Source organism: Silene latifolia, chromosome 6 (genome assembly GCF_048544455.1).
Source record: "Silene latifolia isolate original U9 population chromosome 6, ASM4854445v1, whole genome shotgun sequence".
NCBI lineage: Eukaryota > Viridiplantae > Streptophyta > Magnoliopsida > Caryophyllales > Caryophyllaceae > Silene > Silene latifolia.
The window spans coordinates 35,927,753-35,999,841 of record NC_133531.1 but is presented as its reverse complement, the minus strand read 5'-3'; the positions used below and the strand labels follow the sequence as shown (position 1 = coordinate 35,999,841).

At 38.2% G+C, this 72,089-nt stretch overlaps 1 pseudogene; it reads right to left on the bottom strand.

Annotated features, from left to right (window-relative positions):
* Positions 1–28,273: 28,273 nt before the first annotated feature.
* On the bottom strand, positions 28,274–56,071 carry LOC141658708 (patatin-like protein 2; annotated as a pseudogene).
* Positions 56,072–72,089: the final 16,018 nt, after the last annotated feature.

The window sequence follows — 72,089 nt, the reverse complement described above, 5'->3', positions numbered from 1 at the left end:
AATTCCAACTAATTATCGAAAATGACTAAAAGTTATATAAAAATAGACTAAAGTTATACAAATATGGACTAAAGTTATACAAAAATGGACTAAAGTTATACAAAAATGGACTAAAGTTATACAAATAAAGACTAAAGTTATACAAAAATGGCCTAAAGTTATACAAAAATTGACTAAAGTTATACAAATATGGACTAAATTTATACAAATATGGACTAAATTTATACAAACAGTACTTATATAAATTCAAATTTGGACTAAAGTTATACAAAAAATTGGACTAAAGTTACATAAAATTATAGAAATTCCAACTAATTTATCAAAAATGACTAAAAGTTATACAAAAATAGACTAAAGTTATACAAATATGGACTAAAGTTATATAAATAAGGACTAAAGTTATACAAAAATGGTGTAACTTTAGTGCATAATAGTATAACTTTAGTCCTTTTCTTTATAACTTTAGTTTAAAATTGTGTAACTTTAGTGCATAATTGTATAACTTTAGTCCTTTCTGTATAACTTTAGTCCAAAATTGTATAACTTTAGTCAATAATAGTATAACTTTAGTTTTTTATGTATAACTTTAGTCTAAAATTGTGTAACTTTAGTCCATAATAGTATAACTTTAGTCCTTTTTTGTGTAACTTTAGTCCAAAATCGTGTAACTTTAGTCCAAAATTGTATAACTTTTGTCCAAATGTAAATTTAGATTTGAAACTAACACATGAGATTGAAGTTGCACAAATGCCATTAATGTCCACTGAAGTTGCACATAATGTCAGTGAAGTTGCACACAATGTCATTGAAGTTGCACATAATGTGAATTGAAGTTATACATAATGTCAGTGAAGTTATATATAATGTCAGTAAAGTTAGACATAATGTTGATTGAAGTTATACATGATATCGGTGAAATTATACAAATTGAAGTTTTAATACTAAATCCGAAAATTTTATATAACAACACGAAATTTCTGGTTTAGTAGATCTAAGATTAAAATTAACTAATTATTGTAGACACCTCGTTTCTGCACCTCCCGCAAACCACCCGGTGATGATTGGGCCGCATGTTTGGTTCGCGGAACGATTTGTGACAGTTCGTAAGATTATCGTCAAGTGATTGCTGAAATATTAATGTCAACCTCTTAGTTGTCATCTACGTCCTGATACGGTCGTTTTGGCAGTAATTAGAGTACATTCGGAGTCCGGGTCAAAAACCGTCTCCATTTTCTGATAACTGTTAAATCCCGAGTCAGAATGTTCTGGAATGTTCCGGATATTTCTATTCCATATTTTAAAAATTTTATCTTTTGGCAAATAATATCCCGTAATATTCACAAGATAATCGAATTATTTCCGTCCTACCATAACTCAAACGCGGAAATCTTTCTTCAGCAGGAGGAAACCTCCGGGAATAGACGCAGGCAGTCTTCGCGCTCTTCCAAGAGACGCAGCAGGTCTGCCGCGCCTCTTCCCAGCCCTTCTTTGCATGATTTACGTATCTTTTTTATATCTTTCCGAGATTCACTTCCAAAGAGTCTCCGAAACCCTATTCCTTCACGTGATTAGTATAAATAGGAGCTTTCGTTCCTCATATTTCTCACGCGAGTGTCCGCCCTTCTCTTCTCCCTTTGCATTCTAGACTTCGTTCTTACTAATTGGCGCCTACGTGCTTGGACTTCCGACCACGTAAGCTCGGATCTTTCCGGGTACCAGCCTCTCCGTTGCATGACCGACCAATTTGACCAACTACACTCAATCAACTTAATTTAATCAATCGTTTTCCTCTTACGAGGGCACTCTCTTTGCATTCGCGTCGAGCATCACTAATCGATATCTTAGTTCATCTCGTTCCGTCAACATGTAAGTCTGAGGGTGTATAATCCTCTTTTATTTATTGTATTTTACTTTTCGTATCATCAATTGTAAGATTTATGTCGAAAACACCGTTAAAGCCGATTTCTAAAACCCTTTGTTAAAACCTCGTTTTTGCGGATTTCCAAGAGATGACGTCGAGAAAAGACGCAAAATCGCTGCGCCTATTCAAGGAGCGCATTCTCTGCGCTATTCGTGAGGGGCCGCCGCAGCTTCCTCGCTTCTTTTCTTCTTCCTCGTCCTCTCGTAATTGTCTTTGTTTATTTGTTTTTCACTTGTTTTCTTAAATTTCTTCGTTCATCATCATTAATATTCACATGTATATTATTTATCATCATTAACATGCTTAATCCGTCTTTAAATCCGACTTAAATCCCTTATAATCCAATGTTCGCGGGTTTTCGTCATTAAATTCAATTCTGGGTTGTAGAGATTCAATTTGTTCATATTGAGTTTAAGAATTCGTCATTGATATAGTTTGCATCTGTTTATTCACATGTTCATTGTATATTCGTCATATATCGTCATATCTAACCTAGTTAATTGATTTCAATAGAGGACTCATTCATTAACATCGTTCCTTCTTGTAAATTAATTCAATAATTCCGTCTCATCCATGTTTACTGCTTTTATGACCCATTCATATGTCAAATAACCTATTAATCACTTTCATCCGAGTAAACATTATCAATCAATCATTAAATTTACCAATCGACATTAACGGTTTGCAGTTCCGGCTTCACAGCCAGAACTCACCCTTGGAATGACGCGCAGCGTCACGCGCCTCTTCCGGGGGCGCCCCCTGCTGCGCTGTTCCAGATGAGTTACGCCTCCTCGAACTCCGTTTCTGCCTTGACGTAATTAATTAGGCTACGTATTAACTAACTAATATTCGTATTATCGCTAATTCCTGTTCGTTATTTCTTTTAATTTATTCTTTTATTCCTTTTTCTCAAATCATCCGTTTTAGCGGTATTTTCGACATAAATCGCCTATTCCAATGTAATTATTGTAATTTTCATTATTGTAATTTTCGTTATTGTATTCCTTTTATCATTTGTATGTTTCTCACATGTAAATGAGCATTAAATTCCAACTTCAACCCAATTGTATGCTAATTACGTGTCAACCGACTTAGTCTAATTCTCACATGCTAGGATTAATCTATTGGATGTTGCATTGCATGCATATAGCCGACGATATATCAAGTACGAATAACTTCCCTAATCATTAGTAGAGGCCGCTATCGAGGCGGGCGGGATTAGGTGTTCGATCAAAAGAGCTTCCTAATACGTACCCTCACCCCTTACTCCAGATCTCCGTGAGCACCCGTGTTCATTGGCATCCACGAGAGTCATTCTAGACATAGAATGCTAAGGGTAACGATTGCTTAGTGTTCATGTCACTACTTTGTGTCTTGACATGACACGAGGTATTCGAACGATTCCAATTTCCCATAAAAATTGGTGGCGACTCCTTACAAAATGCAAACGCTTGTTCCCCGTTTCTCACCAAGCGCCCCCGTGGGCGGCCCGCTGTCCACAGTTGGCGACTCAGCTGGGGATAATACACTTACGTGTAGCAAGGGTGAAACTTGAACAAGGTTAGGGAATAAGTTTGTACAAGACAATTGTCGGTTTTCATAACTCGGTCTTCCTAGACCGTTTTATTCGGCCTTCCTAGGCCCAACCCAACCCATTCGACCAATCGTCCCGTCTAAACGGTCCTAATTCTTATTTGGGCCTAAGGATGGATAGCGATTGACGTCATCCATACCATGATGCTTACTCTTGTTTGTATCAAGGGCCTTCACTACTTGAGGAAATGGACTAGGAATCGGCCTTACTCTTGTTTGGCACGAGCCTCTCCACAGACTTCGGGTTTGATGGTTCGGTATGGCAACCCACCCTTTAAACCAAAACCCTTTTAAATGCACTCAGCATCCCGTTATAATGCTTGTATAAATGTGTAAACCTTACGTGATCACCACTTCTAAACAAAACCATGACGAATTTTCAAAAAATCAAAATCCTCATTTTCAAACAAGAATTTCGAAAAAGTAGGCCTTTAATTAGCGCAAAATCCGGTCAAAACTCTGTCCGTTTGTCAAGTCAAAATTCGGGCCACAAGCCCATTTCAAAACCTCACTTCGAGTCCACTCCTACAACTACACTACAGTTGACTAGGACACACATTTCCAAAGACCTTGTCTTTCTTCAAAACTCACTCAACACAAGTGGCACACACCCACTTCACGAGTCAAAACTTTTCTTCTTTTAGTAAGTGTGATAGAATGGTCGATCGTGTTTTGATTCGTCGCCGATCTCTTATCCAGTTTCCAAGATGCCTGGGTCAAGTGATGAAACAAACCTCCAGCAAATTCAAGAAAGTAATGATCGAATCCTAGCCGCGATAACCCAAATGCAAATCACTCAGGAACAAACCTATGACCGCCTTGAACTTATCGAAGGTCGTATCTTTGATGTAGAGGGAAGGTTGCCTCCCCTTAAAGGTGAAGTACTGCAATCTTCCGATGACGAGTCTAAAGATGAGAATCCTGTCCTAGGGACAACCGCAGCTGAGAAAAGACTCCAATACCTAGAGGAGCAATTGATGTACCTTAAGGGGGATGATATTTATAGGGAAAACAATCGCAAGTATGAAGCCGTCAATTCCAAATTGCCAACTAACTTTAGCATGACGGATATCCCTAAGTTTAAAGGACATGAGAACCCTTTGAACCACATCCGCGCCTTCAAGGACTACATGTCTATCAAAGGCATCAAACCCGAGATGTTCTTAAGGATCTTTCCTTCATCTCTTGACACCATTCCGAAGCAATGGTTCTACACTTTAGATCACAAAAAGGTCGCTACTTGGGAAGACGCCGCAATCGAGTTCTCGAAACAATATGCGGATAATGCCGAGATCCAAGTCAACATGCGTACTCTAGAGGTTCTTACCCAAAATGACAAAGAAGGATTCACCGACTTCCTAAGTAGGTGGAGGAAGACTAGTACTCAACTAGTTGAACGCCCGGATGAGGCTACTCTCGTGGAAAAGTTCGTGGATAATCTCAAACCCATATATGCCAGTCACTTGAGATATCAAAACATCAAGACTTTCAAGGACTTAACCGTACTAGGGACACGAATTGAAGATGACATCCGTAAAGGACTCTTGTCCAAAATGGTAGGTCGAGGATATCAAGGGTCCACAAGTCGTTCATACGGCTCTACTAGCAAGACCGACGAAGTTAACCTTCTCGAGCCATCCAAGAAAACTAGCCCACCAAGGAAGTTCACAAACCTTGGGGACACATACTCCAACGCTCTAAAAAGGCTAATGAAGCAAGGTAAACTCCAACCCATTGGACCTACTCCCGAACCCGAAAAGAAGTCCAAGTTCTGGGATGAAAACTCCTACTGTGAATACCATAGGGGCAAAGGGCACGACACAGAAAAATGCTACAAGTTGAAACACGTGCTTCAAGATATGATCGAAGATGGTCGACTTCCAATTCCACCAGGAGGTAAGCCCAACAACACTCAGAATCCTCTTGGAGTTCTAGTGATTACAAGTGACGAATCTACCTTAGATTGCTCACACCTCATTTCTCCCACCGAAAATGAAATTCATGCAATTGAGAAAGAAAGGCTCTACTCTACCATCTCCCCTACTATTTCCGACTTCATCGCATGGGCAAGGAGTGTAGATAGACAAGTGTGGGAACTAGAAAACATGGTAACGGCATTGAGCCATCCCAATGCAATGCCTAAAGAACGTGTACCATTGATCTTCTCTCAAAACGCCACTATGCAAGAAGTAGTCGCCGTGGTTGATAAACTAGTCGATCAAATCATACAACTAGAAAGTGATATCATGAGAATGAAGGAACTAGCTGCAATCAATGGGGTTTGGGCCGATGATGATGAAGACGAATACCTCATTGAAAACTCCTTAGTCAAGGAAATAGTCCAAAATGGAGAAGACCAAGATGTGGATCACCTAACTCGTTCGGGTCGCCCATATCAAAGCACTACTCAAAACGGTCCAACCAACGCGTCATCGCACCAAATGACAACGAAGATGACCCCACCGATCATTTGCTCAAGCAATTACAAAAACCAAGGCTGATCTTTCATCCGCAATTAGTGGCAAGCTCATTTCCACATCGCCAAGCTTTACTGCAAGCTTTGGCCAAATTGAATGTAGCACATAACTCCACTCCAAGATGTAGTCAACTTGGTCTTCCAAGAATCACCTAGGCTAAGTAATCCTATTACTTTCTCAGATGAAGACTTGCCACCTTTTGGCGCTAGTCACAACCTTGCTCTATACATCACCGTCATTTGTCTAAAGAAGAACGTGCCAATGACTTTGGTAGATGATGGCTCCGCGGTCAACGTCATACCCCTCAAAACGGCATACAAACTAGGCATGAAGGAGTCGGATTGGACTCCTACAAATCAAGGTGTACGTGCATATGACGGTACACGACGAAAAGTGGTTGGACTTGCTAGCCTAACCATAGCCACGGGACCAATCGAACAAAAAGTTAACTTCCAAATAGTGGACATCGAAGCTTCATTCAACATATTTCTGGGAAGGCCTTGGATTCATGCTCCCAAAGCGGTAACATCCACCCTTCATCAAAAGATCAAGATCCCACTAAATGGCAAAGTTGTGACGATCACTTCGTCACCCATCAAGGCAATAATCGAGAAGCAATCAAACAATCAAGTCCTTGCGGATCCCATATACGAACTTGGGGGCTTCCAAAGTGTGAATGTCATAGAAAGTGAGTTGGCACCCTTATACTATAATCCCTACTCCAACTTGGTGGTCAACCACATACTCAAATCCCAGGGATACTTCCCTGGAATGCCTTTGAACCCAATTCGGAAGAACACCTTCGCACCCTACAAGAAAGGCAACTCGACAAGGATACCACTTGGACTAGGATACAAACCCACAACTGAAGAAGTTCTCGAAATGCTCGCTCAAGTCCAAAATCGCAAGCACGTGGGAGTCCAAATGAGACCGTATCTCCCCACTTTAAATGGATACTTCGTTCAAGAAGGAAGTTCAGAACTCTTCCATGGATTTCCCGAACCTTGGCATTATCTTGAGAGGAAGTTGGCCGGAATCGAGATCTTTCACGATTGCTACTTCATTCCTCCCGAAACGGTTCCTACCGTCAAAGCCCGTCAAGCACCTTGCTTCGACGAACAAGCTGTTAGCCTATTGTTTGGAGAAGACCGATTCATTAGGGCCGCGCAGGATGAGATCATTACTATGATACTTCAAGACGATCGCTTCAACCCCACCGCATTGATCACGAAATCGACACAAAGCGGCAAAGGATGGAGAAAGTCAATCAAGTGGACCAACAACCAAGGAAGGCTCTTCAAGCTCACTACATCGGAGAAGGAGAGATGTTCAAAGGAGAACCAGAGACGACGAGTTCGAATCGGAGTCGGAGTCGAGTCGAGTCGAGTCTAGAGGAGTCGTTAGAGAGTCTACTCCTGTTGTCATCCCCACTCCCTTCGTTTCTCCTAGCTTAGCCTCGAGTAGTCACGGTAGTTCGGGAATGCCCCACCATCGTTCCTTTGCCGCCACGGACCATGGATCAGTTGGCTTCTTTGTTTCAACTTTACTCAAATCTTAATATGAATAAATCAGGTTCTGCTTACTCTATGTGTTCTTTCGAGTGCAATTCTGTTTATGATGATACTGAGGATGACCAAGACCGAGACTTGACCGAAATACCTCCCTACGTAGCCAAAGAAATATTACAAGAAGGGGAAGGGGGACCAGTAATAGAAGATACCGAACCCATCAACGTAGGAACCGAATTAGAACCCAAAGAACTTAGGATAGGGACTACCTTGAGCTCTACCGAAAGGGCCGATTTCATAGACCTCCTAAATGAATTCAAAGACGTTTTCGCTTGGTCCTACAAAGACATGCCAGGGATCGACAGGGATATCGCCGAACATAGGATTCCGATTAAGCCAGGTTTCAAACCTGTGAAACAGAAGCTTCGACGAATGAGAACAGAATGGGCTCTAAAGATTAAGGAAGAAGTTGATAAGCAATTCAAAGCCGGGTTCATCAAAGTTTCCGAGTACTCTGACTGGGTAGCTAACATAGTACCCGTACCCAAAAAGGATGGGAGAATCCGTGTTTGTGTTGACTTCAGGGACTTGAACAAAGCAAGTCCGAAAGATGACTTCCCTCTACCTCACATTGACATATTGGTGGACAATACGGCAGATCACGCATTACTATCCTTCATGGATGGATATGCGGGTTATAACCAAATCAAGATGGCCATGGAAGATATGCACAAGACCGCATTCGTCACCCAATGGGGAACATATTGCTATACAGTAATGCCATTCGGATTGATCAACGCCGGAGCTACATACCAACACACCGCAACTACACTCCTACATGACATGATGCACAAAGAAGTTGAGGTATATGTAGATGACATGATCGTCAAATCCAAGGAAAGAGAGGGACATATTGCAAACCTTCGCAAATTTTTCGCAAGGCTACGAAAGTACAACATGAGACTCAATCCTCAGAAATGCACATTCGGGGTAACATCCGGAAAACTCCTGGGATATGTCGTTAGCCAACGCGGTATAGAAATAGATCCCTCAAAAATCAAAGCTCTGATCGAAATGCCACAACCTCAAACAAAAAAAGAAGTCGAGGATTCCCGGAAAGGTACAATATATAAGTCGATTCATATCAAAACTTACCATGATTTGCGAGCCTATCTTCAAGAAACTCAAGAAAACAGACCACACCATGTGGGATGATGATTGTCAAAAGGCGTTTGACCTAATCAAGGAGATATTGGCTAAACCACCAGTGCGCATGCCGCCACAACAAGATCAACCTCTTGGTTTATATCTCACAGTAACTGAAACTGCCATGGGTGCTATGCTGGCTCAAATCGTAGGAAGTGAAGAAAGAGCTATTTACTATCTAAGTAAGAAATTCTTGGAATATGAGTGCAAATACTCGCAACTCGAAAAGACATGCCTCGATCTTGTGTGGGCAACGAAGAAGCTACGTCACTACATGCTTAGCTACTCCATCAAGATATATTCCAAAATGGATCCAGTCAAATACCTCTTCTAGAAACCCGTCCTCAACGGACGTCTTGCAAGGTGGACTCTGATGCTCTCAGAATTCGACCTCAAAAATGTGCCACTGAAAGTTATAAAAGGTCGCGCCGTCGCCGAATTCTTCGCAGAAAATCCTATCAACGACGCACAAACCATAGACACTTGGTCATTTCCCGACGAGGATATACTTCAAACAGACGTAGACTCTTGGGACCTATACTTTGATGGAGCATCAAATTTAAGAGGATTCGGAATAGGAGTGTTGCTCATTTCTCCTGAAGGTGAGCATACACCGATTGCTGTCAAACTGGACTTCGAGGTGACAAACAACGCTGCAGAATATGAAGCTTGTCTCATCGGACTACAAGCGCGATAAGCTTAGGCATCAAAAACCTCCGAGTACATGGAGATTCATCACCGATCATCAACCAAGTTACAGGATCCTGGAAAATCCGAAGCGAAAGCCTCGCACCCTATCAAGCTAGGATAGACCAAGTGGCTCAATTCTTTGATCACGTAACCTACTTACACCTACCTCGAGAAGAAAATCAATTTGCAGACGCTCTTGCGAAACTCGCATCTTTGATAAATATGCCAGACCACATGGTGGAAATGCCTTTGTGTATCGAACGACGGTCAGAGCCGGCTTATGTCCATCAAATCACCGATGAAGAAGAAATCGCACAGGAACCCTGGTTCCAAGCGATCCTGAATTTCAAGCTTAATGGTACCTATCCACCAGATATGGACAAGAGGGGACAACGTGCTATACGCCTATTAGCTTCCCAATACATTCTGATGCAAGGAGAATTATACAAAAGAACACCTCTTGGTGTAGTCCTACGTTGCCTTGATCATTCACAGGCACGAAAGGTGATGGAAGAAGTCCACGACGGAGAATGCGGTCCTCACATGAGTGGGCCCATGATGGCAAAGAAAATCACACGTTTAGGGTATTATTGGACCACAATGGAATCTGATTGCATCAAATACGTGAAACATTGCCACAATTGCCAAATCTTCGGGAATGTACAACATGTCCCTCCTTCGTTGCTATACACAATGACATCTCCTTAGCCATTCTCCGCATGGGGAATCGACATAATCGGGAAGATAACCCCAGCCGGAACAGGAGGTCACTGTTTCATTCTAGTGGCAATCGACTACTTCACCAAGTGGGTAGAAGCGGCTTCCTACACTGCTCTTACGGCTCAAAATGTGGCAAAATTCATACAAAACAACATCATCTGTCGATATGGTTGCCCACATGAGATCATCAGCGATAATGGGTCACACTTCAAAGCCGAAACCAAGCAATTGCTGGACAAATATAAGATTAAGCATCACCACTCTTCGCCCTATAGACCACAGACTAACGGCGCGGTAGAAGCGGCAAACAAGAACGTTGTCACAATTCTCAAGAAAATGACTGACAACTACAGAGATTGGCCAAGCAAGATACCCTTTGCTTTATGGGGATATCGTACATCAGTTAGGACGCCCACTGGGGCTACTCCTTTCTATTTGACCTATGGCATGGAAGCCGTACAACCAGTCGAGCTAGAAATACCATCCTTGCGTATTCTACTTGAAAGTCAAATCCCTGAAGCCGATTGGAAGAAGGATAGATATGAAGAACTCATCCTCCTGGATGAACGTAGGCTACGCGCCTTACATAATGTCCAAACATATCAAGCACGTATCAAACGAGCTTTCAACAAAAGAGTTAGGCCAAGAAACATCAAAGAAGGAGACTTAGTACTCAAATCGGTTAGAGCTCTTTTACCTGTCGACCCAAGGGGAAAATTCAAACCTAATTGGGCTGGACCATACCTAGTCAAATCCATACTTCCAGGGGGTGCGGTTAGAATCACAGACCTAGATGGGAATGAGTTTTCAAACCCCACAAACCTTGACCAACTGAAACGATACTATGCCTAGATTAGGACAAACACGCGCCTCGCGTAAACCCATGTGTCGCTCTTGTGGCACTAAATAAACGGCCCCTGGCCAAGCTGAAATAAGCTAAGTGTCACCCTGCTCTTGCATTTTGACAAATTTGTCATCCTCATATCATCAAATAAACTAAATTCGCACCTTGAGAACAAGCAAAAGCTCATGCTTATTTTCTATGTTCATTACAAGCTCTTGCTTCGAACAATTATTCTTTTACATTTACTCGAACTACGCGCAAGGGTTTGATTTCGCTTTTTTAAGTGAATACGTAGGCAATCCTTCACCGGATTCAACCCATTATACCTAAAATGTAAATAGGAGGACATTTGCATTGCATTTGAAATTCGACAAGAATAATAAAAGAAAATCACAGCGGTTTCATAACCATTTAATCTTTTTTATTCCATTCGCTTTCTAATAATAATAATACGATACATAATAAAAATAGAATAGGCTAGGATTCTTAAAATCCCTCCTTTTTACTACAACAATAATAATAATAATAATCAAATAATAAATAAGGACTCGGGCTATTCCTCCATCTTCCCCTTGCCCTTGTCATTCTTGTCATATTTCTTGTCACGACCTCGAGCCGGGCGCTCATGCACCACTTCAGACCTAATCACCAACGGTCTTTCTCGAGGCCTGACTCTTCCATTCTTGCCAACCACCACTTCCGCAACAGGAGTAGTCTTTGATTTCTTTGAAGGACGAATGACCTGAAATCCAGCTTCTTCTTCTCCTTCCTCGGATGCTTCTCCTTCTCTTTCTCTCCCTCGCACCTTGTAGTCGACAGTTCGCGTTTCCTCGCCTCTCTCGCTCTTCCGAAGTTGCGGCCTTTCTCCACCTCAGATAGGAATCCGACACCCACAAAGCATTGGCGGAGAAGCTCAAGAACCACATGTTCCTTTGGGCCCATTTGATAGCCCACTCTCTTCGGCTCTCGGTGGTAAGCGCTACGGAATCTGAACTGAACGGTATCAAGCCTCGGGATAGTCTGCTTCAACCCAACTTGCCTCATCAATCTTTCCGGAAAGATGCATACCATGAACTCCAACCCCGAATGCGCACGGACCTAGTGGGATCCAAAGAAGACACTCCAAAGGACTTGAGGTGCCACCACGGTACAACCTACCTAATCAACGGGCCATCATCATTCTTCACTTGTTCTTCCAATAGTCGCAGACCGAGTGAAGTCCACCATGTACAACCGCGTCCTCATCGCAATCATACGGAATGATAGGAAAGTGCATGAACCGGGGCTCGAGCAATGGAGCCGTTCCATAAGCCAAACCTACCAAAAGCAGGTATTAGACACCAAAAAAAAAAAAAAAAAAAAAAAAAAAAAAAAAAAAAAAAAAAAAAAAAAAAAAAAAAAAAAAAAAAAAAAAAAAAAAAAAAAAAAAAAAGGTGTCTTTTACCTGTAAGATAACGGGACTCCCCAAAAATGGAAGATCGCGGTTGGATTTCCTATTATCCAAACCCAAGATAATCTCCCCTAAGCATAAACAAGCTGGGCTCCTGCGCAACTCCATTTGCTCAATAAGACCCAAAAGACGGGGATCACCTCGCAAATCTTCATCAACATGTCCATGGAAGACATACACATGCAGCAAACAAAAGCCAAATGCTCTCCTCCTAGCAACATAAGAGACAAAGTGGGGTCACCACGTGATGAATCGGTCTACAAAATCCAGCATTCTCACGCCTTTCGGGGTAACTAAGCGATCCACCTCGAGTCTAGTCAATCCGAGCAGGTCTCTGAATTTGGTCTTATACCCCTGTGAAGTGGAAGGAATGGCGGGTAAATGCTCGGGGTCCCACCCACCAATAGCAGCAATTTCTTCCGGAAAAGGACAAATATCACCTCCTGGGAACGCAAAAACATGATAATTTGGGTCCCAATAGTCAAGGCAAGCATCCAAGAACGGTTTTACAACCTTAATGAGTTTCAAACTCAATAGAGACCCAAGGTTATGAGCACCCATGTCGTGCTTCTCAATATTCGAGAATTCATTAGTCCATTCCTTCAAGCGAATCTCCAAAGTATTCATGATGACAATTTTCTCTTGAAAATTTATTTTGGGAGTTTTTATGTGGATTAACGGAGAAGAGACGGAAGAATTATATGATTTAAAGCTTCGTCGACGCTTCTATTTATACTAATTGCTGTTTCCAAAAATCCGCCGAACGGACAAGCTTGGGAACAGGCAGCTCTCCCGCCGCGCTATTCAAAGGGACGCAGCTCATCATGCTCGCGCCTCTTCCCCAGGCTCACTTTCTGCGAGTTCCGCGTTGGGATCTTTCCTAATTCTATAACGAATAATTTCCTATTCCTACGGGATTTTATTTTGGTAAATACGAGCAGTTTACCATGTTTCAAGTTTTCTAAATTCGCGGGCACGCATTTCGAGGCGACGTCGACACATTCGCCATTTTCATCGCACTTAATTCTTCTTTTATTATTTTAATTCATTTATTTATTTCATTTTTTTCATTTTTAGGAAGTAAACTTCTTTTTTTAGGAAGTAATTTTCTTTTGTTTTCATTTCAACATTCTCACTTCTATACTTACAGATTTCTATTTTTTCTTTTTTTTAGGGGGTAACCCTCCCTACCGTCCGGTCACTTCCGGCAAATTTTTTGCATTTTTTTGAGTCTCATTTTTGCGCTAATTAAAGCCATATGTGTATAAAATGTATGCTTTGGCGTGATTTCTATGTGAATTTCGGCAGCATGACGGCGTAAACCGTTGTCTACCAAACCTGTTCAAGAACTAACTGCAGTACAAGCAACACAACCAAAGAAAAAGGCACTCAGGCCATCATATATACAAATGTACAGCAATCAACCGGGGCTTGCGCCCGAATCAAGTCCAAAGTCCAGTAACCGGGCTTGCGCCCAAACAAGTCCAAAAATGTTCAAAATCGATGTACAAGCCTACAAAACTACGCGGAACTCATCTGCTGGACACCCTCCAACTCAAAGAACCCTCGCCGTAAGAGCAGCAATCTCGGCGTCCCGAAACTCGAGCTCCCTCGACAAGCGAGCCGTCTCCTCCCGAGACTGGGTCAACTCTCGTTCCAGCTCACGACCAGCCTGTGGACAACAATAAATTGGCTCATGTCAATCAATTCAAACAAAAAAACCAAAAAAATCAAAAGAAATCAAATGAGGTTCATACCTGACGATCTCGACCACCGACGAGCGCCTCAATGGCGGTAGCTCGTAGCCGGTTGGCCACCCTCCATAGTGCCACGAACCGAGATGGCGCGACCTGCATTTCAAAAGAAATTCTCAGTAAAGTGAACAAATTCAAATCAAATGTGTTCTTACACGAAAGGTATATAAGCCGGAGGCTCACCCTCCGAATCGATCTTGCCGCGATCGTCTAGGCCTGCATCCGTCACAACTACGTCGAAGTCACGCAACTCGGAGATCGTCGTCCTCCCAGTCGCGTCAGTGTACTCAAGGGTCTCGGGGTACACTGGGGGCTCGATGCCCGCCGCCTCAACCTCCTGCAAAGACAAATAGCTCTCATTAATCGACGATCTTTCGTCGTAATTCCCGAAATCAAATCAAGAAAAATAAAGGATACTCACCACTACGGCGACGCCAACCTCCCGTAAAGGAACGCCGAGTAGTCCTCGCCGGCGTAAGAAGGTCGTCACCACCGGCACCGCCCAGTCCGCCTCCCTCTCGGCCTCGCAGGCTCCCCGAACATCGTCCTCGGAGGGTCAATGGGAACCGTCAACGCGCCCGAGAGCACCGACGAGCCAAGCGCTCGCCCGGATACCACACAGACCCATCGACGTCCACAACAAAGAGCCGACTCGAGCTCCTAGGTCGAAGGACCTCGGCCGACAAAAGGAGGCGCTCCAAACGTACTCCGCCCAAGGTCTGGGTACCCACTGCGACAAGATAAGGCAAAGATCATTCCTATGATCAATTAAAAGCAAAAGTACAAGAAATATAAATAAGAGTGGGATACTCACGCTGCTCAGCTGAAGGGCGTTCACATCCCGCCGGTACACATTATGAGAAGAGCGCTTGCTCTTCGTCCGGCACATCACCCAATCCCTCACCACGGGATAGGCCTTCTCCAACGGCTCTGTCCTCTTGGGCGCGAGACTCGGGAAGTAAGAGTACACCCATGCCTATAAAACAGAATGATCAATGGCGATCTTTCGTGGTTCAATAAAGAAAGGAATTTACTAAGAAAGGTTCATAGCTCCAACAGTAGTCCAGGTCCGACAGCGCCAGGAGAAGTCCCCTTCTCCATCAACTCCGGACGAACCATGGCCCTCATGAAGCGGATGAGGACCGCAAAAACCAGCGGTGACTCGGTCCCGGCGTCCTAAGGAACTCAGTCGAAAGAAAGGGAAGAAGCTTCGTCGATAGCCTCTCGCCCTTGTCTCCGAGGTAAATCGAAGACAGAACCACCAAAGCCACGACGAGGCTCTCTTCGCTCACCAGACACAAGGAGGAGGAGCCTCCCTCCCATCGATCGTCACCGACTCCGGTCTTCCCGCAAAGTAGTCTCGGACGTAGGTGCGGGTACCAAACCCGATCGCAACAGACCTTCGGCGATAAGTTCCAACCGATCAATCTCCTCGCCTCGGCCGAATCCGCCCTCATAGCAGTCTCTCGGCCACACCATCTCCTCGGTCCCACACGGCACTGTAAATCATGCCGTAATCCTCCGTAGTGACTCCCACCTCACCGAAAGGCGGTGAAACGTGGAAGTCATATCCCGAATCGATCCAAGAAAGCGTGGACCAGGCTAAGGTTAGCCCGCAACTTCCTCTTCACGATATCCCTCCAGACCAACCGAGGACCAAACGCTCCACGCTCGATCATGGCCCTCTCCTCCGCCGACAGCCGCTCGTAGTGCTCCATCGCTGTCGTGTAACCCGAGAACGACCTGATGTTTCCGGCCTCCTATTATGATTTGAAACAAAGCTATCTTTAGTTTTGAATGAAATTTGCAAGAAGTTTGGACAAAAAGAATGAAAGAGAATAGGTAATGAGTAGTGAATTCTTATTTACCAAGCTCTTCACCGTCCTGTAGGACAGGTGACCCTCTGCAGCCCACACGAGGTGCCTACTCTCCCAGGTCTCAGCCCACGCAGGAGCTCCCCTCAGCTGACGACCTCCCCGCCTGACGTTGGCCCGTCTCGGGGCCTCCTCCTCCTCCTCCTCGACGGCCTCCTCCTCGTGAGCCTCGCCTCCAGTAGCCATCGCCGCATCGGTGAAGGCCTGCTCTAAAGCCTCCTCAACCGTAACGACGTCTACCTCCATGGGAGTCCTCCCAGAAGTAGAAGCATCATCACCTGCAACATTAAAGTAAATTTAGGCCGCGTCACATGACGACAAGCCTTTGTTAAGGAGTTTTCGAGCCTCCAGAGCCCTGAAAACTACCCTTTCCAGGACATCTTTGGCCATATTCCCACCAACCCAATCACTCGTGACAAATTGGGTCAAGTCAAGTCCAAGTCAAAGCCTAGTTCCGGGTTCGAGTCGAAAATTCGGCGGCATTTCGTTATAACGGCGATTATGCCCTAGAAAGGTGCCCCGAAAAAGTTGTCACAAACTAAAATTTCGAGACGGCAGGAAGTTTACCCATCATCCAAGGATCCCAAATATCAAATTTCATCGCCAATGGGCATTCCTAAGGCTATTTTCGAAGCAATTTACGGTTCAGCTGTGAAACCGTCTCAAAATTCGCTCAAGGGCTCAAAACTCGACGAAAATTCAAAGCAAATACATGGTTATGTTCCTAACATTGCCTACTATCCATTTCTAGCATCAATTTGGCAAAGCAAATCCATTTGGGGGAAAAGCCCCAAATTTTCGATCAAAAGGGTCGAAAACCCTAATTCTCGCGGCTCAAAATTCGACAAATGCAGCTGATTAATGCAAGATTAAGACACATACCTCGATTAGTCATGTGTAAAGCAAGCTTTTGAATCAAACCTCGACGGAAATGGTGAAGATTTGAGAGAGAAATTGAAGGAATTGAGTTTCGAAGTAATGAAACATAATCCTTCTGATTTCGCGTTTTTACGCGGAAATAGCCAATTTGGGAAAAGACGCAAGAAAGGCGCCTCTTCCAAGAGACGCAGCTCTTGCTGCGCCTCTTCCTTGTGTTCCCTCCATACGAATTTTCAAAAATTCGTTATGAGTTCGTTATTTGTGGGCCCATCTTTGGTGCGCCTCTTCTTCAACGCTATTATATTCTTTTGGTCCGTTTCGACGATTTTCTTTCGTTCCGGTCCGCGTTTTATCCAGCGACAAGATTTTGCGATATTGTCCAAATTCATTTTATCCCGCGCAGCAAAGATTTTTTGCGATATTGCTCAAGATCATTACGTCCCCGGCAGCAGAGTATTTTGCGATCTTTGCTCACTCAAGATTCCTTTCACGACGATCAAGATGTTCCTAGTCGTCTCATCCCGCCAGTGTGATAGTATTTTGCAAGATCTTGCTCATTTGAGATTTCTTCCGCGACGATCTAGATGTTCCTAGTCGTCACAATATTCCCCGACAAGAGTTTGTTTGAGACCGACGCAAGCGATTCAATCTCAAGTTTCGCGAGTTCGCTTGAGACCGACGCAGCGGATTCCCCGCCAGCTTTCTACCGACGTCCCGCTTTCTTTCAATATTTCTTGTTTCCCCGCGAAGTTCGATTAAGTCTCAGGTATGATCCCTTCTTATGGCTGGCGAGCTTCCTTACGTAGTCTAATGGACTTTAAACGACCCTCCCCGATAGTCGACAGACTCTAAAATGTTCCCGACGATAGGTCCTTGGCTCAGACCCCTTGAGCCGCCTCGCGTCGCCATAGTCGTCAAGTTGTAATCTTCGATTGACTTGATGGCTATACTTTGACTTTCGCCTTGTCCAAGCCTCGGTCAAAGTGGGGCTCTGTAGACACCTCGTTTCCGCACCTCCCGCAAACCACCCGGTGATGATTGGGCCGCATGTTTGGTTCGCGGAACGATTTGTGACAATTCGTAAGATTATCGTCAAGTGATTGCTCAAATATTAATGTCAACCTCTTAGTTGTCATCTACGTCCCGATACGGTCGTTTTGGCGATAATTAGAGTACATTCGAGTCCGGGTAAAAAACCGTCTCCATTTTCTGATAACTGTTAAATCCCGAGTCAGAATGTTCTGGAATGTTCCGGATATTTCTATTCCATATTTTACAAATTTTATCTTTTGGCAAATAATATCCCGTAATATTCACAAGATAATCGAATTATTTCCGTCCTACCATAACTCAAACGCGAAATCTTTCTTCGACAGAGGAAACCTCCGGGAATAGACGCAAGAAAGTGCTTTGCGCCTCTTCCAAGAGACGCATGGGCGCTGCGCGCTCTTCCCGAGCCCTTCTTTGCATGATTTACGTATCTTTTTTATATCTTTCCGAGATTCACTTCCAAAGAGTCTCCGAAACCCTATTCCTTCACGTGATTAGTATAAATAGGAGCTTTCGTTCCTCATATTTCTCACGCGAGTGTCCGCCCTTCTCTTCTCCCTTTGCATTCTAGACTTCGTTCTTACTAATTGGCGCCTACGTGCTTGGACTTCCGACCACGTAAGCTCGGATCTTTCCAGGTACCAGCCTCTCCGTTGCATGACCGACCAATTTGATCAACTACACTCAATCAACTTAATTTAATCAATCGTTTTCCTCTTACGAGGGCACTCTCTTTGCATTCGCGTCGAGCATCACTAATCGATATCTTAGTTCATCTCGTTCCGTCAACATGTAAGTCTGAGGGTGTATAATCCTCTTTTATTTATTGTATTTTACTTTTCGTATCATCAATTGTAAGATTTATGTCGAAAACACCGTTAAAGCCGATTTCTAAAACCCTTTGTTAAAACCTGTTTTTGCGGATTTCCAGTAGACAGACGTCGAGAAAAGACGCAGCAACTGCTGCGCCTATTCGAAGGAGCGCAGTTCTGCTGCGCCTCTTCGTGAGGCCGCCATTCGCTTCTTTTCTTCTTCCTCGTCCTCTGTAATTCGTCTTTGTTTATTTGTTTTTCACTTGTTTTCTTAAATTCTTCGTTCATCATCATTAATATTCACATGTATATTATTTATCATCATTAACATGCTTAATCCGTCTTTAAATCCGACTTAAATCCCTTATAATCCAATGTTCGCGGGTTTTCGTCATTAAATTCAATTCTGGGTTGTAGAGATTCAATTTGTTCATATTGAGTTTCTGGAATTCGTCATTGATATAGTTTGCATCTGTTTATTCACATGTTCATTGTATATTCGTCATATATCGTCATATCTAACCTAGTTAATTGATTTCAATAGAGGACTCATTCATTAACATCGTTCCTTCTTGTAAATTAATTCGTTAATTCCGTCTCATCCATGTTTACTGCTTTTATGACCCATTCATATGTCAAATAACCTATTAATCACTTTCATCCGAGTAAACATTATCAATCAATCATTAAATTTACCAATCGACATTAACGGTTTTGCGATTCGGTTCAAACACGGCCCTGAACTCACCCTTGGAAACAGACGCAATGGCGTCTCTGCGCGCTCTCTTAGAGGGCGCGATCTGCTTGCGCTGTTCCAGGATGAGTTCTGCCTCTGAACTCCGTTTCTGCCTTGACGTAATTAATTAGGCTACGTATTAACTAACTAATATTCGTATTATCGCTAATTCCTGTTCGTTATTTCTTTTAATTTATTCTTTTATTCCTTTTTCTCAAATCATCCGTTTTAGCGGTATTTTCGACATAAATCGCCTATTCCAATGTAATTATTGTAATTTTCATTATTGTAATTTTCGTTATTGTATTCCTTTTATCATTTGTATGTTTCTCACATGTAAATGAGCATTAAATTCCAACTTCGACCCAATTGTATGCTAATTACGTGTCAACCGACTTAGTCTAATTCTCACATGCTAGGATTAATCTATTGGATGTTGCATTGCATGCATATAGCCGACGATATATCAAGTACGAATAACTTCCCTAATCATTAGTAGAGGCCGCTATCGAGGCGGGCGGGATTAGGTGTTCGATCAAAAGAGCTTCCTAATACGTACCCTCACCCCTTACTCCAGATCTCCGTGAGCACCCGTGTTCATTGGCATCCACGAGAGTCATTCTAGACATAGAATGCTAAGGGTAACGATTGCTTAGTGTTCATGTCACTACTTTGTGTCTTGACATGACACGAGGTATTCGAACGGTTCCAATTTCCCATAAAAAATGGTGGCGACTCCTTACAAAATGCAAACGCTTGTTCCCCGTTTCTCACCAAGCGCCCCCGTGGGCGGCCCGTTGTCCACAATTATATGAGATTTATTTTTGTAGATCTAAGATAAAAATTAAAGAATTTTACAAGGTAAAAACGATATTTGAAAACCCAAAATCTTAAGAAAATAAACGTATAAAAAACGAGATTTGAGAAAATAAATAAAAAAACGAGAACTAACAAAATAAAAGACAAATAAAAGAAAACAAAAGACAACAAAAAAAAACGAATGGAAAAAACAACTCAAAACATAAAAATTAACACCAAAACGGGGAAAAAAAACGAAAAAAATACCGAGGTGGTGGTGGTGGGGTGGTGGTGGGTGGTGAGTTGGTGTCGGGTGGGGGGGGGGGGGTGGTGGTGGGTGGTGGTGAATGAAGAAGAGAGTAGTGGATGATTTATTTGGGATTTGTTTTTTTTTTGGGTTTTGGGGTTTTTTAGAGAGGAGAGAAAAGTGAGATGTAGAGAGAGGAAAACATGATTGTGATAATGAATGATGGGTGATTAGTGAATGAGATGATTAAATTAAGGAGGCAATTAGAAGAGATTCATTTGTAGCCATTCATTGAGATAAAATCTCTTCCCTCCATCCAATGGCCTATATGAAGACTTATGGACTTATAAGTATATAGAGGACTTAGTTGATCTCTTATATATATATATATATATATATATATATATATATATATATATATATATATATATATATATATATATATATATATATATATATATATATATATATATATATAAGTTCATTACATCTTTTAAGTCCCTAAGTCCTCATAAGGGCCTTTGGATGAGAGGAATGAAGGGATGAGATTACATCTCATTTAAGGGCCACAAATGAATCTCCCTAATCTACCTTCCTAATCATTCATAATCTCCTCCCTATACTAATCTATTTCTCCTTACCCACTCCCTCACTAATCATTAATCACTCAGTCATTTCTCTCATTCTCTCATCCCTCTCATTTTTTTCTCTGAACCAACAAAAACCAAAAAAATCAAAAACCAAAAATTCAAAAAAAAAAAAAAAAACCCTATGTCTACCGCCCCACCACCCCAACACAACCACCCACAACCGACCCACGACCCCCGTACCACCCCCGCACATCCCGACAACAACAACACGCCAGAATATAATCCTGACGATCCCACAACCGCCACCACGCTACACACTCAACCTGTTGATGCCGCCGCACGCCGACCACCACTACTGACAGCCTACCCTCTCTCGCTCTCCTTTCTCTCCGCCGCACGCCGACCACCACTCCTCCTTTGAGATTCACCATCTCCAGGCGCCCCTCCTGCCGTCACCCCGACAACCGCATCCACGCCAGCCTCCGCTCCCTCCACCCGCCTACCTCCTGGTTCATTCACTCCCTCCATTTGAACCGCCACCACCTTGTTTTTTCTCTCTCTTCTCCTTTGTTTTCTGTCATTTTTTCAGATTCACATATTTCGAAAAACTAAGTGCTCCGGCTAGGAGGTTGTCGTCGTTTGTGGGAGAATAAAAATGACGGTAGAAGTGTTTGGTTGTGGTTTCGGTGTTCAATTTTTTGTTCTTCAGATTTGTTTTTTTTGTTAACAAACGATCCAACTCCCTCCGTCACCACCAGATCTGGGTTTGTCGGATTTGAGTTCTTTATTTTTATTTATTTCAGATTTGATTTTGTTAATTTTGTTGTGTCGTTGGTTTTGATAATTTCAGATTTTTTTTTTCATATTTGAGTTCTTTATTTTTAGATTTTATTTTTTCAGATTTGAGTTTTTTTTTAACATATTTTCAGATTGTTTTTTGTTAATATTTATTAAATTTACGCTATTTATGACTAGGTTACACTATTTACGGCTAAAGTTATACCTTTTAACATTAAAGTTACACAATTTACGACTAGTTTTTTTTATATATTTTCAAATTTTTTTTTGTTAATATTTATTAAATTTACGCTATTTATGACCGAGGTTACACTATTTACGGCTAAAGTTATACCCTTTCAACATTAAAGTTACACAATTTACGACTAAAGTTATATTCTTTTAACATTAAAATTACACTATTTATGACTAAAGTTATACCCTTAAAACATTAAAATTATACAATTTACGACTAAAGTTATACCCTTAGAACATTAAAGTTATACAATTTACGATTAAAATTACACTTTTTATATATTTTTTTTGGGAGTGTTATTGTTTGTGTTATTTCAAATTTGAGTTTTTTTTTATAAAAAAAAAAAAATTAGATCTTGTTTTTCTTTTTTTCACTTTCTACTCCGTACATGTTTTCGTTTTGTTTTTTTGTTTTTGTTTTTGTTTTTTTTCAAGATTTGGTCATGGTTATTGTATGGTGGAGGTGGAGTGTGGTGAGGACGGTGGTTTGTTTGTTTAAAAATCCGTCTTATTATTTGGACTAAAGTTATGCGATTTTGTAGTAAAGTTACACAATTTTGGACTAAAATACAAATATGGACTAAAGTTATACATATGAAGGACTAAAGTTATAAAAAAAATGGACTAAGGTTATACAAATAAGGACTGGAGTTATACAAAAATGGACGAAAGTTATATAAATAAGGACTAAAGTTATACAAAAATTGACTAAAGTTATACAAATATGGACTAAAGTTATACAAATAAGGACTAAAGTTATACAAAAATGGACTAAAGTTATACAAAAATTGACTAAAGTTATACAAATATGGACTAAAAGTTATACAAACAGTACTTATATAAATTCAAATTTATAGTGTTGGTTTTTATTTGTTATTTTTTGTTGTTATACTTATATTTTTTTTCATTTGTCAACAAAGAGAAATGAGAAAACAAAAGTTATACTTTCATTGAAGTTACACACATTTCTACTGGAGTTATACATTCGTTGAGTAGAAGTTATTTATATCGTTACTAGAGTTATACATTCATTGAGTAGAAGTTCAACACATTCCTAATGTAGATATTTGTATAACTTTAGTCAATTATTGTATAACTTTAGTTCATTTTTATATAACTTTAATCCTTATTTGTATAACTTTAGTCCATATTTTTATAACTTTAGTCAATTTTTGTATAACTTTAGTCCATATTTGTATAACTTTAGGCAATTTTTGTATAACTTTAGTCCATTTTTGTATATCTTTAGTCCTTATTTGTATAACTTTAGTCTATATTTGTATAACTTCAGGCAATTTTTGTATAACTTTAGTCCTTATTTGTATAACTTTAGTCCATATTTGTAAAACTTTAGTTTATTTTTGTATAACTTTAGTCCATTTTTGTATAACTTTAGTCCATTTTTGTATAACTTTAACAATCACCACCAAACTACCATCACAAAACGAGATAGTAAGGTTATTTTTTCAAAAGATTAAAATTAACTTATTATATGAGATTTATTTTTGTAGATCTAAGATCAAAATAAAAGAATTTTAGAAAATAATTACGAGATTTGAAAACCCAAAATCTTAAGAAAAAAATGTAAAAAAAATGAGAATTGAGAAAATAGATAAAAAGATAACTAAAAGAAAATAAATAAATAAAATGAAACACAATAAAAATAGCGAATGAAAAAAACAACTCAAAACACAAAAAATAAACATCAAAACGAAAAAAAAAACGGCGGCGGCGGTGGGGTTGGCGGCGGTGGTGGGTGGTGGTGAATGAGGAAGAGAGGAGTTGGGTGATTTATTTGAGTTTTTTTTTTTTTTTGGGATTTGGTTATTTTGAGGTTTTTTTAGAGGGGAGAGAAAAGTGAGATATAGAGAGAGGAGGAGATAATTGTGATAATGAATTAATGAAAGATGAAGGAATGATTAGTGAATGGGATGATTAAGTTAAGGAGGCATTTAGAGGAGATTCATTTGTGGCCATTCATTGAGATGAAATCTCATCCCTCCATCCCCTCCATCCAACAGCCCACATTAATACTTATGGACTTATAAAATATAAGGGACTTAGTTGATCCCCCCCGCCCCCTCTCTCTCTCTCTCTCTCCCCCTCTCTCTCTCTCTCTCTCTCTCTCTCTCTCTCTCTCTATCTATATATATATATATATATATATATATATATATATATATATATATATATATATATATATATATATATAGAGGCGAGATCCGTCTGAATCGAATTACGGTGCGAACGGTACGAACTACCTAGATACATCTGTAAGTACACTAGATACATTTACCAATAAGCCTAGATACATTTATCAATAAATGTATCTAGCCTTACTGGTAAATGTATCTAGACTTATATTAGATGTACCCACCAACAATGACCGTCACCACCACCTCCGCAACCACTACAGCCACCACCATTACCACCCACCACTGCTGCTGTCGTTACCACCAACACCACCGCTATCTTACCACCATTATCACCACCACTATCTTACCACCACCATAACCACCGATGAACCTGCCCTATAATACTCTCATCTCTACAACCATAGCCACACCTAACCCCGACGACCACCACCACTCTATTATCACCACCAAGCCACATTGCAATGAGACTAAATCTGGCCGAAAAGAGACGTTGTCGCTGTATTACTCGTACAGTCGTACCTCTATAGATCAATTTCTATCATTCAAACCACCGCGCACCACCGCACAATCACCAACAGCCACATTCACCCTCAGTTTCACACGATCGAGCCACCATGACCAGATTGACGCACCTCAACAAGCACAGTGACCACAGAGATTTACACATTTTTCATATTTTTTTTAAATCAAAATAAAAGATCTAAATAAATGAAGAATAATTTCAAAAATATTGTATAAAATAAGTAACTCGGCAGAGAAGGAGACGCGCAGGAAAGACGTAATTTGACGGCGGGAGTAGAATGATGTGAGTCGTTTGAGAAAGGAAGTGGTGGCCGGAGGAATGATGTTTGGGGAAGTGGAAAGACAAGGTATTTAGGCAAAGGAATGATCGGCGTTGGAGAAATAGCAGCGTAAGGTAGTTGCATCGTGCATTGGCGGCGGCGCCGGTGTCGGAGCAGCGGCATCGTGGCCAATGAGGGTGACGGGAAAGTAGATGTGATGATGGTGCTTGAATGTGAGGTGTAGAGGAAAGGTTGAGTTGATGAGGGATTAGATCTCAAAAAATGGTTGTCGGAGGTAGCACCAACATATTGGTCGTCGGAGGCAGTGACAACGTTTGGTTCGTCGGAGGACAGGCCGCTCTGAAGGGTTACTGGATGGGAAGTTGGAGATGGGAGAGTGACAGGTTGAGCTGTTAGGGCTTGTGTAGGTTTGGGCTTGACTTTATTTATTGGGCTGAGTTAAATCTGAGCCTTATATAGGAGTTCGTATAGTTCGCACCGTAAAATAGTTCGCACGAGATCCCGATTATATATATATATATATATATATATATATATATATATATATATATATATATATATATATATATATAAGATTTATAAAATAAGATTATCGATTGAGAATAACTTTTTATGAAAGATTTTTTTATAACAAATGTTATTTTACAAAAACATATCATAAAATATAATATAGCTTATAATTTTGTACATGGTCAAAGTTCTAAAACTTTGACCTCACTTCAAAAAGGTAATGCGAAAAACATATGTAAAATGATGGAGTACTTATTTCTACAAAGGTACACATTCATTGAATTTAATATTTTAATAATTATTATGAAAATTATACTCATATGAAAGCATTTTTTACGATAAATTTAATAAATTTATTTTCGTAATTTTTCTCAAAATATTTTTAAAAGTAAACGTATTACTTATTTAATTTAATCTAATAAATAACTTTATTAAATTGGTGTTGATGTTAATATGTATGCTATATTAATGTCTGTAATTAATGATTAATTAATCATTAATGGTTATATTTAAGTCTGAATATGACACGTGGCGCATCCACACTTGCCAACCCAAAGATGTGATTGTTTACATATATTTAAGGGGAGTCTCTTTGGCTATTCCAATGGAATTCTTCTCCTTCGATTTTACTCACAAAGGTTTAATTGATCCCCCTCTTTAATTAAAACTCCATATATTGTTATTGGTACCTAATTTTATTTTTCTGAATTCTTGGATGAAATTTAGCTCAGAAACTACTATAGTATTAAGCAGATGAGTAGCAAAGCGGTTTCCGAGTCAAATTTCATCTAAAGACGGGGACATATATTCTGGAGATAATCAACAACAAAATAAAAATGAATGGTTTTCGCTTTAAATTAATACTTGAAACATTGAAGGGTATAACTTACTTTACTATCGGTATTAACTCGATGGTTGAAGACAAAACACACTTGAGATTGATGTATTTTGAATTTCTTGTATGAATTTGTAATAATATATATATTTGGCTATGTTGTACCTCTCCATATACCTCTCTTTGAATTGTACAAGTATCAACGTTTGATGTTAGTAGTTTTTTTGGGTGAATCCAAATTCTTATTTATATGTGCGCATGTAACAAATATATAATTTATATCACTTCCTTGTGAGAACTAAAATGTTTTGTTTTTGAGTAATTGAGTGTCTTTATCTTTGAATTGTTTTGAAGAAAATGTATATTACGTATACTTCTTATTATTACAAGTTGCACATGTTTTTTGCTTAACACTGCATAAAAGCCTTCAAAAGTTGGGTTATTATTCTAAAACAATAGACACTTCTTCTCACATCATATAAATTTAAACGCATTAAAATGTGAAGTACTCATCACCATCTCCAAATAAAATAATCTTCTCTCTGTCCCATTTATTCGTTTATCTTTGATTAAGATATCCCTCATAAAGATAAAAATGTAAACAAATGACCGGGACAAAGTGAGTAGCATTCAAAATCTAATCTGGTAAGTACGAGTAAAATATGGCTGATAATTCGAGGATGCTTCAACAAGCTACTATTATTCTTGAGTTTGGCTGATAATTTCTATATAAGTTGCTTCAACAGTATACTATTATTATTGAGTTATAATATATGTTACGCTGTATTTAATTAGTACTCTTCTGATCTAATGTTAGGTTGAATATTGTTTGGAAATTTTTAGTTTGTAACTTATAGTGAAGTTGTCAAAGGATGTTTTAATTTGCTAAAGAATCATATGGCACCTTGTATGAGGCCTTTAATATAATGGACATGTACTCGGATTCGAGTGGGCACTATGAAGGATTTCACTATTGGTACAATCAAGGACAATGAGTTGTTTGGAGGGCCAAAGTTTTAGAGTTTATAAAATGATTTCCTTACAAACTCGAAAATAATCTTAATTCGTAAGAATTAGTTGTATGGTTTAACTTCAATTTACACTTAATTATTTATGATAGGATGACAAAACGCACAGTAGTGGAGTCAGGAATTGAACTAGCATGGGCGGAAATTTTTAGCGGAGGCGAATGGATAATGGTTGAAGAGAAGGTTGAAAAAGTTGGGAAATTAAAACTAAAAACTTTGAAATTTCGGATCGCCACACGGCGCGTCCTGCTAGTTTATATCTAATTGAGGAAAAGATTACTGAAAACAAATACAATGAAAACAACAAAAAAACATATATCCGGGTAAAGAGCTCATGATTGAATTGATTTCCTGCATGATTTACGGTTTCGGTTTTAGGTAAAATAGCTCTGTTTACATTTAGGGTTTGATTTTTTTTTCCCTACAAAGACTAAAATATAAAAGGGAGTGTTTAACAAATGATCCTAAAAGAACTTATTATTTGCATTTTGGTATTTGTCTCAAACTATTACATTATATGGAGTAAATGGGCATACATAGATTATTTTTTCTGAATTTTAGAAGTAAAGTTGTTTTCTCACAAAGCATCCGTAGTCCATAAATTTGTCTTCACTAATACATTAACATTAATATTGTTTAAAATTGAAAAAAAATGATAAGAAATATTTGTTAGCCATTGAAAAAAATGATAGGAAATACTTGACTGTTATGATATCACACAACTAAATATTATTGTCTAAGCTTTGATCTATATATGTTTGACGAACGATCATATCAAACAGAATTCTCAAGTACACGCCCAGGTCCATCATCATGGTCATGCTTATTGTGTGGCGATCTTATGGCACGCAAACGCCTTTCCTTTGACAATACCTCCGCCAACCTTCAAAAATTTCACTAATTAGTAAATCTCAAAATTCAAAATCAATGTATAAGACTCTTGAGATCTTGAATTTCCCATATATATTTAGACAAGTAATTGACACTTTGAAATCTAACTTTGCGACTTAATCCCTGTATTTGCTCGATCTATATATAAAATAGTTAATTACGTTTACATACCTTTTGAGAATTTCTTCATTTGTGTGGTGACTAATAGGCTCGCAAATACCAGTTGCCAAATTTACCTTTGTAACATGTTTCTTTAATAAATTTTCGCCTGTAATCACAAGTTCTTCTAAGTTTTCTTTTGTTGCAATATCAAGGGATGCTAAATCTCCAATTAATGTATCATCCTGCACTTGCAGGTGGAATGGAGAATTTAATAAGGCGTTTGGAAATAAGTTTACTGTCAAATCAAACTATCTATATATTCATTCAAAAATATGTTGAAATATTATGAAAATGTTTGGATATTGCTCTTTCACATACACAAATTAACTTCTTACCCCTTTCATTTTCAAATTTCTCTCATTACTCAACTCTCGTACCACATATTATTAATAATAATTAAAAAAACAATCACCTCTTTCCCACCACTACCTCCACCTACATTACCCTACCTGAGCACCACCAACCACCCCTGTCACCAAGGATCCCACCCAACAACGACTCACTCACCAGAGACAGCCGTTTTCTCCAACCAACGACCACATCTGCTTTCTCCAACCGACATTTTTTTTTATAAAGCAAAAAAAAAAAAAAAGAATGTTTTGTAACTTGAGAAAATACATATATATAATATAAGGTATAAGTATGTAACACTTTTTTTTGGAAATTAAGTGTATAACACCTACCATTTTCTTTATCTTTTTAGTTAACTTTTAGAATATTAATTACTATGTTTTACATTAGTTTTGCAAGAGACCGAATCTTAAAAGTACTCGGTATTTAGCTCGGTCGGATAACATGAGATTTCACTAGAAATGAGAAGGCCATATATATGAATAGACCTGTATACGGATATAATTTTCTTCACAGTGAAGAGCTTTGAAAAGAGTAGAAAGATGAAAGTCGATCATATCACCACTAGAATGCATGAAGACATCAATTAGAGGAGCAGATCCACCGCTTGTAAGCCATCCTAAGATTCCCCATTCTGCTGCACTTTCTGCACTATATTTTTGCTCACTCTTTGCAGTTCCTGATCCAAGTGACAACACTAGAAATCGATGGTAATCTGTTGGTTTTATAGGGAAGAAATCTGGGCTTCCACTATATATTTCCTTTGATACTTCATTTATCGCTGCTAAGGCCTACAAATCATAGAACGACTCTCACTACTGAGTATCAAAATTTAAAGAGAAAGCTGATCTCCTGAGAGATCGTCTAGTTTTTATTAAATTAGTATGAATTATCAGGCATGTCATATGATATGCAAGTATTATAAAGTAACAACAATGTAAAAGAAAAGGTAAAACAAAATAACAATTAGTATGAAGTATCAGGCCATCTCGCCAGCAAGGGTGGATTCTAGTGGTTAAAACTTGGGTGAAAATCCCAGGAGATTCAGGTTCAAGCCTACCCAAGAGCAAAATCTTGTGGAGCATTCTTGGCCTGAGTCAATGCTTAATAGATTTCGAGCCTGGTACCCTCGGGTGGCTTACCTGGTATACGTGGTTTGCAGGCTATCACGTACACCCGGGTTTACCGGTCTTGCACCGAAGGTAGCGGCGAGGTTCCCTCGTCACCAATAAAAAAAGGCCATCTCACAAAAACATTACGGTGGTGTTCAATCCTTTACTAATGAGTATAATGTTAACATTAAAACCAACATAAAATATGGATGCAAGATAAGGAAAAATTACGGGATTATTTGCTGCAACACCGCCATCAATAAGGTGAAACTCACGAACTTCTCCATTGTGGCCGCCTTCAATTTTGAAATGATGAGCAGGAAGGTAAGTTGGAGTAGCTGATGTACCTATGCATATATCTGATAGTAAAGCATCTAAGCTTGGGATTCGTTTCACCTAAATAACCAACCAACTCAATCAGTTTAAGACATTCGTTAAATTCTACGTATAGAGATATACATATACAAGTATTATTTTACAATGGTCCCATCAGTAGAAAAACTACTATTAACTTGCCTTAGATAGTGTATGTGCAAGGATGATACTGAAATTCATCAGTATCATCATGTGACGACATTTCATTATTCGAAGTATAACAGTAGTAGTAGTAGTCGAAAAGGAAAGTAACCTCATAGCTAGAGAAGATGGTTGGCAGCATACGCTTGATGTCAAAAGTGGGGATCACAATATTAGTCAACGTTTGATGCAACCTCGTACTTCCGAGTTTATCTTTTATAATATTATGTAGGTACTCCCCATCGTATTTTGGTCCCTCAAGGGACTGTAGTATCTTTGTGCCATGACTAAATAATGAACTGTGTTTATAACATTTTCACAATATATATTAGTCAATTTCGTGATAAATCTAAAAACTATCCTAATAGGATAACATTCGCCGTCGTCTGTTAGGGTGAAAACTCATGTTCCACTTCGGTAATGTAAAGGTAAAAGGTCATCTTTATAAGTGTCTAAAAAATATAATAGTATCGAGCCTTTTAGAAAGCAGCTCAAGAGTAAATCCGCGAGGGTTTGGCCCAAATAGGACAATATCTTAGTATTATGTACAGTGGACACAGACGCATGCAGCAGAGGCCCAACAAAAAGGGTATCGACGCTTCCACACAGTAAGTGGTATCACAGCCCGACTTGGGCTAGTCACAAGAAGTAACATCGAGCAAAGACTTGAAAGTGACGTATACTGTAAGGCGTGGAACTCCTATATTAGCTCGAGGGAGAGCTAATATGTTTGCGAGAAGCAACACTGGTCTCACGGTGATGGGACGACACGTCATCCAAGAGAAGAATGTCATCAACCTGATGAGGTGGGCCAAGGCTTAATGGACGCAACAAAAGTGGTCCATGGTAAGTCCAAAAGTGGTCATGGGTGCCGCGCTGTGGCAATGGATAAAGACCTAGTTCACGGTATATTAGATGCAGAGGAGTTTGGTAGGAAAGTGTAGCACAATCTCGTGAAGGGATAATATACCCCTTGGGAGACACATTGTGTGTCTAGAATTTGGTGCTGCAGGGTGTTGGGAGTGTTCTCCATTAGAGGTCAAGGTCTGAGTGAAGATGATGATCCTTAGTTTAAGGGGAGGATTATTAGGCTGGAAGATCATGTCCCACATCGGTAGTGTAAAAGTGAAATGGTGAAAGTCGTCTTTATAAGTGTATACAAAATATAATAGTTCGAGGTTTGGGAAGGTAGCCGAAAGTAAATCTGTGAGGGCTTGGCCAAAGCGGACAATATTGTACTATTATGGATAGTGGACACAGACGCAGTAGAGGCCCAACATAAGGAATATCGACACTTCCCCACAACATCGTCAAAGTTGAACATGTAAATTATGTAACACTATCATTTTTCTTGTGGAATTGAACGATTGAAACAATATTGTACTCCCTCCATACTAATCCAAAGGTAACATTGACTTTTTCACACTTGACGAGACACGTTTTGTAACGTGAATATCTTTAGTTACACATTATTAAAAATTTTAAAAAATTGATATTTTTATAGCATTCATGACGATAAATCAAACAAGATCTCACAATATTTTGTCTTATAGATTAAGAATAATATCGAAGATTCCCTACCGCCATAAATAGTGTCATTTTGGTCAATGTTACCTTTAGATTGGTATGGAGGGAGTATATAACAAAAAATATCAAGGAAAAGAAAAGATGCTAAATTTTTGTATTTTTTTTGATAACAAGCGAATTAAATTCTATGGATATGTAATTGGAAGATCAACTTGAAAAAGTATGTTAGAAAATAATCGAGAAGGAGGGTGTACCTAGCTTGGGGAAATATGTGAGGACAATGATCAAGGTAAAATTGCTTGATATCTTTGGCGAAAACAAAGGGCGATTATTGTCATCGGGTGATGTTAGCATGGCGATCACAAGACCACCAGTGCTTGTTCCTGCCATCACGTCAAAATAGTCTGCTAATCTCGCATTCTCTCCGTCCAACCTCTACATTAAGTATCACAACAAAATATTAATATGTTCAGTCAATCAATCACTCGTGTAGCCTACAAGTTTAGGGAGTTAGGTCATAATGTAACGCTTAAGAACTATTAGTACTACACGGTACACATGCATTGCCTACATTTTATACAGTTAGATTACAAAAAATTATGGGGTCTTAATACTATACTAAACACAAATCTACGTCTATGTGTTTATTACAGAACTTTCAACATTTATTTAAGTATAACAACATATAATGCATTTGTTAGTTGGTAAAGTCATGATAGGTGATCTGTAACACCCGTAAATTTTTAGCCTCATTTTTTTTATTGTTTAAGTTTATCGGTTTTTATATAAATCGTTAATTAATTCCGTTTTGAGTCTTATTTCAGTCTTATTTCTTCCTGGACCGACTTTTTATTTTATATGACATTTCTACAAGCTAAATTGAAAATTTATTTTTTTGGCTCCAGATAGTAGTTGGACCGTGTTTAATAGCTTTCATCAAGTCATTTATTAAACTAGTTTATTCTTTTACTCTTAAGCTTTTAAATATTATTTCTTCCCTACTTTTAATTATTTGCAACAAAAAAATTGGGAAGATATTTTGTTTAACCACCTTGGTTTGACCGGATTTACTAGATCTACTTAAAGAGTTATTTTGTTACTTATATTATCTTTTTATACCTCTTATCTATACTATATTTGGTCAGCATCCAGCAAACTAACCCTACTTCTCTTTGTTTGCTGCGTGAGACTCAGTCCCATATTTCTTCATCATTTTCTTTGTTCTAATTCATTCTCTAATCATCTAATTATAAGGGTAATTCAATTACTCTTATCGATCTAGCGTTAGTTTTTATTTTATATTAATTATCATATGGTTTATTCATATGATCGATATTTTTTTGTAGGATTCGAGAGAATCTATTTGAAAGATAGTATCATATTGATTTGGATCCGGAATAAGGTAACTACGACGTTACTCGGTATTACATCGATTTAATTGTTGTAGTTGTATGTATTATTGCGTTTTTGTGGTTTTATAAAGATTTATTCATTAATATGACTTTTGAACCATATTATTTATGATCCCTTGATGTTTATAAATTATTTTGACTATGTATAAATTTTATTTTGTCAATAGGAATTTATTTGGTTGATTTGCAAGTTTTATGATTAAACCGTTTAATATGATATAAGGATGGTATAAATTCGTTTTTATGATTTCGAGGAGGTGTAAATTATTTTTCTGGGTTAAATGATAGATTTTAAGATACCATGAATTTTCGTGGAAATTATTTTGGAGTTTTTGTATTTATTTCGTAATTTAAAGTATTGATGCAGTTTCTGCGATTGTAGCGATTCTGTTCGGTTTTAATTATGTTAAAAATACTAAATCAAATTGTAAATTCACGAAATTTTAATATGTGGCAGGGAAATGGAGTATTAGGTTGTGTATAAAATTTTAAGTCTTCAATCATTATTTTCGATTTATGATGTATTTTACAAGTTTGATGAAAACCGTTTTTAAATCAGTCAAATATGTTCGTCTGTTTGTAAAAATCATATCACCTGGTTTTATTTTGAATTTGCAAAAGTGTAAAGAATAGACTCCTGTTATTTTCAAGTTTAGAGTCTGCATAAAAAAATTCATAAGATTTAAAGTTACGGTTTGGTCAGAATAAATTATTTATGAACAACTCGTCTATGAACAGCTCGTCTGTAAACTTTGAATCTGTCATCAGTCAAAAGAATATTTCGTAAACTGACTTTTCCTTATGATCCAATGGCTAATATTTTTCTCACAGAAATTTTATAATGTCTAGTTATGTTTAGAATTTTGCTTTGCCTTAAAATGTTTTCTAAAAGTGGATTTATGAACTGAAACATTATGGGTAACGTTTTCTGACAGTTTTTAAAAATAAATTTTAAGACCCCTGATACTTCCGTCCTTTGAAGTTGGTTTTAAATGCAATTTGTAGCCAATAGTTAAAGGAAACAACGAAAATTGGCCTTGCGTCATTTCGATTTTTCTGTAATTAATTATGAATTTTACAATACTGTCGTTCAGTTTTATAAACTAATATAGAACTCCGTCTCATTAAAGCCTAAGTAATAAGTCTTTACTAAAGTACCTTAAGTCAAAGGATGGTCTTTAAAGTTTAATTTCAGTAACTTAATTTATTTAAAGTCCTTAAATAAATTTTATACTTTTGGATTTAAGTTTAAATTTTCTAATTCGAAAAATAAAATAAAAGTGTAGTTCACTTATGAACCATTTGAATAATATACTATATCACTTGGGATATTTTTAAGTTTGGAATAATGAAAGTAAAGGCAAAGAATAATAAACTAAGGCATACGGTTTTACTAAAACAGCTATATGGTTGGGTATCCTGCGGGCGGTATAGATCGTCGTAGAGTCTTGTACATGTACTTAGACTAGGACTTCGCACTGCGTGGTAAGTCGTGTCCTATTATAGTTTGTTGTCTAGTTAGCGAGCTTGGAGTTGGTCATCTTAGCGTGACACTGTGTTCCCGAAACTAGTAAAGATGCTGCGGTGTCAAAAGTATAGCTAAAGTGGATATCTAGCCTGAACTAAATTATTTTCATTCTCTCTTTTGAATATTTTGCTTTTAAGCATGCAACACGTTGGTTTTAACGTGATTTGGTAATCATATTTTGTTACTTATGTTTTATAACATTTCAATTTACTTTGATATATTATCTGCTTCTATAATAATTATATCATGTGATATGGCCGGGAGAACGTCGAGTTACTCCCCACCGATTAATGGGGTTTATTATGTTTATACATGACATGTGTTAGCTTTGCTGGGATTTCTGTCTGAGCTAGCGAGTAGTTTGCAGATCCTACTCTGTTTTTCTTCTTTCTTTTATGGTTTTAGTTTGAACACTTTGAGGAATTTTATTTTCGCCTTTTTATAAAAGTGGCAATTGTTTAGACTTGACCATTTGTTTTTTTTTTATCCTTGAGAATTTTATACATTCTCAATTTATAACAGTTAGAACTTTTATCTTTGTGTATTTAATCCCATTCGACAGTGTTTCCGCCACTGTTTTTGCACTAGATTTTATAGGGGATTACGGTTGGTATCGAGCATCACTTTGCTCCCGACGCTCACACATTGATCTTTAGGAAAATGCCTAATAAATGATTTGACTAAATAAATGATTTAGTGAGAGATGGGTAGAAATCAATAAAGACTTGGATGTTAATCTATGTGTTCCTGTAAAATCAATGACTAGCATTGAATCTATGTTTTATTTCTCCGATGAAGAAGATGAACGAAGGTGGACATGGACGTGGTGTTTTCCCGGACCAGAACGCGATCATTATGGTGATATTGAACTCGCTCCACAACCTAGCTGACCGCGTGGAGAACTTGATGCCACAAGGAAGGGACAATGGTAGTTACAGCCCAGATTCAGTTCTGCTCAAGCTACATACCAGTTGGCCAAGAGTAGACTCAAGTTTCACGATGGTGCAGTAGACCAAGAGATGATTACACTGTGGATCCGTTAGATGAAGGGTACCAAGACTCGTGTGTTTATTTCTCTACAAGAATATGAAGCGACCTAGTGAGCCCTCTTGCAACTCCAGAGCCTTGAAAACTCCTTCTCTAGTCTCAGACCTTGTTAGTCTATGATCATCGTTCTTCTTCCTTTACTTTTTAGTCTTAGCTGCTCCCTATGTCCTTTATAAATTTTCATCTCCTATTCTGATGAATTAATCCTTGTTTGTGATCCCTCCACTTTGGTATCTATTCTCTTGGGATTCACTGGTTAGACCCCCTCCCTTGGTGAACTTTGATGGAAGTTAAGTGTGTTTGAGGTTTAGTAAAGTCTTGTTACTTATGGTTTGAGGATAGTAAGTTTTATCTTTAATGCCTAATCTTGTAAGAGCTTTCATTCCATAAGAATTAACTTGATTGGTGGCTAGTGGATTATGGATTTAGGATTTTAGCTTAGATGTTGGTTTTGAAGTATAAGCAGCTTGCATAATTTGGTCTAGATGTGATTAAGGTTTTTATAGCAACCATGTATCATTATTGGTTGACCTAGATTAATCTCAGTTTTGATTCTTATGGATTTAGATTGTTGAGTTCTGATGTAAGGTTGTAACCTTGGAACTTTTGGTTGTGTGACTTTTATTTGGGTTGTTTAGTGTTAACCTTGAGAATAAGGAGTGTCTTAGCCCAACTGCAGTACATGTATTTCTCTGAAGAATATTTTGGTCTGTATTATCTTAAAGGAAATTGTTGTTTGATGACCTTAAATGATCGAAATTGTTGCTTGGTTGAGTTCTTAACCCCTAGTCATTTGCGGTGTTATGATTGGGAATTTAATGGACTGCTAAGAGACCTTTATATTGATTTGATGGACTTCTAAAAAAGAGCTTTATCTTTGTTAGATTGTACTTGTGGATGTTAGAGGCATTTTTGCTTTCAGTTCAGAGGAATTCTCATCAGAGCTTTGTTAGACGATGTTTTCTGTTTGGTGTTTCGAGGAGTTTTATGGATTTGATAACTTGAGGAATTTAGTTAGTCGGTTGGATGTTGAAGTACTTGATGGATTTTTACTATGATGTTTTGAGAGGATGATCAGTCATGTAAGGATTTGAGATGGAAGTTGTGTTAATCAATAATTTTAGAGGATGTAGACTAGGAAGTTTGGCAACTGTGAGCTTGACAACTTAGTTGCATGGTGTTAATAACCTTGGTGTTGGTTTGATGGAAATAAAGAAAGCGTGGGTTCTATAGAGGAGTCGTACCAAGAATCTCGAGATCATTAACCTCTTCTATAATCCTTGAGAGAGCTTTATATGGCTCTTGAATCACTCTTTCGCTCTTCCTCTCTAGAGCATCTGTTTCCGCTGTTATTTCTTTGATTCATGCTTAAAGTTTGAAAATTTTTGTTGTTAACATTTTTTCCCTTGAGTGTTCCCGTTACAAGAGTTTTGACTTATGTAAGATTTTGACCATCTCGAAAATTTTAACATCTTGAATTTTTGTTTCTAAGCTTTAAAGGTCACTTTTGATTTACTCTTAGCTAGTATCTAAATTTGTTTTTTCTTGTCTTGAAATGTTTTTAAAACTCGTTTAAAAATATTTCGGAATTGTTTCGAATAATGTTGTTTGGGTGCTTCTAAAACTTTCAAAAGTTATGTTGTATTTACAAATTCGATTTGTACAAAGGTTTTAAGTAAAATTTGCACACTTTCTTTTGAATCTCGATATGTTTATCCCCTTTCATAATCCTTGAGAGAGTTATATATGACTCTTAAATCTTTCTCTCCCTTGCTTTAGTTTCAAAACTTTTGTCTTGATTTACCGTTGACCTTTTTCCTCGGATATTTCCTTTTTATACAAGAGTTTCGACATTTACAAAGTTTGGTTCTCGGAAATTTTAATTTTGAGTTATGATTTAAAAACTTTAATTTCACATTTAGTGTTACTCTGTATTAGTGTCTAAACTTGGTTTTGTTTCAAAATGTCTTAAAACTCGTTTGGAAATATACCGGAATTGTTTCAAATAAAGTTATTTAATGCATAAAAAAAAACAATCAATTGCTATGTTGTATATACAAATTTGATTTCTCGTTACCTTTTTCTTTGAGTAATTCCATTTTACACAAAATATTTTGACTTTTATAAAAATATTTTGATTATCTTGGAAATTTTGAATTATGACTAGCTTCAAAGTTTTGAACTGCTCTTTCTCTTTTAGTTTGGGTTATCACTTAAATTTGGTTTTGTTTTGAAATGACTTGAAATTCGTTTGAAAATACTCCGAATTTTGTTTTTCAAATACTTTGATGCCTTGAGAAACTTTCAAAAGTGGTGGTGTATTTTCAAAATTTGATTTGTCCAAAGGTTTTAAGTAAAATTGACACATTTACTTTTGAATTTCGACATTGGTGGATGCTAGGACTTGTCATTAAAGACGTCTAATGACCGGTTCAGTACTTGCTGATGCATGGTTGTAAGATTTGATTTTTCCATTGTTTACTTACCCTTATCTTGAACGACATAGTCATGGTTCGCGACAGTATTCTCTCGTTTCATGAGATGAGACAAATGATTTTTAATAGTTCAATTTTAAAAACTGGTTTAAAAATTGTTTGACCTCAACGATGATTTTTCGAATTTAAGTGTTAACTGAAATAATTTAGAAAAAAAAAAACAAAAAAAATCTTGTTCTTTAAATTTTGTTTTCTACTTTTAAGTTTCGAGGATGAAACTTTTTCTTAGTGGGAGAGGTTGTAACACCCGTAAATTTTTAGCCTCATTTTTTTAATTTAATTTTTATTGTTTAAGTTTATCGGTTTTTATATAAATCGTTAATTAATTCCGTTTTGAGTCTTATTTCTTCCTGGACCGACTTTTATTTTATATGACATTTCTACAAGCTAAATTGAAAATTTATTTTTTTGGCTCCAGATAGTAGTTGGACCGTGTTTTATAGCTTTCATCAAGTCATTTATTAAGCTAGTTTATTCTTTTACTCTTAAGCTTTAAAATATTATTTCTTCCCTACTTTTAATTATTTTGCAACAAAAAATTGGGAAGATATTTTGTTTAACCACCTTTGTTTGACCGGATTTACTAGAGCTACTTAAAGAGTTATTTTGTTACTTATATTATCTTTTTATACCTCTTATCTATACTATATTTGGACAACATCCATCATTCTCTTTGTATTCAAAAATAAAAAAATTAAGCAAACTAACCCTACTTCTGTTTGTTTGCTGCGTGAGACTCAGTCCTATATTTCTTCATCATTTTATTTGTTCTAATTCTTACTCTAATCATCCTAATTCTAAGGGTAATTCAATTACTCTTATCGATCTAGTGTTAGTTTTCATTTTATATTAATTATCATATGGTTTATTCATATGATCGATATTTTTTTGTAGGGTTCGAGAGAATCCATTTGAAGGCTAGTATCATATTGATTTGGATCCGGAATAAGGTAACTACGACGTTACTCGGTATTACATCGATTTAATTGTTGTAGTTGTATGTATTATTGCGTTTTTGTGGTTTCATAAAGATTTATTCATTAATATAATTTTTGAACCATATGATTTAGGATCCCTTGATGTTTATGAATTATTTTGACATGTATAAATTTTATTTTGTCAATAGGAATTTATTTGGTTGATTTGCAAGTTTTATGATTAACCGGTTTAATATGATATAAGGATGGTATAAATTCGTTTTTATGATTTCCAGGAGGCGTAAATTATTTTCTGGGTTAAATGATAGATTTTAAGATACCACGAATTTTCGTGGTAATTATTTTGGAGTTTTACTATTTATTTCGTAATTTAAAGTATTGATGCAATTTCTGCGATTATAGCGATTCTGTTCGGTTTTAATTATGTTAAAAATACTAAATCAAATTGTAAATTCACTAAATTTTAATATGTGGTAGAGAAATGGAGTATTAGGTTGTGTATAAAATTTTAGGTCTTCAATCATTATTTTCAATTTATGATGTATTTTACAAGTTTGATGAAAACCGTTTTTAAATCAGTCAAATATGTTCGTCTGTTTGTAAAAAACATATCACCTGGTTTTATTTCGAATTTGCAAAAGTGTAAAGAATAGACTCCTGTTATTTTAAAGTTTAGAGTCTGCATAAAAAAATTCATAAGATTTAAAGTTACGGTTTGGTCAGAATAAATTATTTATAAATAGCTCGTCTGTAAACTTCGAATCTTTCATCAGTCAAAAGAATATTTCGTAAACTGACTTTTCCTTACAATCCAATGGCTAATATTTTCTCACAGGAATTTTATAATGTCTAGTTATGTTTAGAATTTTGCCTTTCCTTTAAATGTTTTCTAAAAGTTGATTTATGAACTGAAATATTATGGGTGATGTTTTTCGACGTTTTTAAAATGAATTTTTAGACCCCTGATACTTTCGTCATTTATAGTTGGTTTTAAAATGAAAGTTGTAGTCAATAGCTAAAGGAAACCATGAAAATTGGCCTTGCATCATTTCGGTTTTCCTGTAATTAAATATGAATTTTACAATACTGCCGTTCAGTTTTATAAACTAATATAGAACTCCGTCTCATTAAAGCCTAAGTAATAAGTCTTTACTAAAGTACCTTAAGTCAAAGGATGGTCTTTAAAGTTTAATTTCAGTAACTTAATTTATTTAAAGTCCTTAAATAAATTTTATACTTTTGGATTTAAGTATAAGTTTTCTAATTTAAAAAATAAAAAGTGTAGTTCACTTACGAACCATTTGAATAATATACTTTGAATAATATACTATATCACTTGGGATATTTTTATGCTTGGAATAATGAAAGTAAAGGCAAAGAATAATAAACTAAGGCATACGATTTTACTAAAACAGCTACTATATGGTTGGGTCTCCTGCGGGCGGTACAGATCGTCGTAGAGTCATGTACATGTACTTAGACTAGGACTTCACACTGCGTGGTAAGTCGTGTCCTATTATAGTTTGTTGTCTAGTTAGCGAGCCCGGAGTTGGTCATCTTAGCGTGACACCGGGTTCCCGAAACTAGTAAAGATGCTGCGGTGTCAAAAGTATAGCTAAAGTGGATATCTAGCCTGAACTAAATTATTTTCATTCTATCTTTTGAATATTTTGCTTTTAAGCATATAACACGTTGGTTTTAACGTGATTTGGTAATTATATTTTGTTACTTATGTTTTATAACATTTTAATTTACTTTGATATATATCTGCTTTTATAATAATTATATCATGTGATATGGCTGGGAGAACGTCGAGTTACTCCCCACTGATTGTGGCTGTCATGTTTATAACATGACAAGTGTTAGCTTTGTTGGGATTTACTGTGAGCTAGCGAGTAGTTTGCGATCCTACTCTACTGTTTTTCTCGCTTTCTTTTATGGTTTTAGTTTGAACACTTTGAAGAATTTTATTTTCGCCTTTTTATAAAAGTGGCAATTGTTTAGACTTGACCATTTGTTTTTTTTTATCCTTGAGAATTTTATACATTCTCAATTTATAACAGTTAGAACTTTTATCTTTGTGTATTTAATCCCATTCGACAGTGTTTCCGCCACTGTTTTGCACTAGATTTTATAGGGGATTACATGATCATACTTATGATGATTAGGGTTTAAATCTCGTCTGCATCATAATCGCTCTTGTGGCTTTATTTACAAAAAAAAAAACATATAATGCATAATATTATTGAATTTCAAGCCATTAAAATTGCAGTGTTATAAACTTGGTAAGTATCATGATCTTCCTAGAGATTTTTAATTGACCGGAGTAAAGAAAAAATACGGAACAATAAGATGGGTGATCATATGTTTCTATTGGATGAATTCGAGTTTACTCGAATAAAATTGACAAGTAGACGAGTTTGGTTCTTATATGTTATGTTTTTTATTTAGATATATCCACGAGTCCTAGTTTTACGGATTTGATAAAGACTGCGCAAAAGTATGAGTTTGGATTTTAGAATCAAGAATCAGACATGAGTGGTATGGTGTTGCCTTACTTCATTACCTTTACCTTGCGATTGTTTCATTTCCCGGGTGGTTTGGCGTTAAAACTCAATCATGATTAAAAATCTTTAAAAATACAATATTTTAAATAGTTATTTTTAAAATATTAAACCAAGTAAATAATCATTTAATCATAAAGTATATACTATATTTTATCACAGTGTCATAATTTTTTTTTTCAAACTTTATACTTATGAGTTTAAGGCATGCGTATGTAACCCTATTTTTTATCAAACAAACATATGGCATGGGTTGGCTCCATTCTAAACCCACATGTCATATCTATGTTAAGTGAACCAAACACCTAAAGAATTTGTATTAAATTTGGATCTGATTTAGATTTTACAAAAGTGATAAACTTACCCACTACTAATTATAACACAGTTCTTAGTGGGTGTTTGGTTTACTCATTCTAGGTATATAAGGTATATATGAGTCTAGAATGAGTGAAACTCATACCCATACCTTATGTTTGTTTACAAAAGAAATTATTGTAATTTTCATATCTATACCTCAGACCAATGAGGTATGAGTTTCTCATACTCAAGGGAGAGTTCGGTTCGAGACTCATACATCTCCTATATACTACTCTTATATATATATATATATATATATATATATATATATATATATATTTAAGGGGTGGTTTGGTTGGAGCTTTTGGAATAGATTGGAATGAATTCAATCTATTATAGTGTTTGGTTGGGGTGATTTGGAATGGAGTTAGATACCCAATGGATTCTAACTTTACCCCCAACCCCTTGGAATATCATACCCACCCTTCCATCTTGGATTCAAACTCCATTCCCCCCTTCTATAACTTATGATGAACCAAACAAGATTAGGCAAATATGGATTTAGAACCCCATACTACTATACTATCAAACTCCATTCTATTCCATTCCAACTTGTTGAACCAAATGATCCTTAGGGTCCGTTTGGATTGAAGGAATTGGAGAGAAGGGGAGGGGAGGGAAAGGGAGGGATTTAATTTCCTTTGTTTGGATAAAAAATATGGGAGAAAGAAAATGGAAGGGGAGAGAAATGAGAGAACTTATTTTCCCTTCTATAGAACAAATTATAATCTTCCAAGGGTGGCAAGATTTGAAAAGAAAACATTATTTGGACTCTAATTATACCACCAGCATCCTTCAATCCTCCATCCATTCTTCATCTCCCTCCTTCCTCCCCTTCCATTTCCCTTCATAATTTTTGTTATCCAAACACCCACATCCCATTTGCTCTCCCCTTCTCTCCCCTCCCTTCACCTCCCCTCACTCCCCTTCCCCTCCCTTTTCCTCCTAAAATTGTATCCAAACGGACCCTTAAGAGAATAAGAAACATGAACCAAAGTGTACTAACTAAAAATTGGAAACAAATGATATTTTATTCATTTAGCAATTCATTTCATTAAAATAAATCTTTTCACTAATTATACTATTTTCAATTAGAAAATCTCTGAGAGACGGTCTCTCAATAAGCTTATTGAGAGATATTGAGAGACTATTTTACACTTTTAAGAAAACATAGTACTAAAGGTAATAAAATAGGTACAAATCATGATTAAATATTTAATGGGTACATTTATTATGTAAATAAGTACGTAATAACTATGTCACGATTAACAATAAAAGGGTCACGAAAAATAAATAAATAGGTACGAAAGATTGGTCTCTCAATTGTTGGAATATGTGTCCTCCGACAATAATGCGATCACGACTGTTGATCATGATGATCACATGTTTAAATCTCATTATAAAGAATACAATTGGGAAGTAATTTTGTTATCACAATGGTCAACATATATCGGTAATGATTGGGTGACTAGAGCTTGACATTACGTCGCCGTGCGACGGTGGTGATCGATTGACCCCTAGGTCATACCTATAGGGCAACACTCTTAATTGATTATTTAATTAATCGTATAATGTTGCGAGTTAATTAAATTACTTGAAAATTGACGGACGATTTTGGAAGTAAAATTTACGTATCAAATTGAAATGTGATTAAATGAGATACGGTCTGAGTAATTGAATTGTATGATTACTCGGATGAAATAATTGTTTAATGTAACAATTAAATTTGAATGAATTGTTATAAATACAATCGGTTGTAATTTATAAATGGTAAAATATTTTGGCACAAGTAATTATGAAATTACTAAGTCGATTTTTGTATATGACGTATTTTTATTAATACGTTGATTTTTAATATGTTAAAAATACATAACAAATTTATATCACATATGACATGTGACATATTGACAATTGACAAAAATAATATGGAATCCATATTATCAAGTGGGCCGAAAATTAGAGGGTTTTTGAGCTAATTATATGTTGATTGTAATTAGTGGAAGGCATGATGATTACACTAGTCACTAGCCATGCAAGCCTATTGTTCATTGTGAAGAACAATTTTTCCATGCATTGGCTCTCCTAAAGCCCTCCTCTTACACGGTTTTGAGAAGACAAAACCTATGATGGTTTTTCCATAATTTTTACCTAATAATATACAAAAGGTTGTAAAATATTTTTATTCATTCACTCATCCAAAATACAATTTCTAGAGAGAACTAAATCCTCCTCTTCTTCTCTCTAAAAACCGAAATATTTAAGAGTTTATAAATATTTTTGGTTCAATTTTCTACTAACTAATATTATACTAGTTCTTGTAATATTAATTAAATTAAGAGAAAGCTTTGGGTATTAATCCTAAGGAGAGATCCTATACTTGGATCTTTGTTCTTCCATAAGGGAAAGCTCAAGAACAAGAGAGAAAGGTGATCTCTCTTGTGCCCATTAAACCGAAATCACCAATGTAAGGACATGATTTCTCCTCTATTTTTATATTGTTTGCATGCATAAAATCCACATTTAATTTTATGACAAATTAATTTCGACATATATGAGTATGTTAGTATGTATATGAATCTACATTTCCTTCAATCGGTATCAGAGCCACGGTTGTTTGCATGCAAATCGGTTAAAAGTTTTTCCGAGTTATAAGAATAACAAATAAAACTTGTAAAATTTGTGTTATTATGAGATATCACGAAATCAATCCTTGCATGTTAATATTTATGGTCCTAAAATGTTTTAGGATATTTTGGTTAATTTTTCGGATTTTTATTGTTCATAATTTACAATAATGGCATTTAAATATGATTTTATGAGTAAAAATGTCATTTTTGGTCTAAAATTAGCTATACTTCGAATTTTCCATTGATTTTTGGATATGTTGTCACATATATTATTTTGAGATAACCTGTAAATTGTCATAATTTTTGGACTTGTTATGCTCGAAAAATGAATTTTTCATTATTAAATTCGGATTTAGGTGAAAAATAGGTTAATATGAGTTAAATTTCGAATCTGGTCATAGAAAATTAATATGTTGTCACATGCAATTTTACAAGATGTGTGTAAAATAATTGGCTATAAATAAGTCTTTTTGCATGATTTATGGATTTTTGAAGAAAAAATAGCATAAATAGTGACATTATTAGTGGAAAATTAATAAATCATAATCTATGACTTAGGAAAAACGTCTAATGTTGTATTTTATTATATTTTTCAGATCTAAAATTGAAAATTTAATGAAAAGAATTTTTTCCATGTTTTTATGATTATTTTATTAAAAAATCGATAAACCGCAACATTGTTTTTCCGGAAAAATTTCGAAATTTTTAACCTAAGATTTTGAACATTATGAGTGTCATGGATTTTTCCAGAATGTTCATGAATTTAAATTTCAAATTTTGAATTTATTTGAAATTTTGTGGTTTATTTGAAGTTTATAGCTTATTTTGTAATTTTTGGTCCATTTATGAACAATTTTATAAAATATGGGTTAATTATGGTCAAATTATTAGTGAAGACTATATTTTGAGCCCTAAGAGGTTAGGGTAATTAACTTATGCATAAATATGAGTTTATGTATTTTTGTGATTATAAAATGTTGAAATCACGCAAATCCGTAAAAACCGAGTAATATACGATATTGGCTATTTAAAGGCGATTTAGCATAAAATTGAGCATGTTCATACATATTATAATGCTGCATTTTTTTTATGATTGTCATAATTTTAATTTATGTAATTTTGAATTATGTAATTTTACTTAGTATGGCCTTAGATTTTAATTGGTATTTCCCGAAATGTATGGGAATATCGATTCGGTTGTAATTTTATTGTGATCTCGTATCACCGTTTTGTAATTTAATAGATTTATTTTTATTTTAGTTACAAATGTATGATAGGAAATTATGTAATTTATTATGTAATTTTATTCATTCCGGAGTTCCAAAAGACGGATTTCTTCAAGAATGGCGATACATAAAGACGGTGTTACCTCGAGATGCGTGCCACAACCGAAGTTCAAGGGACCAATGGACTTGGTTTCCGAATATGTAATAGTTAAATAGTTTTTCTATTTTAGGAAAGGCCATACTAGGATTTATTTATCTTTATGCTTGCATTTTATTTTATGTCACATGCATCGCTAAATCGCCATAACTAAACATGCATTGTTATTTTATCGAGTTTATCGACCGTGTCAATTAAAATTATCGTAGTTCACCGCTTTAGTTCACTTAAAACGTGATAGATAATAAATTGACATGACCTCTCGCTAAAACAATTAATTGAGACATAGCCTTACCAAATAGTAGAAACCATGAAAACCTATTTCGCGAGGGAGTGCGCTCGGCCCCACCGGGGCACAAACCTTGTTACGTAGGGGAAGTGGGTGATGAATGTTAATCCACCGAATTCATGTTGATAAGGGATGTATCGGCCACACCGTGCCCAAGTTAATGTGGGTTTGGATCATGGACACATTTATTCGAAATTTGGATTGAACTCAACAAAAGTATTTGATAAGGGATGTATCGGCCCCACCGTGCCCTTGTCGATGTGTTTTGGGCTAAAGATAATTGTTAATGTAATATTATCGACCAAGAGTTCTAAAAGTAGAATCGATTAAACGTTAATCCACCGAGTTATATTGATAAAGGATGTATCGGTCCCACCGTGCCTAAGTCGATATGAATTTGGGTCTTGGAATCATTTATCTAGTTGGGTAGAGGTCACTAGAAAAATGCATAAAACTTGTTTAAATCATACATTTTTACGAGTATTATTAAAACGACAATTGTTTTACTCCTTATATTTTGTTTTGTAGACCACTTCTTATTCATAACAAATGGCAACACCAACTCCTAATGCTACACCTCTCGCTAGTTCGTCTTGGCTCCGATCCTTTATGGATCAATGTAAACTTGAAAAGAATGGGTCAAATTTCTCCGAATGGGATGCCCAACTCAAATTAGCCTCCGAAGGTGACGACAAGCTTCGTTACCTTACCGAGGTCTCTCCACCCGAACCCTCCACTAGGTCCACCGCGGCCACTAGGGAAGCATTTGAGGCTTACCAAAAGGAGTCCGCCGCAATGAAAAATGTCTTAATATTTGCGATGGAGGCGGACCTCCAAAGGAGAGCCTTTAAAATGGGCAATGCTAATGAGATTTACTCCAAACTTGTGACCATGTTTTCACAAACTCCACGGATCGTCCAATATGAGGCGGCCGCGGCATTCTTTGATCTCGACTTCAAAGAGGGCCAAAAGGTTAGCCCTCATGTGCTCAAACTCATGGAGCTTGTCGAGACCTTGAAAATTCAAAAGGTTGAAATCCCCAAAGAACTCATCGTAGATAGGATTCTACACTCCTTGTCCAAAGTCAAGGCATATGTGCAATTCCGGGTGAATTTCAACATGTAAGACAAGGATGTGTCTCTTGAGGAGTTGCACAAGTTACTTGTGCAAGCCGAGAGGGACATGGGGTTAAATGTGAACCCTCCCAAGGATGTGCTTAACATAAGCACTAAGAGTAAGGGGAAATTCAAGAAGAGTGGAAGGAAGGGTAAAAAGCAAGCTCCCACATTCACCAAAGCTAAGTCTTGTGAAGCTAGCACATCCAAAGTCAAGAAGGGTCCTCTTGATAAATGCCATTATTGTAATGGCATGGGACATTGGAAAAGAAATTGTTCCAAATACCTTGGTGATATCAAAGCTGGAAAGATCACTCCAGTAGGTAAATGACTATCCTTCTTTTATGTTTCTAATTCAACTATGGTATTATGATGCAAAGTTGTGATAATGTATCTCCCTTTTTATTGTAAATAGGGCCTCCACCAAGCAAAGACAATGGAAAGGAAAAACAAGCATGAGAAACCATGGAGAAGCTAAGGATAGCTTTTATGGAGCTTTGTTTTTCATTGTCTTATTTTAAGATTATGTTTTGGATTTTAGAACTTTAAGTTTCCGTGTTCGACATGGAAAAGTATTTGGGATAATGAGTTGTATTTTGGATGATGGTGACTTGGTTTGCAACCCAAGTCACCCGTTTTATCATTTATCCTTTTATGTTCTAAAATTCATATTTAATTGCTTGCACCTTGAAACATAAGATTAGTCACTTAAAGTGATCTAATAGACAAATATAATGACGGGTTTCATTATATGTCCACATGCTTAAGGCGTGTGTATGATCATTTATAAAGAGATTTTGAGTCTATGAACTCTCTTAAAGGTATGTCAATCACCAAGTACACATATGAAATCAATAACAATTAGTCAACCTATGAGGTTGTTCTCCTTATACTTCAACATCATTAATTTGTGTCTCATATGCTATCTTTGAATGTTTAGTGTATTTATTCTAAAGATAGAGTAGGAGAAAAATGAGGACACAACACACAAGGCAAGATAAAATAAGATAAAATTGTGTACTTGTGTAAATAAAGATCTACGCAAGAGAGAATGATTTGAATGAAGGTATATTTATTTACATAGTATGCCGAATAGATGAGATCTATGGTCTCAAGTTAGTTCTATATGACTAAAGAGACCAAGTGTAGTAATCATAAGAGAATATTCTCAAGATAACTACACGAGGAGACCAAAAGAAGGTTTTGGAAGAAAATGACTAATGTAAAGTCTTAACAAGTTTTTGACTAAGTTTATGAAACATTTGACCAATAGTTTCAACCTTGAGATTTACTTAAGGGCCTAAATGAATCAAAGTTACATACTAGTTATGATCGAGTTGCAAAGAATGATATACCGATATCTTCAAATGGCCAAAGTTTTAACCACGCAAATGTCATTGCTTAACCTCACTATGAAATGGTTAAACCTTCTTCCAAAAGGGTATTTGCGAAGGATGTATTCTAGATATTGTTTATATTTGAAAATGACATTACTACACATCATTACGACATGAGTGTGTTGGAGATTTAAAATCTCTTTACGTAAGGTTGTGATGAGACCACTTCAAAATAGGTATTTTGAAAGGATATGATGGGAACATATATGGTTTTATCCTAATAACTTGGCAATGCAATTTATATTTCAATTCTTGATAAATTTCGATTGAGAAGTCAATTTCGAAATGTGTAGAATTGAGTGGGAGTTAGGAAATTCTCATGTGAAGACATGGAATTTAGTGGGAGCTATCATCCTTTGAATATTTACGACTCATCACTCATTAAAGAATGACGAGCTAATACCTTCTTTCATAAAGAAGCTTTTGAGTTTTCAATTCTGGATGAAAATGGACAATGATGAATCCAATTACATCAAGGGATGTTGGATTAGTATTAAGAGATACACATCGTATCAACATTCACATAGGTTATTCATGTAGATGAAAATGGAATTGCCATTAGCAGTCATGGTCGTTCATTGAACCTATGAACGGTTGATCTCATGATTATTAGTAACTAATGTTTCCGCCATTAGAATAATCATGTACATGTCCAATTATGAATCATATACATAAGAGCACGATGATTGATTGGTGAGCCATAATAGAAACGTCATGAATTCTCAAGTAGAATCCGATGAGCGATTTCGGTGTTTGACGGAATACTCTATTATGTGATAAGAGGTTGCACATATTATAGAAAGTCCGAGCACATGTAAGGATTTATGAGAATCCCAATTCTTTCAAGCCTAGAAAGAGAAATGAGAAGTTTTTGGAAAGATGCTTGGTTGAATAAGAGGTTATTCAAGATAATATTTCCTGGTTAAGCTAGGACTTGTGAGAAGTACTAAGCTAATAATCTTGACAAATTGTTACAAGATTCTACAAAACATATACCTAGTGCATTGTGTGTGGATGGAATACTTGATCAGTACAAGTTATATTATTCATCACAAATTCGTTCGTTATGTGATAATCGATAAGAAAGTTCTTTCAAGTTAAAGAACCGAAACCGAGGTCGGGAACCTTGATGTGTACTTGGTAGGATTCATGCTATAAGAGAGAACATGAATGCAAAGGAAATTGCAAGTGCAAGAAGTTTGAACACATGGACACATGGGATGTTAAACTTCTATTGCAATCAATAAGTGTTTACACTGACGATATACATCACAAGGTTTTAATATGATATTGACTACCCGAGTGTGATGTCGACATTTGTCGTTTGAGTTATTATTAACTCACCTTGTACATTGTTATATCCAAACGAGTTGTAAAGACAATTGAACCCCGTTAAAGTGAACATGGATTAACATTGTTATTGCCCATAGTTACTTATATGAGGTGACGTCTCGAAGTGACTAGAGTGTGAGGCGATTGATGGCAAGTTCAAGTGCCATAGAGTCATGTGAGATGACTAGTCGATCACATAGGCAGACTGTTAAGAACATTTTGTCGGGCCTAATGACCGCTTATAGAGTTCTGGCAAATTTATATAGCCTGGTCGTGGCGAGAGCTACTATAGTATTCAAATGAGTCGATTCTTTTGACTAAAGACTATTCTCCTAAGATGGCACAGTTTCAGATTAACTTTGATTTGTGTTACTACGACCTTCCTAAATGGGGTCAAATGGGCATATTTTGGGTTATGATGGTTGTGGCTAGTCGAAGGGAATGAGTGCGATAGGAATTGTCCACCCCTAGTCAGGGTTATAACAATATCTCGGGGCCACTCGAGGAGTAATGAATCGAAATGCGTGGCCACGCTCGGAAAGTATCTATGATAGATAAGTCCGGTCAATCAGTTATTCTCCAGATCGAGGAAACCACTCTCGATATGATCACTTGCAAGTACGACCTGAAAGACACCTTGCATTGAGTGAGAGATAATAATAGGACAAGAGAATTGGTGACGCACACTTGTCGAGGACAAGTGGGAGATTGTTGGAATATGTGTCCTCCGACAATAATGCGATCACGACTGTTGATCATGATGATCACATGTTTAAATCTCATTATAAAGAATACAATTGGGAAGTAATTTTGTTATCACAATCGGTCAACATATATCGGTAATGATTGGTGACTAGAGTTTGACATTACTGTCGTGCGACGGTGGTGATCAGTTGACCCCCTAGGTCATACCTATAGGGCAACACTCTTAATTGATTATTTAATTAATCGTATAATGTTGCGAGTTAATTAAATTACTTGAAAATTGACGGACGATTTTGGAAGTAAAATTTACGTATCAAATTGAAATGTGATTAAATGAGATACGGTCTGAGTAATTGAATTGTATGATTACTCGGATGAAATAATTGTTTAATGTAACAATTAAATTTGAATGAATTGTTATAAATACAATCGGTTGTAATTTATAAATGGTAAAATATTTTGGCACAAGTAATTATGAAATTACTAAGTCGATTTTTGTATATGACGTATTTTTATTAATACGTTGATTTTTAATATGTTAAAAATACATAACAAATTTATATCACATATGACATGTGACATATTGACAATTGACAAAAATAATATGGAATCCATATTATCAAGTGGGCCGAAAATTAGAGGGTTTTTGAGCTAATTATATGTTGATTGTAATTAGTGGAAGGCATGATGATTACACTAGTCACTAGCCATGCAAGCCTATTGTTCATTGTGAAGAACAATTTTTCCATGCATTGGCTCTCCTAAAGCCCTCCTCTTACACGGTTTTGAGAAGACAAAACCTATGATGGTTTTTCCATAATTTTTACCTAATAATATACAAAAGGTTGTAAAATATTTTTATTCATTCACTCATCCAAAATACAATTTCTAGAGAGAACTAAATCCTCCTCTTCTTCTCTCTAAAAACCGAAATATTTAAGAGTTTATAAATATTTTTGGTTCAATTTTCTACTAATTAATATTATACTAGTTCTTGTAATATTAATTAAATTAAGAGAAAGCTTTGGGTATTAATCCTAAGGAGAGATCCTATACTTGGATCTTTGTTCTTCCATAAGGGAAAGCTCAAGAACAAGAGAGAAAGGTGATCTCTCTTGTGCCCATTAAACCGAAATCACCAATGTAAGGACATGATTTCTCCTCTATTTTTATATTGTTTGCATGCATAAAATCCACATTTAATTTTATGACAAATTAATTTCGACATATATGAGTATGTTAGTATGTATATGAATCTACATTTCCTTCATCAATAACTTAGGGAGAGATCGTCTCTTCTAAGTTTTAGTGATTTTCAATATATTCTAAACTAGGTTAGACCCCGTGAATTAAATTAGATATATAATAGTGATATCTAATTAGTTGTTCATTTTTCTCATCATTGCATTTTGCTTTGAGAATTAAAAAGTTGAAACTGAAAATTAATTAAAAGAATTGAGTAGCATGTTGAAATGTGTTTTTGTAAATAATATTTTTTTATACTGCAAAGTTAATGATTCCAATTTATAAATTTTCTCAATTTTTTACTCGAAAGTAATTAAAACGGTTTATAATTTTGATTTATACATAGTATGAGTCGAGTCATTCTCAAATAATAGAATCAGTAAAATATTTAATAAAACGTAGTTTGATACAATTTTTTTTTAAAATATTTTAACTAAAAGATTATAAATTGGAGTTTAGTCAAAAAATATAATTTGATGAAGATTAATTTTAATGAAAAGATAATAAGTTAATGAAATAAATTATTATAATTATTAGTTACCTTACTTAGTTAATGTATAAATAATTTTTATTAACTACCTTATTTAGAAGGATGCTTTTTGAAGGGAAATTTTGTGAGGATGCCTATTCATTTAATAGATAGGGGATTATTATAAAATTGGTTAACTCCATAAAATAAAAATTGTTAAAATATTTTATTGGTGCTATTGTTGTATTATTAGAGAATGACATAACGCATACTAATTCCGTATGAAACAAAATTATAAACTGTTATTATTAGCTTCGTTACCAAAAAATCATTAAAAAAGAATTAAGAAATTTTTAAATTGAATCATTAACTTTGAGTTAAAAAATTGCATTAAAATACACATTTTGTGATATTACTTAATTTTTTTATTAGTTTTGTAAACTGATTTTTTTTTTCTTAAATCAAAATACCGCGCTTGCATCGCGCGACATGTACCCTAGTTGGATATCAAATCAAATAAGGAAATAAAAAAGTATTGTGAAAAAAACTACTCCCTTGGGTGAATTGTTATTTATTTCCATTTTGAGATAAAATTATTTTGATTTATTTGTTCTCTATTTCTAGTTTGGACAAACAAATGAAGCTAGTGTGTGCAAATGGCAATAGTTCCTTTATTCATATAATTGCTAAATCACGCACACATTTTTACTTAATCCTTTTGCCTTTTTTTTCCCATCACTACCCTCTATCTTTAAAAAAAATGAAAAAAAAAATATTTCTCCCAAACTTACAGGCCAGTGCCCGACACACCCTGCCACCCCAACCCTTCCCCCTCACCATCACCGACTCCCCCTCCCCCATCCCCGACCACCAAGATTGGTCGCCGTTGACTCCCTAGATCGGTCACCGTCGACCACCTAGACCGGATCGCTGTCAACCACACTTCCCAACCTCACCCTCAATCACCCTATCACCTACAGTCTCGCCGTCGACACACCTTACTCAGCCCGTCACGGACACCCTACCCAACCTCGACGTCGGCCGTCGTCAACCCAATATAATGCTCCTTCTCCGTGGACCACCTTGTCTACGCCGTCTACGCACCCCTTCCCACCCTTTCTCTCTTCCACGTCATCGGCGACACAAACCTCATCTCCTCTCGTCGTCATCGTCGTCGATGACTGGTGGCTTGGCTGAAGGGCGGCTATTACATGGTCTCACCTCTTTCTCTCTCTTTATTTCTCTTCTTGGGATTTTTTGGGTGTAAAAATGCAAGGGGTAAACTCGAAAAAAGCTGAAAAAAAGCGTATGATTTAGTAATTTTCTATGCTGAAAATAGCAAGTCACTTTATTTATTGATGTATTACACATACATTAGTGTTTGTCTAAGAAAATAAATAACAATTCACTAGGATGAAGGAAGTATATTTTTTCTCTGAAAATAAAAATATCCATAAAATTATTTTTTTCCAAGAATTTTCTCCTTTAAAAATACGAACAATGATGATCTTTTCATTTATAATACATTTAAGAATATAATTATGAAGAAATTAAAAAAAGATTAAATACTATAAAAAAACCCTATAAAGTTTAATTTAACTACTACCTGAAAATTTAAATAAGTAATTTATATTAGTAAATAGTACAAAATCAGTAAATAGACATACAAAAAAACGTAATTCAACATTCTAGAATTGATCAAACATACGGTATCAGAAATCGAGTTACAAATTAAACCCATACCAACCTGATTTGAATTGATTCCTAATTTAATACTGATACTTTTATGTGAACCAAATGGCTCGAGTACATTATGATATACGTGTGAAAACTCTGGCAGGCCCGTCTAAGCCATGGCGCACTGTGTGCAGTGGCACTGGGCCTCAAAATTTTGGGGCCCAAATCATTACATTACCCATGTGATTGTTTAAAAAAAAAAAAAAAAAAACTTAAACAATGAAAACAAAATGACGCTTAGACGCTGCATACTCATTCTTCAATAATGGCTGACTATTCCAATCCTCAACCTCCTTCCCCAAATAAATGATTTCCTTTCCAAAAAAATAAATTTGCTTTTTAATTTCCCGTAAACTTATCCCAAATCACTTTTTTAACAAATCATTCCAAATTTACATTTGAGTTTCGATTACTTATAAAATATCAGATTTCACACTTGATTTTTCAAAGAGATTAAAATAGGTAATATTTCTTCTTAATTTTCATGAATTTCATATATTTTAATGTTGTATTCATTGATTATTGAGTAACATTACACAACATAAGCATTTTAATTTTTAGTTTGTACTATGGTGATGTAAAAATGTTTTAATTTGAATTTACCTAATAAAAGCTTCATAGCATATATGTATATGTATATAATTAAATTGGTTCATTGTTCTGTTTTAGACGATAATATCGATTTCTTGCGAAAGTTGTAGTTATTTTCTTGCATATTATAGACTTTTGTTTATTTACTTTATGAATTTTCAATATTGTTCTAAAATTTAAAGCATTTGCAGCTATTTGAGAAAGGGCAAGGAGTCGGAGATAAGAGGACTTTATTATATCGGTTTTTATATCATAGACGGCTGCGACGCAAGTCCTTGAATTTGGCCTCATTTTTTTCTTGCACCGGGCCTCCACTTTTTTTAAGACGGCCCTGAACTCTGGTAAAATTTTGAATAACATTATCTATATACGCTTACGTTAATTAATGTCGATTTTGTTCATGTATGTATCCGATCTCGGCCTTGTTTTGACTGATCATAATACCACTAGCAAAATGGCTTATTCCACAGTTTTTTTTATGAAGCGACCATGACATATAATGATATAAGCAAATAATAACACATCGACCAATTAGTATCATGTAAGATCGTTGCATGAAACAACAAATCATTATCACAATTATCAACTACAAAAATAACACCCCGGAAAAAAATTGGTTGATTTTATGATTTATACCTGAAGTTCAGATTCTAAAAAGCAAAGAATAATCCCGGGAATAACACCCCGAATACCACCTCCATCGATGCTAAGAACGGTAATCAGATTACCATAAGTAGGAGCTTGTAAAAGTGAGTTTGTTCTTTCCATGCCTGCTAATTTCACAATTAGATTAAATTGATTAATTTCACAATTAGATTATAGTAAAGTTTACCTTTTGATCTAGTGTGAGTTTGTGACATTAGGTTAAACGTGCATAGCTTATTTATACAATTATATACAAGTTAGTACATGCATTTTATTGGATGGGAACTTTGATGTTGCGTGGAATGAAAATTTCCAACCTTCATAATCAATTTGAAGTTTCTTGTTCAAGAAATAGTCCGATTTACGTACAGATCAACTTAAATTTCAAGAAATAGTCCAATTTCTTGGACATATAAGAAAACTTCCACCAAATTGTTAGTAAAACCATACGACTATACGAGCCGAGACTTATTTAATTAGATCGGCCCTCCCTTTGTTTAGATCTGGCAAAACGGGTCAGGTTTGGATCAGGTCAATTCGGGTCGGGTCATTTCGGGTCTCTCACAGATTTTGGGTTAATTCCGGTCGGGACTGGTCATTTCGGGTTTTGGGTCTGTTTCGGGCTTGTTGGCCGGGTCCGTTTCGGGTCAAACGGGTCGGGTTGTTTCGGGTCGGGTCATTTTTGGGTCAATGAATAATAGAGAAATAACCATTTCAAGTCTTTTCGGTTCAATTAGAGTTATATTTTATCGGGTCATTTTCGGGTTTAGTGGTTTCAGATCGGGTCAGTTACGGGTCAAGAAAGGTCGGGTCATGTTCGGGTCGGGTCGAGTCAATTCGGGTTTTCGGGTCACATTCGGGTGGTGTAGTTCGGGTAACTTCGGGTCTCGGGTCGGTCAATCGGGTCGGGTTATTTTGCCAGGTCTACCTTTGTTCTCATTAAAAATAAAATAGTTATTTTTCTGTGTCTCGTTAAAGATGAGCATATCCATCTTAGATCTACTTAATGTTTTTTTTCCAATGAATAGTATAGGATTCCAGAACGTGAGGGGTATGAATAAAGCAGTTAATAGATCCTACAACCAGTTGTACTCGGTTGTATGCTCTAGAACCCGAGCTATATAATAAAGTTTTCGAGTTTTATTTTAAAGAAGTCGAGCTATACCATAAAATTTCTGAACTCACCTACTTAAACATAAAAAAAATTTAACTTGAAAACTCAAAATAATTACACATAAGCTCGATAAGATATAACTTGGTTGTATGATGATATAACCGGTAGCCACCATTATTATAGGTTTAACCTTCCTGGTTACCCTGCCGAACGATTGTTACCCATACTCTGACCCGGAGCTTGGGAAAAGTTCCCTTGATATGGTCGCTGGTAACCTCCCCTTACACTGCTGGTGCACTCAAACCTCTTGTGGCCAGTTCCACCGTAATTATAACATGTCAGGTTGGTGTTATCACTGATATTCTGTCCACCTCTACCACTGTAACGCGAGCCCCTGCCATAGCTAGCTCCCTCGGAGTACGATTTCGCTTGGTTGTAGTTACCCATCTTGTAGTTCGATTGGACACCACCCTTACTGTCAGCTTTACGCTTCTCACTTACTTTCTCTTTGGTCTCCTTGACCATGTTCGCTCCACGTGGCCCGCTCTCTCATAAACATCTTTCAGGTCAGTGACTACCCCAACTGGTAACCTTTCCATGATCCTTAGCGTCAACCTGTTCTCGAAACGGAGGGCTAGACTCTGTTAACTCATCTCCATATCCTCAGCATAGCGTGATAGCTCATTGAACTTGATAAAGTATTCCGACACTGTCATGCTATCGGCCATCGCAAAGGAATCAAACTCAGCTGGCATCTAACTAGGGAGTACGGACATGTTCCGGGACAAATTTGCGCCTCATCGCAGCCTTGAGCTATTCCTCGGAATAGTAGCTTCACCCCGATTTCTGTAATATTCCCGGGCAACCATCTTTTCCTTAGCTCACCATCCTCCAGCCTGAGCTCTCAGGTAGAAAGTAGCCTGGTCCACGATCATGGTCGCCAGACAATTCACGACCTCAAAGATACTTTTCATCTCACAGAACCAGTTATCGAGCAAGTTAGGTGCTCCCGTGCCCTCATATGTCATAGGTCGATGGCGAGAGATAGCGGTGCTAAGAACGGATGCATCCATGACTATCTCCCTCTCCCTCCCTACATTTCTCAAAGCATCGGTGAGCGCATCATTTTGACCAATCATCTGTGCTATGTCATCAATGGTCATATTTGAGGCTCTAACCATAGCAGCAAATCTCTTTGGCATCATTTTGAGCTTCAATAAACAAAACAAACGTAAGCACGTAGCCTACGGCTCAAAATGTAATATCTCCCGCCCAAAGAGGAACTCGGTCGAGTAACGACCACTCGACCGAGTACTCACACTCTAGAAGCTGGCCTGAAAACTAGATAGCCTGCACTCGGTCGAGTACCCTCTTTACTCGGCCGAGTGATCCCATTGCAGTAGCCATCCCTAAAATCCTTAAAACCTCACTCGGTCGAGTGGCAGGGGAACTCGGTCGAGTACCATGCCTCACTCTGCCGAGTCATGCAAAAACATCCTCTCACACATATCCCGACCACTATGTATATCACATCACCTATTTCGCATGTTTCTATACTCAAAATACGAAGAAAATATATGGGTATACACATGCCACACACTTTGCTTCAATTCCAGATAACCGATTTCATGTTAACTCATCCATCACATTGGTACGCATTCCATGATACATATAAACAACACACCATATGCAAACAATCCCCCATGACACATCCCTGTAGTTAACGGCTCGAGGTTGCAAAGGCTATAATGCTATTTTAGGACGTCTCCTAAATCTTTGAGGTAGCTCCAAACAACCTCTACCCGTGTTCATTTTAATTACATACCCTACGTTCATTAGTTAATTGGTTTTAGGTTCCAAAATCGTCGCTCTGATACCGCTTTGTAACACCCCCCCATCCACCAAAGTGCCTTACTAAGGCCTACCTTAGCAAATGGAAGTATTACCATCTCGGTTACCCGAGGTAGTATGCATCAAAGATATCATAATGAAACAAGAAATATAAATAATAAAGTTTAACCAAAGTTATACAACCGAAAATCTTAAAAGAGAGTAAAATACAACTCGTCTCAACTAGCCAAAAGATAGTCTACTCAACAACACTGGAAGCTAAATGTGAATGTCTCGAAGGCGTCCCATCCTAACCCATATGCAAGCTCAAGCATCAACACCCGCTAGATTCACTGTAGATACCCAGTATCTGTTGAATCCTCAACAAACACCCGATGATTATCGGACTACAACATGCTTAGGAATTTCTATGTTTAATCGATAGTTTGTATAACTATACGTCGAAAAACTCAACACGATTTCGAAAACAAAACGTTTTCAAAACTTTTCAAAAGTACCTGGAGTGTTTTATGCATGACGATGGGGTCATAATAACACTAACTAGAGTCAAAACCGACACCGAATCAAAAATCGGCTCAAAATTCAAATACCGACTCCAACAACGAGTCAAACCGAGTTAAACACAAAAAACAAATATCACAAAAGCTTCCACGCTAAGTATACACAGTATACTTGATGGTCAAGTACAACAATCATGACATCCAAAAACTAGGATAGAACAAATCATGATTCCAAGTGCGTGATAGTGACAAGACAGCTCGAAGACCCGCAAAATGGCTCGCCCCTCTTCAAGTAGCCTATACGGCCGCGTGACTCAAAACGCACACAACCACACAATCCACTATAAATACCTCTCAAATGCCACCATTTGAAGGTACGCGAGCGTCCGCTCTCTCCTTTCTCCTTTAAAATCCTAGTCTCGACTTCTCAAGTTACAAACCGACATGTATTTTCGACTTAACGATCGAAAATACGAGCCATACACATTGTTTGGTATAGTTATCGTGCATTAAATTATTTGACCGACCATTTCGACCAACAACACAATCACTAAACAAAACAACACTCTTTACTTTTCTAAAACGATTTTCAACCGAGTTTTCCGACCTAACAAGTTTTTACACTTCCTTCGATTTCTCGCCAACAACCTAGCATGTAAGTATGAGGGTGTAATTAATCCTCTTCTTTCATGTCCCTTTATCTGTTTTTATGACCTTAACATTCTAAAACATGCATAACATGGTCCAAAATACGGATCGAATGAGCCAAAGCCGAGTTTTGACCTAAAATAGGATCACCTACTCACAACTAGGTGGCTCGCACCTATACTGACTGCGTAAGTGAGAACTCAAACGTGTTTGAGTTCATTATTTCCATTTTCATTTCATTTTACAATCTGTTTTTACAATTTCAAATCATTTTTACGATAAATCCTTTTAACCATAAATATGTTCACCGTTGGTTCCTTATACCATGACGGTTTAATCCGTGTTTCGGTGATAATACTTGGTTAATTACATTTTAAAGGGTATCTTGAAACCTTTTATTCATTTGTTTACATTTTCAAAAACAACCATATTAGTCATATATGCTCAATCATCCTTGGTTCTACAATACAGTGTCGGTTTAATCCGAGTACGATGATAAACATTGACTAATTACAAAACAACATACTTAACACAATTAGTTCATAATAAACATTTTCACATCCATTTTCACAAAACTATTCATGTCAAGCTTCCAAAACCGAACCCGACATCGAATATTATCAACACAATGATGATTATTCAAATCTCGTTGTTTATATTAGTACAAAAGCGGTCTAAACAACCTTTTCAACAAAAACGAGTTCAAATACCCTTTTACAAACAATATCATAAACATTTTCAGCAACCAGGAGACACCCCTTTGAGCCGTCTGCTACCTCGCGCCTAAACAGGCCTTCTGATTTCCAATTTTCAAATCTGGGCAGGCTCCTTTGGATCACCCTAAGACTCGCGCCTCAATAGGCTGCCTGATGCAGGTCCTATTTCCTTTCCAGCACTCGTCTAGGATGATCCCGACTTGGTTAACCCGAATACGAACGGATCGAGATTGACAAGTCCACATTTTAATTTGTATTTGCAAAACACTTTTCTAAGACAAATGGATCAGGTTATGCACCATAAACCTAACTCGGTAAATGGATGTTTAATTTCCGTATTGCATGCAAATCAACACTAAATCCAATTTGACATCAATTACTTGATATTTGGATAAACAACCGACATCGTAAACTTCACATGTTAGGTTTAAACTTGTGGATGTGCATTCATGCATTTACCCGTTTATCAACTTTTGCATTCAACCAACCAAGATCGATCGTAAAAGGCCACTATCGCGGGCGGGATTGTGTTTCTAATTAAAGGGCTTCCCAATACATACCTTCACATCTTACTCAGAAACTTTGGATAGTGGACGACCTTATTTAGGGCGAACGAGAGTCATTATAGAGATAGGATGCTAAAGAGGGACGATTCCTTATCTTTAGTACCTATGTCAAACACCGCTTTTTGCCTAGATTGACCTAGGTATAAAGTGGATTCGAACGGTTTCCAAGCATCCCACAATTGCTTGGTGGCGACTCCGAACATCTCTAACATCGTTTCGAGACCCTTACCGAGATGAAACTGGCCAATCTAAAAGGATCCGGTCGAAAACATTTAATATGCCACTGAGCGTGGCTTTCCGACTACTGTACATCCACGGACTGGCTTGGCTTGTAGGTGCGCCCATGTCCACAGATTGGCGAGTCCGCTGGGGATCACTAGGGCACTTGTGTCTTTCCGATCCCTAGATGGTGAGACTCGAACGAGGTCTTGGTTGAAATGCATTAATTGATATCATGGTCAAAATTCGGTTCCTTGTCCGGGCCTATAAACTAACCCTTATCAACCAATTGACTCGTCCCGTCGGCGTGACTTTTCTCATCCCCGCGTTTCGAATCCCGATTGCATCAAGCATAACATTGACGTTACACATTTCTGTTTCGTCAAAGAGCATTCATTTACTTCGTGCACGAGACTAGGGCACCCTCCTTACACATTTTGTTTGGATTGGAATACCTCTCGAAAATCGGGGATTGATCGCTTGGTGTGTAACCACCCTTATTAAGCAAAAACGCGTGTCAGCATTATGCATAATATAATGAACTGCGAGTGCTTATGTGCCATGTGATCATAAGTCCTTCCGTGTTATTTCCCAATTTTCAAAACACCTTTTTTGCACCGTTATAATGGCCATTTCAAACCTCGGTCTTTCACTGACTGTTGCACCTTTTTAGGCCGTCGTAATGACGATTTTCAAACCGGTTTTTTTTACAACCGTTTCAAAAAGCACCTTTTCATGCCGTCATAATGACGATTTTCAAACCGGTTTTTACAACCATTTCAAAAACACCCTTTTTGCGCCCTTATAATGGCCATTTCAAACCTCGGTCTTTCGCCGACCGTTGCACATCTTTTTAGGTCGTCTTAATGACAATTTTCGAACCGATTTTTACAACCGTTTCAAAATCACCTTTATAGGCCATCGTAATGACGATTTTCAAACCGGTTTTTACAACCGATTCAAGAAACACCATTTTAGGCCGTTGTAATAACGATTTTCAAACCGGTTTTTACAACCGTTTCAAAAAACACCTTTTCGCAACGTTATAATGGCCGTTTCAAGCCACGGATTTTAAACCGTTTTGCGCCGACACAATGGCCCTTTCAAAACTCGAAAATGACACACCTTTTTCAAGGCTTTTCAAATCCCGAGGACAATACACCGTCCTCAAGACCACAACAATTTCAAACCTGTTCAACCCTTGATTTTCAAAACGCACGATTTTGGATTTCAAAAAACCGTCTTCGGAAACAACAACATCATTTTCAAAGCCGCCGCAACTCTAACTCAAGCCGTCTTTTGAAAACAAACCTAAGACAACCCTCTTCAACTGGCCGACTTTTTGAAGATCCCTACTCTTCGAAAGCCGTCCATAAAACAACAAATGAATTTTTTGAAAATTTCTATTTTTGAAAATTTAAATCCACCACTCCAATTCCGCCTCGTGTCTATCGAGTCAAAGCAAACGTACTTATGGGTCTTTACTTATGAGTCGCCTCACCTCGAGACTCGTTCAACGACATCACACCCTTACGTTGAACCCGAGTCAAAGTCCAGTCAACACCATCACACCATAAATCGAGTTAGCACCGAGGCACCACACACGGTCGCCCTCGTCTCGTTGAGTCCAAAGTGTCTTTCCGTCTTTTGTGTTGTCTACGTTTAGTCGTTAAACCGTGTCGGATTGGGATGTAACGTGAACCATTTTCTGCTTCTGAGCGATGGCGCCATCTTTAGCTTCGTCCAACAATAACAACGATGACAACAGAGATCTCACAACGGCTTTGCTAGCCAGCCTTCTCACAGCTCTTAAGGTCACTCCGGACCGTGTCGAGACCCTTATCGAAACTATGGAAAACAAGGAAACCGGAGAACACAACACTCTGCCTTTAACCAAAAATGAGAAAAGGCTCAAGCTCTTGGAAGAGCAACTTTTTGCTCGCGGTAACAACATTCACCTAGAAAACAACCGAAGGTTCGAACCCGTTGGGGATCAACAGCCTGACAACTTTACCTTAACTGATGTGCCTAAGTTCAAGGAAGTGGAGGACCCGCTTAATCACATCTGGGCCTTTAAGGATTACATGTCCATCAAAGGGGTCAAACATGAACTCTTCACCCGGATCTTTCCATCGTCCCTGGAACCGATTCCCTACCAATTGTACTATTCCCTCGACCCAAAGAGCATTACCACTTGGGACGAAGTCGCCGTTGAATTTGCAAAACAATACGCCGACAACGTCGAAATCCAAGCCAACACCCGAACTCTTGAGGTCCTGACTCAGAATGACAAAGAGAGATTCACCGAATTCCTAACCCGTTGGAGGAGGGTGAGCACCCAATTGGTCAGTAAGCCGAGTAAATTAAATTTGGTGGAGAAGTTTGTAAACAACCTCCATCCAGTTTATGCCAACCTACTGAGGTATCAGAACATCAAAACCTTACAGTATCTGTCGATCCTCGGGACTCGCATCGAAGATGACCTACGCAAGGGAATTCTTGTAAAAACTACGGGTAGAGGCTATTAGGGATCTACATCAACTGGATCTCGTCCCTACGGTCAAACAAACAATATCGACGAGGTCAGCCTCCTCGAACCATCTGCAAAGAAAACTAAGCGTCCTCAAAGGGCATTCACCAACTTGGGAACAACCTATGCCAGCGCCCTAAAAAGGCTCATGGACTAAGGGAAGCTATAGCCAATCGGGCCCACTCCGGACCCGTCTGAGGCAAAGAAAATCCGCTTCTGGAACCCTAACGCCTATTGCCAATACCATCAAGGCAAAGGCCATGACACTGAAGCTTGCTTCAAGCTAAAACACGCTATTTAAGAAATGATTGAGAAAGGAGAATTACCATTACCTCCGCCAAAAAAACCAAATAACAAGACAAACCCCTTGGGAATCAACGCCATTTCCGATGACGAGCCAAACCTGGATTGCTCACACCTCATCCTGCCTATTGAGGAGGAGGTGAATGCCTTGGAAAAGGACACCCCGGACGGGATATTTGTATTCAACGCCGCAACCATGGTCACCATGTTTCAGCAAGTTGAAGAAGCCATAGCCAGTCTCTCAGAAAGGATCACCCGACTTGAGGATGCTTACCACTGGCTGATTTTCAACCCGCCAACACCAGCACCACGCCTAAGGGAGGGTCCTCCAAGCACCCAAAACTTCCAGTTCCAGAAGCGATTGCTCCTGCGGCCATTCTGGCATGCACCCCATAATAATCAATCCCACAATAATCAACCCCACAAAAACTTCCCCTACAAAAACTATTCGCCGAGAAATACCCCTCCAAGGTACCCTCGCGACCCCGAAATCAACGGTATCTGGAGAGACGATGTAGAAGATGTCTACATTATTTCGGGAAAGGGCAAATGAGCAAAAGATATCGATCACCTTACTCGATCCAGATCCCCCCCTACCAGAATCCGAACCATACAACAACTAATCCAACAACAAATGACCAAATCGTCCCGGACGTGGACGTTCAACCCAGGGTTCCCGAGAACTCGATCCTTAAGCAACTATAAAAGACCAAGGCCGAAATATCCATTTGGCAACTGATCGGCACGTCCTTCGAACATCGGCATGCTTTGCTATAAGCCTTGGGGAAGTTAACAGTCCCCTCTACCTCCTCTCCTGAAGAAGTGGTAGCACACATGACCAGGGATGTCCCTGACCTGAGCAACCCGGTCATCTTCTCCGACGAAGATATCCCCCCGTTCGGAGCCAACCATAACTTGGCCCTGTACATCACGATGCAGTGCGTGAAGAAGAACATGCCTATACTCCTAGTGGATAACGGATCTGCAGTCAACGTCATTCCTCTCAAAACAGGCCATAAACTGGGGATCAAAGAAGTTGACTTAATCCCGACTAATCAAGGAGTGTGCGCCTATGACGACACTCGTCGCAAGGTCGTAGGTCTCATCACCCTGTCCATTGCAACGAGACCCCTGAAAGACAAGCCAGTTTCCAAGTGGTTGATATCGACGCCTCTTTCAACATGCTTTTAGGGCGCCCCTGGATCCATGCCGCCAAGGCCGTCACATCAACCTTTCATCAGAAAATCAGGGTCCCCTTCAACGGGAAAACAATCACAATCCCTGCATCCCCGATTAAGCCTATAATGAAGAAGGGAATAGCCTCTCAAGTCATTGAAGAGGACGACAACGAAATGTGGGGTTCCAATCTGTAAAAGCCCTAACCGATGAATCAGCACCCTTTGATTGTGTCCCGTTCTCGAACCTCACAGTCAACCGCATCATGATGCGCCAGGGTTATTTCCCGGGCCTGCCTCTCAACCCGCTAAATAACACCTTGCCTCCTCTGAAACAGGCCAAGATCCCCAACATCCCTTTCAGGCTAGGCTACGTACCAACCGATGAAGACATCCAGGAAATGGGTCTCCTAGTACGGAAGCGCATAAAGCATGGAGTCATCCTCCGCCCCCATCACTTGACTCTGAATGGCTACTTCGTCCCCGAGGGAGAGTATGAACCTTAAAATGGCTTTCCTGAGCCAATCTACGACCCCGTAGCAAAGGTCAAGCACCCGGGCGTAGAAGTCTTTCAATACTGCTACTTCATCCCCGACAACACCAAAGCTGCGTCGACCAAGTCTGACTCGACCCCTTGCCCAGATGGGGAAGCCATGAGTCTTCTCTTTGGAGAAGACAATATCAAGCACCTCAACTATGAGGACATCATCAACATCGCCCTCAAAGACAACCAGTTCGATCCCACTGCCTTAATCTCTGATACTGACCCAGAGAAAGCTACCCAAGGCTGAAGGAAGACTGTCAAATGAACCGATCGTCAAGGCCGCGTTCTCAAGATCACAACTGGAGAAGGCCCCATGTTCAAGTAGAGAAGTGAAGACGAGACCGAGTCTGAGTCTGAGTCTGATGGCAAGCTTGAGTTAGAGTCTGCCTTAAGCCCTAACGCTCCCGATGCCCGGGTCAAATTCCCTTTTCCATTATTTTATCACAAACTTGTAGCTGCCTCAGAGGCCGAGTCAACTAGGGTCGCCCCCACTCCCGCAGAAGGTAGCAATTTTGAGCTTGTTCCAGAGGCCGCCTCCTTTGCTGTGTCACCTCTAACTGCCCACGAGATGTCTGTCCTATCAGAGCTTTTCGTTCAGGTCGACTTAATGAATGCTAAGTTTGCTTACGACTCGTCTCAATTTAACTGCAATGCAATTCTAAACGAATATGAGAAATTTGACTTGAATGACTACCCACCTCACCTAGCCAAAGAACTCGACAAACGAGAAGATATGACACCCATTATTGAGGAGACCGAACCCATCAACGTAGGGACTGAAAAAACACCTTAAGAACATAGGATAGGGACCACCCTTGACCCCTCTGAAAGATAGCAATTCATCGACCTCATGCACGAATACAAGGACGTATTCGCATGGTCCTACAAAGACATACCTGGGATCGACAGAGAGATTGCAGAGCACAGGATACCCATTAAACCCGGAGCTAAGCCCGTTAAACAAAAGTTGTGCCGTATGCGCCCCGAATGGTCCCTGAAAATCAAGAAAGAGGTAGACAAACAATTCAAAGCCGAATTCATCAAAGTTTTTGAATACTATGACTGGGTAGCCAACATAGTCCCCGTACCCAAGAAAGATGGGAGAATTTGGGTTTGCGTCGACTTCAGAGACCTAAACAAAGCAAATCCAAAAGATGACTTCCCTCTGCCACATGTTAAGATCTTGGTGGACAACACCGCCAAGCACGGCCTATTATCATTCATGGACGGGTATGCTGGGTACAACCAAATCAAAACGGCTGAGGAAGACATGCACAAGACTGCATTCACTACGCAGTGGGGTATATATTGCTACACTTTTATGCCTTTCGGTATAATCAACGCCGAAGCAACCTACCAAAGAACCGCCACCACTCTCCTACACGACATGATGCACAAGGAAGGGGAGGTATATGTCGATGACATGATCGTCAAATCCAAAGAGCGAGACAGCCACATCAGCGCCCTTCGATAATTCTTCGCTCGCCTTCGAAAATACAACATGAGACTAAATCCTCATAAGTGTACATTCGGGGTCACCTCCGGAAAAATCCTGGGACACATCGTCATCAAAAGGGGCATTGAAATTGATTCTACCGAAATCAAAGCTCTCCATCAAATGCCTCGGCCTAAGAATGAGAAGGAGATTCAGAGATTTCTTGGTCAAGTCCAATACATCAGCCGCATCATAGCCAAGCTCACTATGATTTGTGAACTAATCTTAAAGAAGCTCCACACCTCCGATCACACCAATTGGGACGACGATTGTCAAAAGGCCTTCGACAGGGTAAATGAAATCTTATCCAAGCCTCATGTCCTCATGCCACCTCAGCGGGGAATTCCCTTATCCCTATACCTGACTGTCACCGACACAGCCATGGGAGCAATGATAGCACAAATAGTCGACGGCGAAGAACGAGCCATCTACTACATCAGCAAAAATTTCATCGAATACGAAACAAGATACACCAAACTAGAAAAGACGTGCATTGCCCTGGTTTCGTCAACAAAGAAGCTACAACATTATCTGCTCAGCTACACGGTTCACATCTACTCCAAGATGGATCTTGTCAAATACATCTTCGAAAAGCCCGCGCTAAATGGAAAGCTGTCCGGGTGGACACTCATGCTGTCAGAATTTGACCTCAAAATCGTAATCCTCAAGGTTATCAAGGGAAGGGCAGTCGCCGATTTCTTAGCAAAAAATCCCGTCAACGAGGATCCAACGACCGACACATGGTCACTCCCTGACAAAGACATCCTTTGTGCCTATATCGATGTATGGGACCTATACTTTGACGGTGCATCAAACCTGAGAGGCATCGGGGTAGGATTCCTTCTAATATCACCAGAACGGGATCATGTTCCGATCTCAGTCAAGCTTGACTTCGTCGTCACCAACAACGCCGCCGAATATGAAGCATGCCTCATCGGCCTACAAGCAGTGATAACACTTGGCATCAAAAAGTTGAGGGTCCACGACGATTCCTCACTCATCATCAATCAGGTGTCCGGATCATGAAAATCCGGCGACAGCTTAGCACCCTACCAAGCAAAAATCAATCAAGAGGCCGAATTCTTCGACCAAATAGACTACTTCTACTTGCCCCAGGAGGATAACCAATTTGTTGATGCCTAGCAAAACTTGTCGCTCAACAACATACCCGACGACATGACATCGATGCCCTTATGTGTCGAGAGAAGGAGCAAACCACTCACATCTCAATACCATTAACAACGAAAGGAAAACCATGTCGAACCTTGGTACCAATCCATCCTCAACTACAAAATCAAAAATGAATTCCCTCCCAACTCTGATACAAGAGGACAAAGAGCCATCCGTTTACTTGCATCACAATTCGTGATAAACCAAGAACAACTACACAAAAGAACACCCCATGGGATCCTTCTCCTTTGCACTTATCACCATAAAGCCTAGAAGGTCATAGAAGAGTTCCACGATAGAGAATGCGGCCCTCACATAAGCGCAATGATGGTAGCCTGAAAAATCATGCGGTTAGGCTACTATTGGACCATAATGAAAGACGACTACAGAAACTACGTCAAACATTGCCACAATTGCCAAATCTTCGACAACATACAACATACAACACATAACACATACCACTATCCCTTTTATACACCATGCCATCACCCTGGCCTTTCTCGACCTGGGGCATCAACATTGTCAGAAAAGTCAACCCGATAGGCACCAAAGGACATTGCTTTGTCCTCGTTGCAATCGACTACTTCACAAAAAGGGTAGAAACACAATCCTATGCAGTCTTAAACACCTAACAAGTGGCCAAGTTCATCGAGGACGACATCATCTATAGATATTGGGTACCCCATGAAGTCATCAGCGACCAAGGCTCCCACTTTCGGGCGGAAATACAAGCCTTGTTGGACAAATACAAAATCAAACGACACCGATCATCCCCCTATAACCAACTGAGTGGCAGAGGCAGCAAACAAAACACTCGTCACCATCATTAAAATGATGTAGGACAATTACCGCGATTGGCCGAGCAAACTCCCATTCGCACTCTGGGGATACCGAACCTCCATTCGAACACCAACAGGAGCAACACCCTTCTACCTGGCATACGGTAAGGATGCAATACAACCAGTAGAGTTGGAGGTCTCATCTCTACGCATCCTACTATAAAGTCACGTCCCTGAGGCGAAATGGACCCGTCGAAGGTTCGAGCAACTCACAATCCTAGACGAACGGCGACTCAACGACTTGCACAACATCCAACTATACCAACGACGTATACAACAGGCATTCAAAAAAAAGTCAAACCCATAAACATCAAAGAAGGCGACTTGGTCCTCAAGTCAGTTCGAGCACCATTACCCGTCGATCCGAGGGGGAAATTCAAACCCAATTGGGCCAGGCCATACCTAGTCAAGAAAATCCTTTCGAGCGGCGTAGTGAGATTTAGTGACCTACACGGGGAGGATTTCACAAACCCGACCTACCTAGACCAACTCAAGAAATACTACCCTTGAACCTTAGCAACCAACAAACCTTTACCTGGTTTCATAACTAATGACCACAATCTCCCTTTCAAGTCAATTCCTCAAAACGTTCTGATTTGAAATTGCATGTTTTATCGAGTCTAAGTTACGGCACCTTGTCATGTTTCAAACAGCCTTTGATCTGTCAAAGGCAACATCCATTTGCACTCAAACAAACACCTGAACTATGAGCTTGGTTTGATTTCACCTCTTTGGGTGGATACGTAGGCAGTCCTTCTTACACAAGAAGGATACAACCACAACACCCCAAACAAAATTAACAAAACCTGAACTACGAGCATGGTTTGATTTGACCTCTTCAGGTGGATACGTAGGCAATCCTTTCTTTCGCAAGAAGGATACAACCATCCCCACACAAAAAAAAAACAGTCACCTATACAAATTCCATAAAAAAGGGGAAGCATTCCCTTTTCCACAAAAAAAAAAAAAAAGCTTTTCTCCCTTCCCACAAAAATCCCCTTCACATGTGCAAAGTTTAGGATAAGTCAAACCGAATTGTCTTTACGAGATGGATGGAAGAAACAACAAGCGTTCACAACCTTTTTTAACACAAGCAGTCCTCTTATTTACTTAATAATGAGAAGGATTATAAAATTGATGACAAATAAAGCTAAGCAAGTCCACAACTTGCTAAGCTGGAACGTCGACTAAGACATATTACATAGTAATACTAGCACAAAAACACACAATACATAGCTAGTAAAACATAATAATAACACACAAAAACTAATACAACATAATAACAAAACGGTAATGGAGGTCTTCACTCTTTCATTCTACTCTTGCCTTTACCCTCGGGGTACAACTTCCCCTTGTTCTTCTTCCTAGCTCGCCTGGCATGGGCTTACTCTTCGAAACGAATCCACAATAACAACGGCATCCGGTGTCTTACAAGACCCCAAACCAAGTCGAGACCACACACGGCTCACCATATCTTTCCAAGCTCCTCCTCTTCGGTGGCCTCACCACATTCGGGCTAACATCAACGGCAAAGTCGTCAAAGAAGGCATGGTTGGCCTTGCCAACCTCCCTATACTTCAAGTCAACGACTTCGTCTTTGCGGAACCTTGACCTTTCTTCCAAGGTTTGAGCTCTTGACCACTTGACATAAGCGGGAGTCATCCATGTCGTTGAACCAGGGTTTTGTACCTCCCAAGTCGGTCGAGTGGCCCACCACCTCTCGAAAGTCTCCACAAGCTCGGAGTTTCGGAAAACACTCTCTTGGACGAGAGTATCTTGAGCGGGCACCTTTTGTTGGCGACCCATTTGCCTCATGAGCCTTTCGGGATAAATGAAGGAAGCAACCTTCAAACCCACCACCATCAAGGAACAAGAGCAAGCGGCGGAGCGGCAACCCCGTAAAGGACCTTAAGTGCCACCACGGCACCACCCAACGGATATGAGCACCACCCTCCTCCACCAATCTCGAGGTCCAATAGGCCTTGGTGGACGCAAAGCTATCCGAATACAACTTCTTCCTCATAGTAAGGTGACAGAAAGAGAAAGAAGAAGCATCAACCGGAGGCTCAACATACCTAAGCCTCTCCATGGGCCATACTTGAGGATCCTCGAGATCCAAACGAAGGTGCTTCTCCACGAGAACCCTTCTTGTCCAAAGCTTGGACAATCTCGCAAGCACCAACCACGATGGATCCCACATGTGCTCAATTTGCTCAACAACATGCACAAGGGTCATGCTACCATACCATCTTGACCCCTCCTTCTTGAAGGCATCGACAAGGAGGTACGCATGCATTAGGCAAAAGGCAAGAGCCCTTCTCCTAGCCACCTCCGAGATATTAACATTCAAATGGTTTGTTAAAATGTTGATGAGAGCCAACATGTCAACACCTTAGGGAGCAAGGAGGAAGTTCACTTGGCTCGTCTACAAGCCCAACATAGAACAAAACTTCTCCTTGTAACACAACCGA